The sequence below is a fragment of the Aplidium turbinatum genome, chromosome 16 (assembly GCF_918807975.1).
Source record: "Aplidium turbinatum chromosome 16, kaAplTurb1.1, whole genome shotgun sequence".
Classification (NCBI taxonomy): Eukaryota; Metazoa; Chordata; class Ascidiacea; order Aplousobranchia; family Polyclinidae; genus Aplidium; species Aplidium turbinatum.
Window position 1 is genome coordinate 7,906,939 of NC_137487.1, and position 72,089 is coordinate 7,979,027.

At 37.3% G+C, this 72,089-nt stretch overlaps 1 protein-coding gene across 1 annotated transcript; it reads right to left on the reverse strand.

Moving 5' to 3' along the window:
* Positions 1–19,817: 19,817 nt before the first annotated feature.
* Positions 19,818–24,365, reverse strand: LOC145785159 (lactadherin-like). The gene is made up of 4 exons (XM_082596857.1): positions 24,056–24,365; positions 23,698–23,847; positions 20,597–20,769; positions 19,818–19,986 (listed from the first exon to the last, which is right to left on the reverse strand). The coding sequence occupies exons 1-4, from the start codon at positions 24,363–24,365 to the stop codon at positions 19,849–19,851; spliced, it is 771 nt and encodes a 256-aa protein (XP_082452983.1). The 3' UTR covers positions 19,818–19,848.
* Between the last annotated feature and the right edge of the window lie 47,724 nt (positions 24,366–72,089).

Consider the following 72,089-nt stretch of genomic DNA (forward strand, 5'->3'; position numbering starts at 1 on the left):
CACAGCTTTCTGGTCCACTTAAGCTACTCTGGTCAATCGCCTTACGTTGCAAATAACTTATCGGCATTACTGGGTAGGCTCACACTGAAGTTGTTTTTTTTGTAAAGTCTTGCTTGTGAAAAAGTCGAAATAAAAACACAAAAATCAAGTAAGTTATATTTTTAAAGTATTATATTCCCAAATGAACAATAGTTTTTTTTTTTTTTTTAATAGTTTGAACAGGCTTCATCTGATAGAAACTATATTGATATCATCGCGAAGGATCAAATAGCTGTGAAAATCACTTCGAGCAATTCTTTGTTATGATTTTCATTTTTCATTATGCAAATCAAGGTGAACCTCAATATACATATTTTTATGCCAAACGATAAAAAGCGTTTTTCCTTTTTTTTTAATTAGTTTTATGAAACAAGGAAAACGATCCGTATCAAGAATAATTCAATTCAACATATTTCCCTTACTTTGCCAGATAGCCTATGTAGACTACTGTACTTTGTACAACAATGCTTTAGAAAAATTCCTGAGTATAGTATAACGTTTGAGATGCAGTTAGAGAATGCAACTTTATGGTTGATGGCGTTATTACAAAAGCCAATCTTTTGTCACGGAAATGCATTCAAAAACAAAAAGGCACATAAACGGCTGATTGATAGATTACGTTACAATACGTTACAAAAACTAGGCATTTATTTCAGATTTTTTCAACCCAACAAACAACTTTGCTCCAAATGACATTCATAAACGTCCAAATTTATTGAGAAAAAGATATAGGGCTACACCGTTTTGAGTTAAGCTTTTGTGAAAATAAGCTTTTGAAGACCAACGTTTGAATAAAAAGTTTGAATTTATTGAATTGGTCCTAACAGTATTTCTGCTGAGATATATCAAAACTTTTGCATCCTCCTAGAAAAAAATAATTTTGTAATCCCTCAAACAACTGCAAAATTACCATTTAAGTAAAGATTCAGTACTGATACAATATGTGCAATGTTTGTCAAAGCACAATAATTTACAGTAACTGCGCATGTTTTTCCACAAAAGCAGAGCATTTTAGATAGCCGATTTCAAGTTCTTTTCAGTATCCTTTAATCTTTCGTTTGTATAAAACATTTTAACAACATCCATAAAAACTTATGTGAATATAAGTGTACAGGTACATGCAAAAGTTTATTGGCGGGTCAAGAACTCACTTCTTGTTGCTTTTCAACAAGAAATCAACAAGAAACTTACCACATCAGTCTGTTTGTTTTATGAAATAAACTGTGTTTTTGTCAAGAATTTTCCTACTGCTTCTTGTTATAAGTTAGAAACAAAACGTATTGGCAATAGAAACCAATGTAAAATGACATCTTTTTCAACATGGCTTATCGTATGCTCTCTGATAATTTCAAAGAAACTCAGATATAATTAGAAGATTAATCAAACCAACTCAAAACTCTAGTTTGCAAACAGAAGGCGGAATCATTACGCTTGAATTCTTTACAGCAAAGCCAACTCATGAGATATCAGCGTCGCAGTTTCACTCACGGCAGCGGTCAGTAATCCTATTAATTCTTATAATTTGAAAACAAAAGAACTAGCTAGTGGCAAGCTAAAATATCAGAGTATGTTATGAAAATCATGTCATATCTGTAAAACTATAGAATTAGCAACGTCATTTAAAGCAGAATAAATACTTGAATAACTCTCCTCGTTGGTGCGAAAACTGGCCGGGTTTTTTTCAAAACAGTTCACTACACGATTACGATTTTCTACCTTTACTTTTTATAACTCAGTCCTACAATCAGGGTTGCCATCGACATGGACCCAAAAATAAAGACAACCGAAAAATTAGATTAGCATTTAAAAAACGTTTTTGGACATACTTTGTATTTATACGAGTCGTGTCATATCACATTCTATTATTATTATTATTTATTTGCATCAAGCACTAAAGAGACAGGCCCATATTCATAAACACAACACAAGTCACAAAATACACAAGGTTACATATATAAGCAAAACTTATACGTACATAGTCACGTTATAGTGAGACGCATAGTCAGAAGAAGCATAACACTCTGAGGTAAAAACTGCAACTAACCACTTGTTAGATGAGACCCATTGTAAGACAATTTCATGATGGAATGATGGCCTACGTTGCTGATGACAATAAATTCTCTGAAGCCTTCCCAGTTACAAACGGCGTTAAACATGGCTGTGTCCTGGCACCTACCTTATTTAGCATGATGTTTTCAGCAATGCTAACAGATGCTTTCAGAGATAAAGACTGCAATGGTATTCCAATTCGCTATCGTTGTGACGGAAAACTTTTTAACCTGAGACGCTTCAAAGCACTCACCAAAGTTACCGAAACTGTCATCAAAGAACTTCTGTACGCGGATGACTGTGCCCTGAACGCCTGCTCCAAAAGCGAAATCCAACAACAAATGAATAAGTTCTCCTCTGCTTGCGATAATTTTGGACTAACAATCAGCACTAAGAAAACAGAGGCAATGTATCAACCAGCCCCTGGAAAATCCTATAGCAAACCACTCATCACTGTAAACGACCAGATAATACATGCATGTCAAAGTTTCAAGTATCTCGGTAGTACTCTTTCTAACACAGCCACCATTGACCTGGAAATCAACAACAGAATCGCCAAAGCATCTATCGCCTTCGGTAGATTGAGGTCTAACGTATGGGAGAGGCGGGGAATCAAGCTGCCCACAAAGCTAAAAGTTTACAAAGCAGTTATTCTGACGACCCCTCTGTATGCATGTGAGGCCTCAACTCTTTATAGGAGACACGAAAGGCAGGTGAACCACTTCCACCTCTCCTGCCTCCGAAAGCTCCTCAAGGTTCGATGGCAGGACAAAGTCCCAGACACCGAAGTTCTCAGTAAAGCAAACATGCCCAGCACTCTTACCCTCGTAAAAAAGGCACAAATAAGATGGGCTGGCCATGTCCACCGGATGCCGAACCACCGCATTCCTAAACAACTGCTCTACGGAGAACTGACTAACGGCAAACGTCATGTAGGTGGTCAAAGAAAACGCTTTAAGGACACTTTAAAAGCTTCCATGAAAGAATTCGCCATCGACGTAGATTCGTGGGAAGACTTAGCCGCAGAACGACCAACATGGCGCAGTCTTATTTATAAAGGCGCAGAATCAGCTGAGAAACACCGTACGCTATCTGCTGTCAGAAAACGAGAACATCGCAAGGCCCGAGCCTCAAACAACCCTGGCCCTAGCCAACCATCCTTCCAATGTCCATCCTGCAGCAGAAGTTTCACCGCACAGATAGGCCTCATCAGCCATCTCCGCACTCATGTAGCCTACACTGACCAAAGTCAACACTAAAAAAAGAAAAAAGAAACTTGATCTCAGTCTCATTGGCCATCTTCGGAAACGAAGGGCGAACATCATCATCATCAGATGAGACCTGACAGCGGTTGACAAAATTAAATATAGGTCTACAATTTCGGAATAGGGCATGAAACGTAGGAATATGATGGTACGTCTGAATACTACTAATGCTAACACGCCTCGGTAATTCTATATTTTTTGCCAGAAACAATCTACTCCAGCAACTCCTTACTATTAGAAATTGCTTCATGGATCTCACGGCAGCTCAGGTATAGGTTTATCTTTACTTGTAGCTGGGATCTGACTGCCATTTCACTTTCCAGTCTGTTCCTCTCCTTGGTCCACTGCGCCGAAACAAGAGAGAACACTCTTTCCACAAACGCATTGCTGACCGGAAAGGAGAAAATGATGCTAACCAGCATGTAAAGCAGCGGAAAAGAGTTGTTTCTGGTAAAAATCTTCATCCACTTGACCTCAGATCCATCCTTGCTGAACACATCATCTAGAATCTTCTTGAGCAGAGCGTTAACAGCCGAGACCTCATCGAACAGCTTATCTTTCATTGCCATTAGTGGATCAACTTGCTTCGCCAACCTCTTGACTCCCTCGTACTCGATTGCTTGATCTTTTAACAGGGTCCAGTTGATGTGCGTTGGATGCTTCTCAAATTGATACCACTTGTTAATATATTCCAAAGTAATGGTGTAGAACTCCTGGAAGCTCGCTTTGAGAACCTTAGCATGCTCTTCGTCGACTGTTCTTAGTAGTTCGTCTGTTGTTGCTCCGAAAAACCGTTGTTGCTCCGAATCTTGAAAAATTCAATTATCTCTGACAGTTCTGGAAAATAATGCAGTTGACTTTTGTAAGTGTAACAGTGGTTTATTGAAGAGCAATAAAGGGCTATTAAAGAAATCCTCCAATATTTTTGGTGGATGTTTCAGCGAAAGAAAATGCGCTGTAAATGGTTTCCAGAGATCGATCGTTCGCTCGAGTACATCATCAAGTGTGGTCTATCGAGTCGGCGTGTGTGTTGGTAGAGTCGAGTAGTTGCTATTAAGCTCCTCACAAAAATGCTTGAGCCTTATCGTTCTACCAGTTTGGCTTTTGAAGTGGCTACCAATCTTCAGCAAAATTGTTTCTATGTCAAGTGTGAGACGCTATGATCCCTTCTCTGCTGCATTTTGAAAAATATGAGCAGGGCAGTCGACTGGGATCAGATGCAACGTTTTTTCTTTGAGACGAGAGAAGACGTTGTTTTTCCCACTATGCTGTGATCTTCCAAAATTCACTACTGCATTAATTATCGGCACAAAAGGATGACAGCTATTTCATGTCTAGGCCATTCTCTTGAATAGAAGAGAGGATAAAATTTGTGATCTGTGCCGAGGTCACGCCTGGCATCGATCGCAGGTCAAGAAGACGCACTCACACATTGGCGTTGAAGAATCTGATGACAAGAGGAAACTAATTAGACTAATTTTAGAATATTATGCAACACCAGATACCAGAGGAAAACGATCGAAGTTCTGCAATTGTTGAAAATAAGACAAAATAAAGACGCAAGTCGAAAATAAGGACATTTCTTAGAAATAAGGACATTTAAGTTTCTACTGTAAGACCTGGCCTTCAAAATAAGGACAAATTTTAGAAATAAAGACGGTATGGCAACCCTTCCTACAATACTTGTCACTCATCATCATTTCTTCAACTAAACCTCAAGTGTGCTTTCGCCATTGTTTTTTCAACAAGTTGAATAAACAGGATTCTGAGAATGGGTTTGCCGAATTTTAAAAAGTATTTCTTTTTCTCGAAAATAAAACCCAATTTTAGTGCAGACTTTATCGTTCATCACAATTGTCATTAGCCTATAAAGCTTTGGTAGAGAGTTTGCTTTGTTGAACTATAGAGAAATAAAACAGAGTAACCTTAGCAGGTTTAACATACTTTTTACACACAAAAAAATATAACATAATTAATATAAACTCAAACGTTTTCGACACGTACGTGTGTCCTCATCAGGAATTAAATCTGCAATATACATAAAATGAAAAATCGTAAGATAAATTTGACTTTGCACTACAACTGTAACGACACTCTGGACTGAAAAGCACAAACTGAACAGATGATACAGGAATGATTACGAGCATAGCCGTAGGAGAATAAAACATTTTAGAGGAACAAACAAAATTTGCCCAAATTTTGTCTTTGCAAATATATTGTCAAAAACGCAATATTACTCACAATCTCTGACATAACGTAGTCTAAAAACTCCACAGTCATCAACTTGGCAGTGTACAAAAACACAGGCAGCAAAACAAGGCTGAATTAACTTTAAACTAAATAGACCATCAAATTGAAATAATTTTCCTGTGGCACAAAATATTGTAGGCTATATATATTAGGCCTAATTGGATTCAACAACTATTTAAACTGAGAATTCAACAATAACTGGACAGCAGTGGCTAAATATCTATGTCGTTAGATCATTTCAAAATCTCTAGCTCAATTGCAATAAAAAGCCAGACCAAAAGTAGCTGAATCCTATGCTTCTAGACATGACATTATTTTCAACTGTAACAAAACTGTTGGATTGGTCCATCAATGTCGCAAATTTAAAGTTTTGACTTCTCCATGCATGCGGCTGTACAATACACAAATTAAATTTGTTGGACAAGTGAAATATTTAGGTATACTGATTGATGATACCATCAGTGATGACGCAGATATTAAAAGGCAAGTGCGATCTCTTTATGTCGCTGCCAATCAGCTTAGGTCCAAGTTTGGAAATTGCTCTACCGAAGTTAAAAATGTAATGTACCAATCATATTGTATGCCAATGTATGGTTCGCAACTATGGTGTAACTATAAAACTTCTACTTTAAATCGCATACGAGTTGCTTACAACGACTCGTACAGAATTATCCACAATTTGTCGAGATGCGACAGTGCTAGAGTGTATCAGGTACAGAATGAGGTGTTAACATTTGATGCTCTATTAAGAAAAAATTGCTATGCATTTGTAGAACGTTTCAAAAGATCAATTAATCCACTTTTGCGCAATGTTATGTCTTCTGATTACTACTTTAATTCTACATTTTATATTCACTACAACAGTATTTTGTAAGGTGTTTGATGTAGCCTGCTTGATGTTGTGTTAGTCTGATATTTTGTGTGATCACTGCTAAAAATTTGAATTCTATGGACTTTGAGTCTGATTGCCAATAAATAATAATAATAATTATAAAGATAGTCCAAAGACTCAAGAGTCGATCAAAATTTGTAAACTTGCATTGAAAAAATCTAAAATGACATCCTATTTACTTATCAAACTAATAACATTACTTACTCTATGCTACTTAAAACCTTACAACCTGAAAAGAATTCGACAGTTACTATGTGCATCAAATTTGCATCTTTGAACAAAATTAAGTTGCTATTAGTATGAATATTGAATTATTGATCTCATATTACAGTGAAGTTATAGCCAATGTTTTTTCATTAACATCATTACCAAGATATTCTAAGTTCATGATGAAGCAACTACTAAAATCGCAGGCACTGAACTAAAATAACTCATATAAGTAATAACTTCAAACTCAATCCTTGCCAGAAAATACAGACAGCATTATCAATATTTTCTACATTGCCTGATATATTAACTGTATGAATTGGATGCCAAAACAACATAACACTTGGGTGTATATTTGATGATTGATTGCTATAATATATCCTATGTCATAGGCCTATATGGTAAATAGCTAAGCATATCAACCCTAGGACCAGTGAAGACAAATAGCAGTACAAAAATTTATTTTTATAGAAAACAGTTCAACTGTAGCCCACAGAAACATGAAATCAAACACTGAAAAATTCACAGATACTAAAACGAAGCTTACCATTCTCCACAAATTGCAGCATCTACCAAATACAATATTTTCCAAAATTTAAAATGGCACAGCTTACATTCATGCAAAATTTTTAATGTATTTTATACAAATAAATGTATTAAATGTATTTTATACACTATAACAATATACAAGGTTTTTAAACTGGTAAGATGTTGATAACTCATGGTAAGATTGATTTTCTCAATTTTCTCACTTAACTTTGCTTGCAAATTATGTTCTTTTACACTTTACTTTTTGCAGGTGGTGCTGAATCGAAACTTATCATTGTGCCCAAATTGCAATACCACATGCAACAATTTTCAAAATCGCTAAAAATGCATTTTACATTGATTGGAAAATATAAATGTACATACATGTTTAAATAAGTTTCTATATTCTCCAATGCATACATCTGAATTATATTTGCATTCTAGGCAGAGGGTACTCTTCATTTCACTTCCTTGTCTTTTCCATGACCAGATCAAACCCGATATGCCAAAGACATGGTTGTCTTGCGCAATCTTAATTTCCCAAACCGCAAAACTTACTATCTCCATCTAGTGGTTGCTTTTTTGAACTTTTATTTGTCACATGGCGCTAGAGTATTACTTCCCGATTCCATTGATGTTTCACTGGTCATTCTAGGCTCACCAGAAGAGAATTTACAGCAAAGTTAGTGCAGACGGTCAGAAAGTTTTCAATTTGATTTGGGAAAGGTTTTTGGGCCTAGGTCAAACATTTGCGGATTGTTGACATCTGAAAAGCGTTTCGGTTTAATTTTTAGTGCAGAAATAGTGATAGAAATCTTCTTACCTGTGCTATTTCAGTTTTTGAGGTTAAACAAACATTAGCTTGTTTATTTTGAAATTCGTGTTTCGGGTTATTTCACTAAATATTCGTGGTTAGGAAAATCACTATATCTCATAAATTATAACAATTACATAAAGTTTCTAAACTGATAAAATGTCGAAACATCACGATAAAATTGATTTGCCCAAATAAGTGCAGATTTTTGCCCAAATTCGTGGCGTTTTTTTTAGCGGGGAAGCGACCGCCCCCCCCCCCTCCCTTGCCCCCCATCTCCTACGACTATGATAACGAGTAAATTATGCGGTGGGAAACAGATCACATGAGGTGTAAACTACAGGCATTTGACAAAAAATTAGAACACACACAAAAGGAACGATGAGCCACAGGCGAATAACTGCCGGTTGAGAGATGGATTGTTAGGTTTGATTCTTAAGGCTTGCATGATCTTAGTCTGAAAATCAGATCTGCCCCGAGAGATGATTTTAAATTGGTCGATCGAGACATTTTCAGTGCACGTTTCACAAGAGGCGATGTGCTCTTTAGTTGCACTTTTAATTGTTAGGTTTGGGCTTGAGTGTCCATAGTGTCATATGTCATATAGTGTATAATAGCCATAGTGTCCCCGGCCCTTGTCAACAAATGTCTGGTTGACATACCAATGTATGTCTGGTTTGCTTCACGCAAATAACTAGATTTATACACAACATTTGAAGAAAGAGCAAAGGGGGTAGGCGACTTCAGTTGAAAATATTGGTGCAGTTTAAATGTTTCATACACAGGATAAATGTCACATGAAAATTTCTTTTTTATAAGTTTAGCTCCTGGGCAAAATTGACTTCTAGAAAAGCTAAAGACACAATCTTAGAATCCATATTAGGGTTTTTGAGAATGGCGAGTTTAATGGTGTTACTATCAACATCATTTGAGGTCATTTTCAAGGTCAAAATATTATATTTTAAGGTCAAATTACAAAATTTGGTTCATTTTTCCCCGTTTTTGCGTCTAACTCGTAAAGCAAAACTGTTTGAAAGATGTCTGTGACAAAACATACTATTGTGCACCTATTGCATCTATAATTTTGTAAGATATTTACTCTACACTAAGTTCTTTGAAGTTCATGTGTTTGCGAATGGTAATATATAGATAAATGCCCTTTTTGGCGGCATAGCAGCTTTTTCCTGACGATTCATTAACTGCAACTGAGTAACTGGAAAGTTTCTTGGTTTGAAGCAATATAGAAAAAACACTTTGTCTTGGAAAATATTTTGGCAATTTCATACGCCCTTGCAAAACATGGCGGTTTCAAGCTTTTGTGACGTAAAAATTTACTGAAGTCACAGCCCCTAGGCCAGTGGTCAGCAACCTTTTTTAACAAAAGAGCAATTCTGTTACATATTTTGGCAGAAATGACCAGCTGAGAGCCACAAAACGTAATATGTGTTTCAAGTAGAACAGACCTCAGTTTCTTTGCTACCGAAAAATTCTTTTTTATGCCGTCATCTCTATCTGTGTACGGCTTTCCTCGCTTAACAATCTATTGAGCTGCCACAAAACTAGCAGCATTGGTGTGGGGCATGGGTCTGGGGCTGTTATCCATTTATTGAAAGCTTCCTTACTCTGCTCCGATCTTTGCATAAGCTCCAATACTGTCTACTTTAACTAATCTCCAAAATGGGATAATGTGCAGCAAAATTAATCCTCTATGGCTGTTCTGGCAGTGCTTTTTGAAGTCATTTATATTGGGATTTTTTCCCACATAGGCTATTAAGCATGCAGATATGCCAACATCATTTGCATTGAATGCAAAGTTCATGTTTATGTCCAATTGTCTATGCTGAGTAACATCTCTGTTTTCGCCTAAAACTTTTCTCTTTTTTATTTGTGCATGGCTACTGATAAAAAAGGGTAGCCTATGCTGTTCAGTGTTCACGCCAAAAGCTGTAAACTGACCTGATTAAGTCAAAACTTGAATAACAAACTTGTAAAAAAAATCTATTATTTTCTGATAGAGTAGGCTATCATTCGATCAGAGTTGGCTCATTGCTGCATCATCTTGCACAACTAGTAAACAACGTTTTGATGACGTTTTTTCTTTCTCATTATCACAGTCGAACGCATAGGCTATACCAAATCATGTCAAGTCTGGAGGGAGCCGCTTCAGAGGAGCTCAAGAGCCGCATGCGACTCCGGAGCCGCAGGTTGCCGACCACTGCCCTAGGCCTAGGGATTTAGTTTATTGCGTACTGAAACAACATTCCATGATTTCATCGAAAATATTGTTTTCGATTTGTTGCTTTTTTATTGCAACTTGGGAATTTTAAACAAGTAAAAAATTATCTGAAATAAGCGTGCTTGTGCCTGAAACATTATCAGACAGTTTGTAGCCAAATGTGGGGCAAGAGTTCTGTTCATTTGTAAACTTGGTTTGTGACAGCGTTTTGTCAGCCAGTTCGGACTTATTTACATATTTAGTAAGTCGAGATTTGTAGAATTCGGATAAGCAGCTTGAAAGAGATTGCTTCATGTGAGTACAAATTGGTTACTAATTTGTAAATTTAGCTTTGCTTTGTGTTAAACGTCTGACATGTAGGCATATATCAGCTTTGTACGCGTTGGGTCCACTTGGAAAAAGGCTTACTTAATGACAAAATTTAATTGCGCATGATCCACGTATTTTTGCGTATTGTTCCTCAAAACACTCAGGAACAGTTGATTCAACGTATGCAGACGTTAAATTAATCTAAAAATGACGGATTTTGCTGTCTGGGTTGGGATCTGATGATGCCTTTAAGCATAAAGTCGTTTATTTGGTCGAAAACCTTGTTTATAAATATGGCAATTGCCAGGGTTGCCATACCGTTCTTATTTCTAAGATTTGTCCTTATTTGAAAGGCAATATCTTAGAAAAATTAATTGTCCTTATTTCTAAGAAATGTTCTTGTTTTTGACTTGAGTCCTTATTTTTTCTTATTTTTAACAATTGCATATCTTCTGTCTTTTTTTGGGAATATATCAATGAGTGGTATCGATTTGATAAGCATCCAACATTCCACCCAACATCAACTGGACCCTACTAAGAGATCAAATAATTGAGTATGAGAAAGTTAAGGGGTTAGCGAAACAAATTGATCTGCCAATGGCAATGAACAGTGCCGGTCTTTGGGGTGTGCGAACCGTGCTATCGCACAGGGCCCGCAAATTAGGGGGCCCGCAATTTACTCAGAAAATGCAGTAATTTTTGTCATTTCCAATGAAAAAATTCAACGAAGGAATTAGCAAACAAGAAAACATAGAAAAACAACCTATTTCGTAAACTGAAAATTTCGTACCCTGAAAAGATCGAAAAAAAAAACAACTTTTAGCCGAAGTTGCTGATCGGAGTTGCCGCAAACATTTCAAAATTTCTCTCGATCTTTTCAGGGGACGAAATAGGTCGAAATTCAATTTTGTTGACAGCGGACAAACGTGTCCAGTCTGAGCAGCTATCTCGGCGGACAAATTAAGTCTCACGGCGGACACAGGGCCGGATTTAGCTGATGGGGGGCCCGGGGCACTTTTAGATCGGGGGGCCCCCTGCACAAATTTTTTTCGCGCCTGAGGCGTGAAAAACCACCTCTGCGTCCATAGTAGCATCAATCCAGCGCTGCACAGCATTTTGCAGAAACTTCAAAGGCTGAAAGGAAGAAAAAATAACACAAAATCACATTTTTTCCACGTAGAGGGCCCTTCAAAAGTCGGGGGCCCGGGGCACCTGCCCCCTCTGCTCCCCCCCTAAATCCGGGCCTGCGGACATACGAGATTTAACTTTGATCGTCATGCTTAATCACTTTATGTTGATAATTCTTCACTCTGAAAGGTCTTCATCAGACCAGACCATTGAAGCCCAATGCACAAGATAAAGATAACTGATTAACTTACACCGAACCAGGTCATGTGGCTTCTTGCGTCACAATGCTCTGGGCAGGAGTCGGAAAACTTCTGCACTAACATTATATACTGTTTTCTGCTGTGCAAAGTTTCACTATAGGCTTTTATCCTTAGATTTATTTTTGCGTGTCATGTGAGCGAAAGTGATGGAGAGCAAGTAGGCTACTGTAGGTTCATCGTATTTATTCTCACTTATACACATTTTCCTGGGCCTTTTCTTTCTTACTGTGATACCAAAACTTAGCCTACTCATATGATTTAATTTTGTAACCAACCTTGCCTTATCAATATTACTCGGAGATCAAAGCCAGACATTGTGATGTAACACTTGAACTAAATTGCGCTGATTAGTGTAGAAGTAGGTAGCCTACTCCCAACCATTCTTAGCGAAGAATTCACCGTTATTATGCTGATTCAATGTCATCAAACGTTGAAGCAACCTAAAAATCCAAAGCTATTCTGCTTAAATTGAAGCTAAGGGATACAATATTAATATTTTCTAGATGCGCCCTAGAATGTGCTGGAAATTATATTCTCTCAACAATTGTTCGTGCTATGCAATCACGTCAGGGTTAGAAATGTTTAAGGACTCAACCTATTTCGTACCAGCTAAAACCTCAATTGCTAAGGTAACAGGGATCAGTTGTCAGTAGATGTTACAGAAAATATATTTCGCACTTATTCAGTGCATCGTCAGTTCTGATATGACGATCAGACGATCTGACGATCAGAACTGACGATGCACTGAATAAGTGCGAAATATATTTTCTGTAACATCTACTGACAACTGATCCCTGTTACCTTAGCAATTGAGGTTTTAGCTTTCTAGATATGGAACAGGGATCGTTTCAGAATAAGACTAGGTCAGAAAGCGAGGCAGACTCCGACGCAGCTCAGCATCAGCCAAGAGCAGTTAGCTATTTCGTACCAGGGTTAGGGGACGAAATAGGTTGCATCCAGACACAACATAGCTTTATTTCCGAATAATGCCAAAAAAAAACTTGATCTAATCCTTTTGCTATGCCACCGGACAGCACCATTTAACAATAATTTCATACCCAAATTTTTGTTAAACATGCTCTCAGAATGCCCCAAATTCAAAGTAATTTTTCAAAATTTTCTGGGGGAGGCCCCCCAGACCCTCCGCCGCTACGTGTCGCCTTCGGAAAACACACCGCCAGGCTTCGCCCACCGACCGTCAAACCACCGTCCTTTCTCCTTTCTAAATACCTAGCTATGCTACTGAATTGGATCATTGTCATTGGGGCCCGCAAAGCATTTTCTGCACAGGGCCCGAAATATCCTAAGACCGGCACTGCAATGAAGCATGAGTTCTTCTTTGAGGTCTCTCCTGTCATTGCTCTGCTCAAGAAGATTCCAGATGTTTTGTTCCGCAATGATGAACCTGAGGACAAGTGGATAAAGATCTTTACTCGAGACAAATATTTTATGATGCTCTACAAGCTGGTTAACGTCATAGTCTCTCTTTCGGTCAGTAATGCATTTGTAGAGCAGGTGTTCTCTCTTGTTTCGGCTCAGTGAACCAAGAAAAGAAACAGATTTAGTGAAATGACAGTTAAATCTCCGCTACATGTAAAGGTAAGCGTAGACTTGAGCTGTCATGAGATGCAAAAAGTATGTTCTACGAACAAGTAGTTGCTGGAACAGATCGTTTCTGGCAAAAACTATCGCCGTTGATATCATAGCTCGTATAAGTGTAAAGATTTGTTCAAAAACGTTTTTTCGTTTCGTATGAGAATTTAATTTTAGGTTGTCCTTATTTTGGGGTCTAGGTCGATGGCAACCCTGGAAATAGTACTACTATGGAAATCTATGATGATGAAGATGGTAATGAAGTGTCATCAGAGTTCCTACATAATTTAAATAAAGGTGGACTAAGTATGAAGATTATGTCAACTGTGTTTTTTGTACATAATGCCTGTAAATTGCATGACAAAACTGAAATGCGTTGCCGGTTTCATTTTGCTGAGCTGTTATTTTTTGTAGATGCACTTTTAGCTAGTAATGATGCTGCTTGTAGGCTACTACTTTAGCTAACATTTTATTGAAATCTTATGTCCTCAATGTAAGGGATAAGAAAAATCTTTGAGATGCCTCAGGAGGCAAGAAAAGCTTTCCAACTAGTGATAGACATTGTCTATTATGGTGTCATGTTGTTATGTGTTGTCATTTTGTGTATTATATTGTAATCATAAACTCCTTTAGATAATAGCCATAGTGTTGCGAAGTGGCTACATATGATGTTTATGTAATGACATGTTTCGTCACGACGTCTTTAAAAATGTTTTGTTTTACGAGTTAGACGCAAAAATGCGCAAAAATGACCATACTTCAATTATTTTACCTTAAAATATAATAATTTGACCTTGAAAATGACCTCTGATGGTGTTGGAAGTAACACCATTGCACTCGCCATCTTCAAAAACCCTAATATGGATTCCAAGATTGTGTCTCTAGCTTTTCTAGAAGTCATTTAAGCCCAGTACTCAAGTTAATCCTTCAGACTCAAGTTCCAAACTCCCAGATCGTAACATTCCAGACCTTATCTAAAGGAGTCTATGCTTGCAACTGATCTGGTGAGCTTCCATAATGACATATTGTAACTTATTGAGTAATTCACTGATTTTTGATCGTTGTTTGGTAGTCTTCCTTTGGTCACAATACCAACAACTTATACTTGCTTCTGTAGATCCACTTGAACCACTGGCCAAGTTTGCAAAAGCATAGCATATTTCAACCAATGTGAGAGAACTGAAGCCAGCAAACGAAATGAACAATTTATTCTGCCTCATCATACAAAATGTTGAAAGCTCGTATTGCAAAAATAGAAATCAAAGAAGAAGCCAGATGAAAGGAAATTGATTAAAAAAATGTCACAATTTATGGCCTGAATTGCAAACGCAAAGTAAATTTTGCAGACAAAAGTTAAAAACTTTCAATCACACAATCTCGGTAACCGAGCCTGCGTCAGTGGTTCAAAGCCTCTACAAGTAGTCGAAACTGTTAGGAATAACTTTCAAAGGTTTTGTCAGTCCAAGGATAAAGACTCAAAACCAAATCGAAGGTCAATTTGATGTTTTGAAAAGTAATTTTTGAGATGATGAGAGATTTTGGGTGAAAATTTCAATTCACTGCAGCGTAAACAAGCTAGCTTAACACAACATGTTTGTATTTAAGTTACTTTTGCATGCATAGGCGTGCTTACAAATCGTAACGACAACTTTAATGTAATTTACTGTAAATTATAGTCCAAAAAGCTGTCTGTTGCTGTCTTAAAAGGCGACGGGGGGTTTAAAGTAAAGGAACAAATATTATTTGACCTTTAAACTGCCAAGCAAATGACGTGAACACAATATGAGAAATCTTTTCCGGAGCCGTAAATATAGCTTTTCCCGAAAATTAACTTTAATAGTAGGTGAGTTTTTGGATTGAAATTTTAAAAAAATTACCAGAGGTTTTCAATTTCCTATTGTATAAAAATAAAGACTAAAGTTGAATTTGAAAACTTTTCACTTAGTGTAAGCTCCTTCCCCACTATACTATAGCTCGATGTAGAAACACAGTTATAGCTCTCTGTTTAATTCCTATAGCAATTACATTGACGAAAAGTTTGTTAGTCAAGTTATCGGTAATGATAATAATTAGCCTACTCAGATTTGTCAAAATTCTTGTGTTGCTTACTATAGCCTACAGTAGATTCAGTTAAACTTTTAATGTGGAAATGACCAATAAACTGCTCTGCAAGAACTGATAATAACATTTTTGCAAAACATTTTTATTACGCTGATGGTAGCATTCGCTTTTATCTATCTCTGCTTTTTAACTGATGCATTTGCATGGAAGTATTGTTTTAAAATGTATCATTACGTTTTACACAGACGACGTAGTTAGCTTACTGAACCCAATGAGCCACGCATGTCCTAAATATTGTTTAATCAATATCTTAGCTTCAATTGATAAAAACACGAGTGGGAATATCCACTACATTGCAAATTACCAGCCAATAGCTTTTGGAACCGTAATTTTTAAATTATTTGAACGCATCATATTTAAGTCACATTTCCTTGTAGATGTGAATATGTTGTACGTCTAAATGTATGTCTTCAAAACCTCTTAGACTTAAATGTATGTGATGTTTATGCGTCTGAACATGATATTCGTATTCTCTAGCAATAAATCCCATGGTTTATTGCATTCTCTCATAACATTTAGTCAAACTTAGTCAAAGCTCCGCGATACACTTAGAAAATGAACAAACTGCTTTCGTTAAAAATGTGAAATGTTTTGGAGTGTTTTTAAACTGTTTATTAGCTGGCAACGAAGAAGTTTTTCGACAGGTTTTCAATATTGCAATGCAAAGAGGCTTAAATGTCGGTTTCGCAGACGCTCTCCTGCTGCAGTTAAAAAAAATTATATAAATTTTACTGTACACCGTTTTATTCTTACTACTGTAGTTGTGGAATAATTACCGCAGTTCTTCTATTGAAAAGGTTGCTATTTGAATACAATGATTTATACAGGTTTCTGCCTTACTTACCTCTTTATGTCAATGCACGTGAATACCGGCAGGCGCGGATCTAGGAGCTTTTTTTGGGGGGGGCCAGAAAATTTGAAAATGAATTAAAAAGTAATAAAGATAAAACAGATATGAACAATCAGTGGCGTAGCCAGGTATTTGGGGGTTTTTGACGGCCGGCGGGCAAAGCCCGACGGCGTGTTCGGCAAAGGCGACACCCAGCGGCGGGGGGTCTGGGGGCCTCCCTCAGAAAATTTTGAAAAATTACTTTGAATTTGGTGCATTCTGAGAGCATTTTCAACAAAAATATGGGTATAAATATTCCTGTAAAATGGTGCTGTCCGGTGGCATAGCAAAAGGATAAGATCATGTTTTCTTCGGCATTTTTTCGGTAATAAAGCTAAGTCTCTATGTTTTCTTGTTGCTAATTCCTGGCTGAGATGTTTGGTATTGGCAAAACTTGCTCTTTCAATGCAGTTTCGCTTAAAATTAGGCAAACTTTGTTTTAGAGACATAGAGACTGAAAGCATCATTCTCAATATCGTGACGTCACACGCGTGCCAAAGGGGGGGTTGTAAGTCCGCTGTGGGACTAATATCAGCTGTTTAGAAGCATATCAAACCATTCAACAATTTCTCACAAAATTTCGGGGGGGGGCCCGGGCCCCTTGCCCCCCCCCCCCCACAAATCCGCGCCTAAATACCGGGTATGTGCAGTAAACAATCTGTTGATGCCTTGTGGTTAATACTGTTCATTTGTAGTATTTTTACGGTAATTATAAATACTACAGTATTACAAATATTACAACACCTTACAGAGGAAAGATTTTTTGCAGTTGTGTCTCAATGCTTTCGATGAGAGAATAGTTTTACCCAACCTCTGATGTCATCTGACTTACTTTATTGATCTGACGGCTACCTATAGACTGTTGTTATTCTTTTTACAAGCAAGTGTATTAGTTTTAAAATTAGCGTTGTGTTTTGATTTTTGTTTGTTCCCTGTTGCTACAGTATATGAACTATGATAGTTTGAAATAAACCAGACAACAATATATCAATGTTTGAGATATTGATCAATATCATGCGGAGGACTATAAATACTTGCTGCTTGCGAAAATGATATCTTCAGTTCTGCGTCTTATTGTGACCGGCTATCTTTTTGTCGTTTTTAAAGCGATGTTTGTCTTTTTTGCAATGCTTTGTATTATTATCAAATAAGTTTAATATTCTTCCAAAGTACATTTATGACGTCATTTGTTGCTGTTTCGGTGAAAAATGGGGTCACATTTTATGTCGAGTTTGGTCACTTTGCATTGTTTTCATAGTCTCTGGACACTGAACTATATTCATGCTTACTACGCTGAAGTGTAATCTTAAAGCAGGGGCGTATCCTCAATGGAAGCAATTAAGGAAAGCATAGCTTCGCCTGTCAAATTTGAAAAAAGAGATAATATGTTTCAGTAAAACGATTTCGTAATTTCTTTACCTGAATACGAATTAGAACAGTTTCTAATTCATGTCCCCGTATGATTTCAGCTAGGTTTTAATTTTAAATAAGTTGGAAGCTTACGGAAGCAGAGATTCCGTACCGCATCCATTGTTCTCGTTTTTGCTATGCGAAGAAACAAGTGAGAAAAAAAGGAAAAAAAACAGCGCAAAGTTTACGCTATTTACGTTTCTTTTAACTAATCTGTGGAACCAATTTCAGAATTGCTTACTGTTGGGTATTGCACCGGTGCGCAATGAGAAGATCTAATCTAGCGCTTTAGGGTTATATCTGCTTCGTAGGGAAAAGTTTGAGCCTAATATTAGATTTACACTGTTATCCTGGCTACTACAGCAGTAGGTAGCTGCAATTGAGCAGTTAAGCTGAATTTTTGGTGTTCTCTAATTTGAGCCGCATTTTTCCCCGTCCGTGTAAGAGCTACCTTTAATAAGTTAATAGCTTCTTATCTGCTAATAAATTTGGTACAAACATTACCCTAAAAGTGTTTCCAGAAAGCACTATAATCCATTGTTTGAGTGTAATTTTGCAAAAAATTTCCGGGGGGCATGTCGGCGAACCCCCTTAGAATACGCGTGCCTTCGGCACGCTCTTAACCCCACGAGTTTTATTGTTCTCTTGCTCAACCCACCATGATAAGCCAGTATCTTAAAGTTACTAGAATACAGCTAGCCTACTATTATAACTTGCAACAAATTGTTGTAATTGAAGAGTAGATTTTATTAGTAATGAATAACAGCAGGTATGTAGATTGGGTTGATTTTAAAACGATGAACTTTAAAACACATTTTCACCATAAAATTCAACAAACATCCAAAACTGTTTAAAGATAACTTACTTGCTAAAGATGAGACAACAGCCAAGAATATAATTTCTTTAATTTTGATTATGACAGTTCAGACTTTCAACGTTCTGTTGTTACCATTCTTATTGAACCAACTGCTGTTGTTGATACTATTTATCTACATTATTTGCCTGGAGAAATAAACATCATATTGACATGACTATTCAGAAAAGCATAAAACAAGTGATTCAACAAAGCAAGGTAACAAAAAATAATCATTTTAAAATCATTGCAATTGAACACCTGATCCAATAGAAAAAGATGCACGTTTGTGAGTTGGTAAATATGGATTTAATATAAGGTTATATACTGATATATTGGGTCATCAGACTACTCAGCATGCGACAACTCAGCAAGTGTTTCCACTCAGCAATTACATTTCAGCTACTGCCAAGTCAGCAAATGAGATTTACGTGCTCACGTCGGACTTGCTTGGTTATCGCTTGCCAAACCAAATTCGCTGACTTGTGACATGCCAAGTTATAGCTTGCTCACTTGTTATGCTTACTCAATTTTATCATTTAACAACTTCAGCAACTTGCTGAAATGTTGCTCAAATATTACTTGCTCAGTTGTCGCTTGCCAATTTCACAACTGCTGACTTGTAGGAGACTCGATATTTTACAATCATGTTTTTGTGATTTAGAAGGAATAGTCCACGATCAAACCATTTTATGACCACGTTATTACTCTCACAAGTTCAAAACGTAGCCTATAAGGATTATTTTTTCAACATATGAGATATTCCATTCGAAGTACAGCTACAGAGTGAACGTCGACAACAGTCAGGCCAAACTATACACAAATCACAAACTATAATGACTGTGATATCAAAAACCATAACATTTCATCAGTGTTCTTAACTGTAGGCTACATCTTATTCTTCAAATGTTGTTTCTTCAACCATCATTTGTGGCCACCATTTGTCAACTTTAAAGTTTGTGGTCTACAGAAAATCCACACATTGAAGATGGAGAATAATCATTTTTAACAGATGAGATATTCCATTCGAAGAACAGCATAGAAACGAACTTCGACAACAGTCAGTCGAAAATACCGAGCTGTGATTGGTTGAGGAAACATGTTGATGGCGTACGAGTGCCTATCAGTGTTTCCTTGAAAAATCTGAAAAGAGTGAATCACTAATAAAAGAAATGCAAAGGATGCGTTGTTATATATTGTTCCAAACGTTCACATAAAAGTACAATAATTATGAAAAAAGCAGAAAAGTGCTTCATTGTGATGCAAGTGATGACAACTAGGATACTTTAAGTGAACAAGTGGGCATTTTCTGTTCAATCATATTATTTCAATCATTTTTTTAATCATAAAGGGGATGCAGCCGAGTGACAGCAATTAAAATTAAACAAAATGAGACCGTTGATTTTGTATTTAACATGAACTGCTCATAACATGCTCATAACATGAGCTGCTCTTAACTCTACAAATCGTCTGGTCAGCGGAAAGGTTTTTATGTTATCTATCAATATTCTATGATTTTACTGGTCGCTGTGGTTTTTATATAAAATTTACAGATTCTGCTGTGACTTCCCAAATGATCAAGATCAGACTCGAATTCCTGATACGACGCTCGAAAGGTCGTCGGATTCACATCGATCAAAAACTTGCTGCTGTGTCTTTGGCAAGTCATCCGAAAAACATCTTGCTTTGCATTTGCATACGGTAGCCTACAAGTGTGAAAACTGGTAAAAGCAGGCTACACTAAATTGCTCACCTTGTCTTCTCCTGATTCATTTGTGATCATTTGCAACTGATCTGGTGAGTTTCCATATGAAATTTTATATTGAGTGATCCATTGACCCTGATTTGGTCTTCCCTGGGTCACAATACCAACAACTTGTACTTGCTTCTGCAGATCCACTTGAACCCACTGACCAGGGTTAGATTCTGCAACATATCACCTTAGTCAGCTGCAATTATGGCAACATGACAATATCCTTTCATTCTATAGCCTACCATGCTTGAACTGCCAAGCCACATATATTCATATATTTATACAATTTTGTCAATTAAATTTGGAAAATATACTTTCATGGATTGAATGTAGCCTATTCTTGATTGTTCAAAGAAAAAACGTTTTTCAATTTTGCGACAACTTATATTGTAACAGGTGTAAAGCATAAGATTTATTGCTAGGGAAGTAGACCTAAAACCAGACTTAAATTGAAGTTATTTTACTATAGCATGATGCACCATCATCATCAACAGTTCATGGCACTGCTGGCAAATGGCTGCCACATATGCTTCTACGCGGTTCCATCTTTAGCTGTGCTTATTCAGGTAACACAAGTATTTTTTAAGGTCATCACGCCATCTTGTTTTCAGTTTCCATCCGGTTCTTTTAGCACCTTTCGGTGTCCACTAGGGTTATAAAATTTTTGCAACCTTACATTCCTGTATATTAATTCGAAGAACTTTTGTCTCAAAACAAAGAAAATAACTCTTATTTTGACCTAGTTTTAAAAACATCACCCGAATTCGAATATTTACTTTTCCTAATTTTGCTGTACGTATGTTGTGTTTAGCATACATGCACAGTGGTGAGTAGACACACGCTCGAGGACATGTACAAATGTAAAAATGCAAAAATGTATACTACTAACTAAAGCAAGGCCACACGGCCACACTTAGGATCAGGTCAGTGTGAGCATCATCTTGCCTCCCTCCAAAGCTCCCTAGTGAGCCTCTATGTTTAGTGATGGCTCTCAATTAGTAATTATTGGACAATGCAAAACGTAATGCCAAAAAAAGCAAAGTTGGACAAAGGGTGTAGCTCCTAAAAATTTTGACTAATACGATCTTGGTTTGGTCACTTTCAAGCAACTTTGGGCGCAATAACGTTTTTTTTTTATCAAAATGCATAGGCCTACTCTGTATGTGACCATAGATCGCTATGTGTGTACATAAATTCATTAAATTAATATCGGACTTGGGTAGAAGGTTTGGTTTGAAATTTAAGTTAGCTTTTCATTTCAGGAAAACTTCATTTACGTTCATGGAAGGATTTCAATAATAATTAATTTCTTGAAAATTTCTATAGCCTAATAGACTATGGTGTAGCCTTTCAGCAAGCTAGAACTTCGAAAATCTATCAGAGGTGTCCTCACCTTCGCTTCAACTTAGTATTTTTACGTCAGATTTCACTGTATAATCTATTTCCATTAACGCTGAAATATATTAGTTTAATTGTTAATTAACTGGGCCATTTGTGCAAGCAGTGTTTACTTCGGAGTATTCCATTATTATATTAGTTTTTTGTGAGACACAAAAACGCTTTACTCTCTTAATTCACTTTCCGAAAGTGTGCATGCCCAAGGTCGCTGGTTAGGTGAAAAATCTGGTTGAGCGAGCAAAGCAAGCGAGAAATTTTTGAAAAAATGGACAAAAAATTACGTATTAAATATTATATGTAAAATTAAAAGCCGAAAAACGCTACACCAACTAAATATGCGTGGGCCACCAGGCCCCAGCCGGAGGTTTGGGAAGCAGTAAGTACGGCTCTGCATGATTTAAGCTATTGGTTATTATCACGGATCTGCAGCAGCTTTTTTTCGTTTATAGTAAAAAACCCATTAAACATACTAAAATGACTGTGCCCCTGAACAGCCGTGGGCCTTTCCGGCCGGGGGGCACTGAGGGCGGTTAACACGGCCTTGCTTAAGATAAAATGGTTTCCATGCAAGTGATGTCGAAGAAAATCGTTACTAAATTTCCCACAATTACATGACAATTCATTGTTTGCTGCTCAGAATAAACCTAAGCTGCAATTGGTTTTTGCTTCGGCAGGCAGCATACATTACAACTGCTGCATCACTGTTATCGCATGTTTTGCACATTGATTGCTTTTTGAGATCTCCAGAGCAGATGACTTCTGCTTGCACTTATATTCGATTTCCTATTGACTTTGAAGATTTCTGTTAAGTTTCAATATTTCAGTCAAATTCTTAGTTATCTTCATGGTAGGGTACATCTGATCAGCCAACCCATAATCTGCGCAATGATAGCCTACGAAACAAATTTACAGTTTTTTTCCAAGGTCTTCCTTCAATGAGTGAGATTAAATAAAAGCAAGGCAAGAATGGCTCTTGAATTCCACCTCGTATTATTTATGTCGGTAATTTTCTGGTATTATTTCTCATTTTTAGTGTGTCTGCTTGAACTTTACTCAGTTATTAGTCCTAATATCCTTGTTTTGCCTACATTCATTATCACTACTTTCATTTTACTACGCTGAAGAGATCGGAAGATCGAAACACTGGCCACTGTCCGTAGTTGCTTTAAACAATGCCTCTTTAGACATTATTTTTAAACAAGTAAAAACAGAAAAAAGTCATGCAAAGTTCACTTTGTGCGGAGGTACATGTACTTGAGAGGTTAATGTTATTTTTTCTTGCTAAAATATCTACGTTGAAATCTAGCTTACATTATGAAGTAAGCAAGGATCGTGCTGCTAAAAGCGTAACTCAATATATTGCTTGCTGAAATATTTTGACACTGAGATGATATGGAATGGAAAGTTTATACTGTATGTGTATAGTGTATATGCTTCTGGACCTTGCCAGGTTATTTTCAAAGGTTTAATTTCGACCATGTTACAAAATGTCTATCTTCCATAATACTTTTTTTAACCAGCAAAATATGCTGAAATACATAATTGGCTGTATCTTTACAACTTCTAGTCCATTGCATAAAATTTGTAAACATCAGCAGACATATTGCTTATTTGACGCAAATGGCAAAATATGGGAAGTATTGTCTAAGCGTGTGCAAGACCTCGTACTGTTTCAGATTTGTTTGACAAAATACTTCACTTACGTCTTTGTCCAACATGCCAAAATCCACCAGGTTGACCTGTGTTGTCCAATCTTGCATAATGCGGAGCATACCCATCATTATACATCGATGAAGCCGAAAATGCGCTGTCAGGTATGCGGCCATCTCTAATGCCAACTCCACATGCCTGAACTAGGTTGAAAAGCAGGTTTTGAAAAACAAAGCATTGTGAAAAAAGTATATTTATTAAAAACATTTTAAAATCAAAGTAATATTTTTTTTTATTGTAAATCATTAACATACACAATCATTTATCACACTATTTAGATCCCCATCATGTCAAATTTCTAATTTTTGCAAAATGATGTTTGTATTATAAAAGCACTAAGTAGCCTAAAACCTCTTGCTGGTGATGGAATGAAATGTTTTAAAAAAATCTTCATCGGTTCCAATTCCTCTCCGAGTTGTTCAACTTCATTAGGATCGCATTCACAACGACCAGGTGATCCTTTGTCTCCTTTTGATCCAGGAGGTCCTGCTACTCCTGCTGGTCCAATCTTTCCAGGACGTCCTTGTTGATTGACAGGAGCAGGATGACCAGGATCGTTGCCTAGGACACCACGACGTAATGGAAGACAAAGGTCATCACCTTGCCCGAGAACAACAACCAGACAATAAGAAAAGACTGAACTTACAAAAAGTACATTCATTCTGTAGCTGAAAACAAAGTCGAGGTAGTTACTTTTCTAGTATTTAGTAAATCTAGTATTTAGTCTATACTTGGTATTATATCTAATAAACATTCTTCTTTTTATTTCATCATGTACAGTATTGGCTATGTAGGCTATAATAGTTTGTTTGCAGTTATGTTTAAAGGAAAACGGCTACTGACACAGAAACCTCTCCTGCACAATCTACAGACGGTTTCAGATTAGTAATGCCGGATACTGTTGATGCGAGTTTTTGCACAGCAGAACAAATATGTAAAACTACTGTAATGTAGAAAGCGGCAGCGAAAATCATTAAAAAGAAAGTAACACGCGATTACTCAACAACAAGGTATATATTCTAACGCTGACTCTTAGCAAACGCGGATGTGTGTGGTTTGGTTTAAGAAAGTAGTCAGTGCTATTTTGAAACAATGAGTATGGTGGTTTGTTGATTTGCACCAGGAGTGTCCAAACTTTTTCCCAGGTGGGCCAGATTTGACAATGCTGAAGTGTCCAAAGACCAATCTGATAGTCCTGTTGATGCATAAAGAAAGATGCATATATTGTGTTATTTAAATGTTGATTTCACACAACAAAGCAATATGCAGGTTTCACTATTTTGTTATAATCTTGTCACGCTACATGATAAATTAGGCTACGCCTATATGAGTTATCTGGTTTTATATCAGAAATCAAAACATCCAAAAACATTGTAAAACACAGCTCTGAGTGAAGAATGAAATTGACGTCTTGATCTAAATGCCCAGATCAGGTCTGGTTTGATTTGGTGGTAAACAAGTGTAAAAATATAACGTAGGTGGGAGCAGTAGCGTAGACAGGGAGGTCCAGGAGGTACTTTTAGATCCGGGCCCGAGATGATTTTAGGGTCCTGTAACTTATCTAGGAAGCCCGAGATCTTGAAGAAACCACAGCATATTGTTTGGTTATTTTGTTTCTAGAAATGTATTGGTTTGGGGCCTGAGGACCACGTTAGCACCGGGCTCAAATTATCCACTTAACGGCCCTGGGCAGGGGCACCGGAAGCGGGGGGGCAAGGGGGGCGAATGCCCCCCCTGCCCTCAATTTTTCTGCAGATGGAGGGGCAGGGGGGGCAATGGTGCCCTTTTAAAGTCATGTAAGGTACTGCACATTTTGCAATAGGCTATAACAATTTCTGCTATTCGCTTTTAGCCTAATTATAATCTTTCATTTTTGCCTCAAAATAATATTTACGGCACAACATTTTGCAACACAGTAGCCTACAGGCCTTAAAACTCGTTTTTTTTTCGGCAGCCATTGTGGCCTACCGGAACTCCTTCTCGGCGGCCAAATCTGCGTGCTTGGAGGCCAAAATACAAAATAACGATAGCACAAGTAAATAGAATTAAACTTACAACAATGCTAAAATAATCACTTAGCGTTGTTGAAGTCTGAGCCTGGGCGACGTCCTACAATAAAATCGTTGCACCACGCAATAACTGCTTTATCGGGATTGTAATCCAGTACTGCGGGACCATCTAGCGACACTCGCACGAGTGTCTCCGATGTGGCTGATTTTAAAGAAGTTTGCCACTCCCCTAGATTTCTTTTTAGCAACGAAAAAGAACATTCGACATGTGTTGACGATTACGGCAAGGTAATAAAATAAGTATTTCAATGATGCGAAGGACATTACTATAAGCACAATTTTTGCAAAATAGTTTTCTCCTCGGATGTCAACTAACCTACTTTTCTTTTTTAACAACGATTCAATGTCCGACAACATCGAATCGACATAAAAACGACAATATTGCAACGATGTAAATTAGCACTTCGGATTAAGACTTTGTTAAAATAAACGTCGGAAAATACAAACAAGACTTTACAGCGCTGGTGATCGCAGATGGATATATTCCATCAATAACAAATATTTCCGCACAATGCAACAGTGGCGATTATGACGCGCTGACCTAATTTTGCGTCACTCTTTGATACTGCATATTTTCAACAGTTAATCCACGACCATTCTATTGCGAAATTAAATAATTGACTAGAAGAGACCGGCGGCTAAACTTGGCCGATTGAGGAGGTAGCACCGGAGGTCATTCAAGCACTACTTAGCGGCCATGGCCGCAGGCTGCTTTAAGGCTTAACAGTAGGTTACATCATTATAACATAGCATGATGCCCTTCTTTGTATACCGGACACTTGTAGGTTATCATTACATAGTGAGCTGATAGATTAGCATTATCGCTATATCTTATTTTAAAACTTGAAAAAAAATTGGCCTTTTAGTAAACAAAAATGCCCTTGTTTCGTAATCTTGCCCCCCCCAGTCAAAAATCGTTCCGGCGCCCCTGGCCCTGGGTGAAAGTCGCTCAGTTTTGATCTCAAGTGATTCTTATTTAAATTCATAACCGAAAATGTATGCTGACACAAATATGTGGAGCCGAACAAACTCAATATTTTCTTTGCAAACGTTTGCATTTCTGAAAATTTGTTTTTATCTAGATCAGTGGTTATTAACCTATGGGTAATTACCCACATGTGGGCAATTTGAAGATAGCAGGTGGGTAATCAGCTGAACCAGAATATATAGAAATGTAGATGTAACAAACAATGTCACATCTGTAAGTGGTAAAGTTGCTTTATTACTTACACTTTTTTTGATGTTTTGAGTCCCTTCAAAACAACCAAACAAGCACAGTGATATTTTATCATTTTTAAAATTGTTTCGTCATAGTAATTTATTTTCTCATCATTTTTGTCGCCAGTTTTATGTATTTTATTTTTGTGGCATATAAGATTTTTCTTGTATAATCAGTTCAGTTACAGTTGTTTTATGAGCAAGCTTGATGGCTGCGTTGCTGTTTGAAGTAGTATAGCTAAGTGTACATTTAGAGTTAGTGTTTCTTTTGAATATGAAAGCTTGGGAAAATTCTAGGGAAAGCATATCCAAAAGTTGCGCAAAAATCACTAACATTGTTGACTATGTAGCCTATATATATTCTACATATCTCTGTGAATCAGCAATTTCAAGTGTTGTTGCTTTGAAATCAAAATCCCGAAACAAGCTGTTAGATCTGGAGTCAGATTTGAGTTGTGCAGTATCCAAAATCGCACCCAATATTGCATCGATTGTACACAAAAAACAAGAACAAATGTCTCACTGACACTATTGATGTTGTTCTTTGCATTAAATGTTATTTTTGTTGAATAACGCCGTTCTATATTTTTAATATGGCGAAATAGATAAAATTAGATTTTGGGTAATTGGGACTTTGATCTGGACAGAAATGGGTAATAAGGGAAAAAAGGTTAAGAACCCCTGATCTAGATGCTGGAAAAAGACAAAACGGAAAGATGTTGTTGTCGGCATCACAGTGAAGCTCAATTAGCTGCAGGTGAGCCGGAGCTTCATCAGAATTTACGCAAAAGCAATAAACAGCAGTAAGTCATTTTAAATTGCGGCGAAATCTTGAAAGCGGTCGTTGAACTCTTTGGCAAGAAAAAGAAGAATCCTCGGCTGTATCACGGAATCACATCTTTCTACTGTAGGCTATATAATATACTAATAATAATACTTTTCTGGACAATAATGGTTGATTTTGCAATTATGACGCAATAACGATTCTAACTTTTATCGCTCGGCTTTGTTCTTGTCGGTGAGAAAATGCTGTCTTCATAAGTTAAAAAATACAAGTTGAATTGGTATGATTTCTGTGCGTCTGTGTTTTCTCCCAAAATAACACATTGTTCAAGAACAGGCGCGGGCCGTATAAAAACGTATCGCGGACCGGACTTTAGACACCCCGACTTTACGCTGTTTTTTGTGCACGTCGGGCATATGAATACTAACATAATGATATGGACAGTTTTAAACCACTACTCTATTTACAGGTAAACTGCACGTTAACATTACCACGTTCAACATTTTATTTAAACACATACAAACAAAATACATTACCAGTATTTTGCTTCATAAGTATTTGACACGATCATTATTAGAAATAACATGTAAATAAGAACTTGTGCACTGAGAATTGATAATCTTGGTTGGTTTTGAATTTTTATCCTCGGTAGTTTCGCATACTTGTAGACAGTGACGGATTTAGGGCAAAATTTTAGGGGGCGCCAAAGAAGTATGGAACAACCTCGCCGCGAATGGCTTGGGACAATTTTTTTTGCGTTTTTATCAATTGCGTATCTACAGTAAGTCAGGTAGGCTACCAGTCATTCCCACATCACAAATCAACACCACAAGTGACAGTCAGTGGTAAAGTTGAGGCAATGCCATAATGCCGCTCGTGGCAATTAAAAGCAATAACGAACGTGAAATGATAATTTAGGTATTTTCCACTAAAACTTTAGGCTATACAACAGTGATTGCTCCAAGTGAATAAAAAGGGGTAACTATGAAAATCCATTTCAATAAATCACCAACTGAGAGTGCCTGAAGCTCACTGGTGCATAGCCCAAAAAAATGCATTATAAAAAAACATTCAAACGGTGAGGCCTAGGTGTAGTTAATAGCTTACAAGTGAGTGGTAGGCTACTCAGTTAAGATATTGCGAATAAAAAAATAACTCAAATATGAACAAAGCGCTTGCAGCAATAAGAGTCTACTATTTCTATTTTGTAGAATAAGCGAAATCGGGCCTATACCCTATCAGCAAAACAAAATATTGTGAACTGACAATGATGCAATTGAGCAAAAAAACGATACGATTAAACTACTCATGCTGATAATGTGGCAAAAACGTCTCAATACGTAATTGTAATTTGTAACAACGTACAAAAATGACATTAGATTTCCTCAAACAAGTAATTCGATCACAAACATGTTTTGAATAAAATACGTAATAAATTTAGCAGAGATGTGTTCAAGACCAGATCCAGCTTTACTGTCTAAAAGGTTGATGAATGGCATTCCATCCTATCTCTCTGCCTAAGCTGCCATAAAATCTGAATTGCTACCATGCATTATATTATTTAAACTTGAGTTAAAAAAGTTTCTTTTTATGTATAGCCTACACAAGTTTCGCGAAAACAAAATGGGATTAGCCGATCTATCAATGTTAAATAATAAAACATAGTTTTGTTCATAACAACAGTTTTCTGTCACCTTTTGCGAACTCGTCTAAGATGTCGTCCACGTAACGGATACATCTTTGTTGCAGTATGTGATCAATAAAAATTGGCGGTTAGTAGGTCTACTTGCCGAGACTAAACATCACGCATTGTTTTGCGTTAGTAAAATGGAAATTTACAAGTTAAAGTATAGCATAAAAAGGATATTTGCATGCAGACATAAAAAAATAAATTGGAATTTTAGGAGGCGCCACGGCGCCCCGGCGCCATAGGTAAATCCGCCCCTGCTTGTAGAGGCTCTTGACGTAGTGCCGGTTACCGATATTGGCAGAGTGAAGTTTTCCGATTGCTGAAACGTTGTTGCGGGGGAATTATTTCATTCACTAGATGCAAGCAGTCCTGAAAGGCTTTGCTCAAACGCACACCCCGAGAGTCGGACCATCGCCGCGTGATCTTGAGCCGGGCGCGTAACCTCTGAGCTAACGGGGCTAATCTATAATTTTTCATGCATAAAAGTTGTTTTGTCTTTATCTTTTCCTTCTTTCATTTTAATTCTGTATCACAAGAACATATTTTCTTTACCCAATTAAGATTTCTCCAAAGCAAATGTGATATTCAAGCAAAATCAACAAAAAGATATGACGCTTGCCTGTAATTAATCTAACTCAGGTAAAGGTGGTCCCACACTCAGTTACTGAGCTTTGGGAATGAGAAGATAAGGTTCTCATCACACTTGGCCTTTGTCACTAACGAGAGTGAAGTGGTCAGTTCAATTCTCTCGGCCGCCTTTCCTTCAGTAATTAGGCCCAACCAATTTATTACAGCCTGGGTAGACGTGAGCGTTGTTTATTAACAACCAGCAAAAAAAAAACAGCTTACGCCGAGTGTTGAACCAGGTTTGCACTATTGGAAAGCCAATAAACTGGGACGCAAAAGATGATAATGAGTTCTACCATGGCCACCTAAAGATATGGCCTGATTTGTCACATTTGGCAGAAATTTCCAGGTTTTTCTAACTTTGGGCGAACGTTTAAATAAATTTTTCTAAAAATTAGATTTTTACGCTTTCTTTATTCTTTTCCCCAGATGACACAATAGGTTTTAACATTCTCACATGTTGAAAAACAAAGAAAATTTCATTTCGAAGATTTTAGTCAGACTGTTAATTTTCAATAACAGTCTGATTTTGCATTTTTCAACTTACTTTTTCTCATTTGCTACTGCTTCCCCAAGCCGACAAAAAAGTTTTATGTCATTAGGAAACCGCAAAAAGTAAAAACATCTCAAAAAATGCCAGTCAACCAGTAGCAGTAGCTGTAATCAAAATCTGCAAAATGTGACAAATCAGGCCGCATTTCCAGGTGGCCATGGTTCTACGTATTGCTCAAGCAAAAACCGCTTTTCAACAAATGAAATCAATATTATGCAACAAGTACATGTCTTTCTCAACTAGATACAGAATATTAAAGTGTCACATTTATCTAATTTTTAAATATAATTCAAACATTTGGACAATCAACAAAGGAATGACTAAAAGAACAAACGGATTTGCAATGTGGGCATTTCGAAAAATGCAGAGGATTTCCTGGACTGCCAGAAAAACCAACCAAAGTGTTTTAAATCAAGCTAAGCAAACAAAGAAGCTACTGAAAAATATCAAAGAAAAACAACTTCAATTTCTAAGATACGTGATGAGAAAAGAAAAAAATAGAACATCTCTCTCTCTCACAGGCAAAATTGAAGGGAAACGTGTCAAAGGCAGACTAAGATTAACAAACCGACAAAACCAACACCAACACATACCTAATACACAAAGCAAAAAAACGACAATCTTGGAAACTTTTTATACAAAATACAGTCAATGCTTGGAATAAAGTACGGCAATAAAAGAAGAAGTATGTTTTAATAAATGATAGCTCTGTCTTGTTCGACAGCTCGGTGGATACACATGCGATTCTGAGAGAGTCGAAACTGCAAAACGAAATATTGACAAATAAATTCTCGCTAAACGCTGTTGAGCGACGCACTTTACCCTATTTCCTGTGGGGGGGGGTCGGTGGGGACTTGCTCCTTTTCAAAGCAATATCATTAAAGAACTACGCGATCCACAGCTTTAAAATTTCTTGACTTTTCCTAAAAATTATTCAAGTATTTATTTCGCTTTAAATGACGTTGCTATTGTCTATAGTTTTAGAGATATGGCATGATTTTCATAACATACTCTGATAAAATTTCCTAATGACATAAAACTTTTTAACAGGATTACTGAGCGCCGCCGTGCGTGGAACTGCGACGCAGATATCTCATGAGTTGGCTTTGTTGTAAAGCATTCAACCGTAATGAGTCCGCCTTTTGTTTGCAAACTCGAGTTTTGAGTTGCTTTGATTAATCTTTTAATTACATCTGAGTTGCTTTGAAATTATCAGAGAGCATCCGATAAGCTATACTGAAAAAATGTAATTTTACGTTGTTTTCTATGGCAAATACATTTTGTTTCTAACTTATAACAAGAAGCAGTCGGAAAATTCTTGCCAAAACTCTGTTTATCTCATAAAACAAACAGACTGATGTGGTAAGTTTCTTGATTTCTTGTCGGAAAGCAAGGAGTGCGTTCTTGCCCCGCCAATAAACTTTTCCATGTACCTGAACACTTATATTCACATGAATGTTGTGAAAATGTTTTATGATAACGAGAGATTGATGGGTATTGAAAAGAACTTGACACAGACTATCTAAACTGCTTGGCTTTTGTGGAAAAACACGCGCAGCTAAATTATTGTGCTTTGACAAGCATTGTGCATATTGTATCATCACTGAATCTTTACCTAAATGGTAATTTTGCAGTTGCTTGAGAGATTACAAAATTATTTTTTTATACGAGGATTGAAAATTTTTGATATATCTCAGCAGAAACACTATTAGGACCAACTCAATAATTTCAAACTTTTCATTCAAATGTTGGTCTTCAATAGCTTATTTTCACAAAACGGTGTAGGCCTACATCTTTTTCTCCATAAATTTAGACGTTTGTGTCATTTGGAGCAAAGTTGTTTGTTGGGTTGAAAGAATCTGAAATCAATGCCTCGTTTGTGTAACGTATCGTAACGTAATCTATCAGTCAGCGCTTTTGCGCCTTTTTGTTTTCGAATACATTTCCGTGACAAAAGATTGGCTTTTGTAATAACGCCATCAACCATAGAGTTGTATTCTCTGACTGCATCTCAAACGCTATGCCATACTCAGCAATTTTTCTAAAGCATTGTTACACAAAATGCATATCTGACAAAAGAAGGGAAATATGTTGAATTGATTTATATTTTACACGGATCGTTTTCCTTGTCCTTGAAAAAAAGAAAGAACGATTTTTATCGTTTGGCATAAAAATATGTATATTGAGGTTCACCTTGGTTTGCATAATGAAAATCACCCCAAAGAGTTGCTTGAAGTGATTTTTGCAGCTATTTGATCCTTCGCGATGATATCAATTATAGTTTCTATCAGATGAAACCTGTTCAAACTATTTTTTTAAAACTATGGTTCATTCAAGAATATAATACTTTGTAAATATAGCTTACTTCATTTTTGCGTTTTTACTTCGATTTTTTCACAAGCAAGACTTTACACAAAATAAGTTATTTGCAACGTGAGTTGATTGACCATAGTAGCCTAAATGGACCAAAATGCTGTGGCCAAAACTTGATTACTTTTTATCAAAATGTTTGCACATTGGAAACAGCAATCACTTTGTTTCAAATCAGCAAATCACTTTTTGTCATTGGTTCAACGTCTGCAGACGTCTAATCTAATATACGACAAAATTGGTTTTCTGGGTCTTCGGTTCGGAAAAACATCATTATGATGTATTGTGACGTGGTCTATCAGCCAGCAGTAGTTTATGCGTCTTTTGTTTTTGGAGGTGTGTCAATTACAAAAGATGGTTTTTGCAGTAACGCCATCAACCGCAAACTGCATCTAAAATGCTATTTCAAAATTTGAACAGAAAGAAATCTTCTAATGCGTAATAAATAACTTGACACAAAATGCATGTCCAACAAATCAGAAAAAAAATGTAGAAAACGTTATTTTGCAAATCTAATTAACAACATGAAAAAAAACACTTCAATCATATTGACACAAACGTGCATTTTTAAAATATCAATAACCTTCAATTTTGCCCAAGGAAAAAGTCAACACTTTAGTGATTTTTTGTTTTTTTACGACAATAGCACTCGGCCTGAAAAATACTTTTTTTCTATTTTTCGTATCGTTATACCACGACTTTAAGTTTGTCACGCAGAACGGGAGTTCCATTTGGCAAACGACCTGTTCTATAGCCTACCAACACGATTTGACTAAACGATTATTATCACTACATTTTGTCACAACTGTTTGCAAAATTGTTTCATTCAAAGTGATCATTGTTGGTAAGTATTGAAACATATCACTTTGGAATGCACCGTGACATAGTTTATCAGTCAGGAGTTTTAGACGCTCTTTGTTTTTGGAGTGCATGATGGCCTAAAATGGAACAAGCTCCTATCGAAGCAAGTCACTACCTTTGGATAGGTTGTTGTTCAAATACCACGTGACACCACAGGCTACCTTACTTTTCTGTATTCAACCGCTACCCAGACAGCAAATCAGACACTTTTTACATCGATTCAACGTTTTTAGACGTTGAAATAATGTTAAAAACGAATAAATAGCTTCCTGAGATGTGCTGTGAAATACAAAGTGTTTCTTGATCATGCATAACCAAATTCGACAGTGTGAATGTGAAAAAAAATTTGCTTGATTTAGTTCCAATATCAAGTAATGACAGTACGTTTGAAAAAGTGTAGACTATAAACATGTGACTCAAAAAGAACTTGAAATAGTTTTTTTGTGGTGATTTTGTCTCATTCTCTGTAAATGTTGAAACAAAGCAAATTTTTTTTACAATGCCTCCGGCAAAACAACAAGCAAACGCGAGTTGGACGCCAATTACGATTTCATTGAAGCGTGGACGACGTCTCCGCGTAAGAGATTAAAATCTACACAATGGAATTAATCCGTCACACTCAATTATAAGTTAATTACGAAGCAATTTCTCAAGTCAAATAAAAAAATATGACCAACCATCAAATTATTTGATTTTTCAAGTTGCGCTGTTGAACAAATTGCAAAAGAGTTTCGATGTTATGTTGTCAGATAAATTATCTACACCATGTGAAAATTTGATTGATCTATCTTGCGTAGTTTTTGAGTTACACGAGCTCAAAGTGATAGTGTCGAACCGACCCCCCCGTCCGCAAGTCAACTGGCCAAAATACGTCACAGGATAAAGGGTTTAGTGACAGTTTCTCCACAATGGCACACAGAATAGAATATGCATCGAAGAGAACAATACTTCAGTAACAAACATAAATTTTAATTTGGTAATATTGTTGACCTGGCCGGTGTAAGTACTTCAAGATTTCTGCAAACATAAGAAACTGGCAGGATTATGCTTTCAAATTTCTTTTCCTGATCCGACGATGATTTTTTCCAAAACACCATTGCTTGAACAACAGGAGGTATGATAACACTGGTCTACAAAAAAATAATTTTTTTTTGCTGTTTGGACTTTGAAAACTGATTTAATGTAATTTTGGGGTGCTGAATCCGAATCTGAACTCAGATTCTTACCATCACATCAGATTTTTGAGATATGATAACAAAAGTACTTTATTTTTGCCAAAAGTGGAAGCTTCGACGTTGCATTTACCCCCAACATATGCAGTGCCATAACGAAAGGTTAGTGTTAGACAGGCCAAAATAGCTTCAATAAAGTTACTGGACAAGTATTGTCAAAGGACTGCTTAAATCTTTGTGTTTTTATGCAAAAAATGGACAGAATGGGGGTCAATTATATTTTTAGCTTCACTTTTAGCTTGATATTACTGCTTTGTTAATAATGTTGCTTTCCAAACAAATTAGTATCAAAATTGTAGTTTGTGGGTATATTTCAGCTATTTATGCACCCCATGGCCTGGATTTCTGGCTGTAGCACAATGTGTATGTGTAATAAACGTAACGTCAAATCTTCCACTTTTGGCAAAAGTAACAATTTGCTGTTATTATATCTCACAAACCTGACGTGATAAGATAAATCTGAGGTCAGATTCGGATTCAGCACCCCAAAATTACTCTAAATCAGTTTTCAAAGTTCATAAAGCAAAAATCGTGTAGACCAGTGAACAGTTTGTATAAAATTAGCTCATCGCCAATTTATTATATTAATTTTTAGTGAAACTTATGAAGTAAAATGGAAATGCGCTTCCCGAGAATTGACAGAATTAATTGAAAAGTTTGGAATTAATTTTGAAAGTATTTAAATTGTTCATTTTATCTTTTTGTAAATAATACACATTTAACTGAAAGAATTTGTTGCTCGAAGTATCTGGACTCGCTGTTTTTACACTACCCTTAACAAGTCATCACATAGAATTCCAAAAATACTGCGGTTGAAAAGGTAAATTAGAGATTTTAAATGAAAAACAGAAGCTGTAATTGGATGTTTGTTTTTGGGGTTACAAAGAAAATATCGCACTTTGGTTTGTATGTTGAGGCTATAACGAAGTATTGAAAAGGATATTTCTGTTTTTTAATCGCATATTTCAAATACATTACACAGATGCTTCAAACAAGTTTTTTGTTGCATCTCAGGTTGTTTTTTCTGGTAAGAGATTCAGGTGATCAGCAAAAGCATGAAATCGATTTTCTCGTTCAACTTCAAACATGTCATTAAGTAGCTTAGCAAAGCACAGCGACGTTTTCTTGACAGACATCGAAGTATGTTGCTCAATATTCTCATTTTTTAGCCGGTTTTCCTCGTTGGTGCGAAAGCTGGCCAGGTTCTTTTCAAAACAGTTCACTCCACGATTACGATTCTCTACCTTTACCTTTTATAACTCATTAGGCTACTGCAATACTTCTCACTCATCATCATTTCTTCAGCTAAACCTCCAGTGTGCTTACTGCTTACGCCATTGTTTTTTCGACAAGTTGAATACTGATAAAAATAAAATCATTAATGTTTATCCTCCAACTTTGTTTTTATATGACACTTATTCACAGTCATTCCGTGATCAAACAGGCTTCTGAGAATGGGTTCGACGGATGTTTGAATATTTTTTTTTCTCGAAAATAAAACCCATTTTTATTGCAGATTTAATCGTTCATCACAATCGTCATTATAGATTCTAGAAGATTATAGATTAAATGTCAATGCTTGAAGATGGACACAAAGTTTACATTTCTAGCATCTAAATCTTCTGGAGCAAAGTTAAATACAAAATAAAAATCCTATCAGCTGTGTACACGAAAGGTTTCAAGTCGTTTAGCACATTTTGCCTCAACAAGTATGATTTTTTTATTTAATCACCGAATTTCGGTAACATATTGTTCTGTATTGATCTATAGCGTTAAAGCCCAACTTGCTTGCCGAATCACATTGGTTGTTTTGTATATTCTGTCTTCTCACATTTGGTCAACTAAAGGAAGATAAAATATAACCGAACTCGAATATTGTTTAAGATTATGTTTAACATTTTTTGATTATTTCATTTCAGTTATGCAAAAGCGTTCGGCGGTGGGATGGCGCAGCGGATAAGGCGTTGGCATTCCAGTAATGCAAACCTGGTTCAACTCCCAGCGAAGCTTGTCGTTGAAAACCCCGCTCATCTCTACCTAGGGTGTAATAAGATAGGTGGGCATACTTGGTGTAGAAAAGGCAGCCGAGTGAAAGGAACTGGCCACCCTACTCTCCTTAGTGCCGATCGCTTAGTACAATGAGACCCTTATCTTCTCATTCCCGACACTTGAATCAAGTATGGGACCACCTTAGCGATCGACATAAATGGTTTAACAGTGCAGGGATATGCAAAAGCATTTGCGACTTACAAGCAAGCAACATTACATTATTACATTGCACTAATTTGTCTGAACTTTTGCTAAATCAATGTAAGCGCATTGCGTATACGTTGAACTACCTTAACCAACAACAAGAACAATCGTCATGTGCTTGAATACAAACTCAAGAAAATACATATTTGATTGTTGAGTTGTCAGTCGAAGGCTGTTATTTAACATAGTAAGTTATTTTTTACATCTAGTCTTGCATTGGGCTGTGAAGACTTTAAGAATTTAATTGCAGGAACAGGAAACGCCTAACAGGAACATGTAAAGGAAAACGCCTACTTAAAAAGCTCTTTCCGGTAGATTTTTCTGGCTGCTTGCATTTGCAATATCGAATGTTATGTGTGAGCTTTTGGCACAATAAATATAACGCTAAATCAATGCAAAAAGTGACAAACGATTACTAAAGAATTACTGATACTCGATTACTTAATAAGAAAGTTTACATTATAATGATGACTCTGACAAATGCGGATGTATGGGGTATGGTTTGAAGCAAGCGTCTCAAACACACGGCCCACGAGGACTTTTAGTGCGGCCCGTGATGTATTTTTAAACTTTGAAATGATTAACAATATTACAGCACAGCAGGGGCGCATCTACCGGGTGAGCCTGATTGGTACAGGCCCACCCAAAATCAGATTAATTTGTATGAATAGATATGTTGTTAAATAAATATTTTCATTTTGTGTTTTTAAACTTAGTTCAGGCATGTGGCGTTGGTATCAGAGATGGTCGCATACCTGACAGCTCATTTTCGGCTTCATCTATATATAGCGATGACCATAGCCGTACGAGACCAAACCATTTTGGGGGGGCAGAACGTAAATTTGCCCAAATGTGCACGCTTTTATAGAAATTGCCCAAATATAATGTATGCGGTGTATAATAACAGTGAAAAACTAGCATAATAAGACCACCAGCAGTGGCGTAGCCAGGAATTTTGAAAGGGGGTTGACGGCGTGTTTTGCTTATGGCGACACCCAGCAGTGGGGGGTGTGGGGGGCCTCCCCCTGAAAATTTTGAAAAATTACTTTGAATTTGGTGCATTCTGAGAGTATTTTTAACAAAAATGTGGGTATGAATATTCCTGTAAAATGGTGCTGTCCGGTGGCATAGCAAAAGGATAAGATCATGTTTTCTTCGGCATTTTTCGGTAATAAAGCCATGTTTCTATGTTTTCTTGTTGCTAATTCCCAGCTGAGATATTTGAATGATTGGTAATGGCAAAACTCGCTCTTTGCATGTTTCATTTAAAATAAGGCAAATTTTGTATTTTGTTTTAGAAGCATAGACTGAAAGCATCATTCTCAATATCGTGACGTCACACGCTTGCCAAAGGGGGGGGGGTGCAACCCCAACCCACCCCCCTTGGCTACGCCACTGATCACCAGCTAGCTAGAATTTCTTACCAAAAGAATCAAGATAGAACAACTGAATTCATCTTTGAAGATACCTTGCTTGTGCATTGCTCGATGCTTCTGCACTTTGGCATGGTAGGTAGGAGTAATAAATATTGTTTTACACACAACAAATATAAAACAACCCCACTTAAATATTCAGTTGAGATGTCATAAAAGACTCAGAAAAATAAACATTGTAGAAAACCGGCTCAGGGTGACCATGCGGATTCAGAAAAAAGTACATAACAATAGATAAATTATAATTAAATGCAATAAAACACAAACATACTACTTCAAATAAAGTTTGTTCAATTAATTAAAGTAGTTTTGATGATACGAATTTTAGCACAAAAAATAAAAAGGTCTGGCAGCACTACTTCTAAAAATATAGTTAGGCTAGGCTAGGTAATTTGATGACAAAAATAACTAATATATTCTAAGGTTGCATACAGACAGTGACGTAGGATTTAAAGAACCCAATTAGTCTAACGGTTCATATTGACATTGATTCAACGTCTAAATATTGAATAATATTCAATCGTCGGATTTGCAGAAGGTGTCGTTGGATTTTCAAAAAATCGCCGAATAGGGAACTCGCCGAAAAAGGCTATTGCCGAATAGGGAACTCGCCGAATAGCAGCAGACCCTTTCATAAAAGTAACCAAACAAAGCTAAGCAACACCTTAACATTACTTTTAACAGGTATAACATTTTTTTGTTAAATGTTGTGGTGTTGCTTAGCTATGTCCGTTTATGGTTGAAAAAGTACTGTAACCTCTCCACCCGAATTGTTTTATAAAAGTATTCACCAGATTTATATAAATACATATATTTTCTGTAGTTGCCGAGAATCAAGATGATGCATTTATAGATATTATGAAAAAATTAAAGACTTTGTAAATTTTGATGCGAGGCAACTGCATCATGCCAATTTGGGCAGTTTTATAAATAGACTATGATCAGATAATTTCATATTTTTTGTTGCCCAAATCTAAATGATACAGTTATGTAAATGGGAAAAATTAATGAATTTGTTCATTTTGGGGAAACTGCCTCACGGTAATTTGGGCAGAACTTTGCATAAATAGACTAATCAGTTTCATCAAATAATTTCATGTTTTCAGCTGCCCAAATCAACACGATGCATTTGTGAAAATTAATAAAATTAGCTATATAGCAAATTTTGCGTTTTGATTTGGGCAGTTTCACAAAAGTATTAGAGACATACTTTGGTGGCTGCCCAAATTGGCATGATGCAGTTGGTTAAATGCATTTCGTACTACAGGTTGATCACCATGCAATACAATACATCAATACGGGTGTGCCAAATGAAAATTTTGCGGCACATTTCTTGTGCAAATAAGAGGCTGTACTTAGTTTGATAGGTAAAAGATATTAATTTATAGTTTTTCTTAATTCATGCAATTTTGTAGCTTTTTATATAGCAATTTTTGCCCGAATAATTGCAAAATTTTGCCCAAATTCGCGACGTTTTGAAACAACAGGGGGGGCGGCTGCCCCCCAGGGGCGCCGGAACGATTTTTGACTGGGGGGGCAAGATTACGAAAAAAGGGCACTTTTTGTTTACTAAAAGGCCAATTTTTTTTTCAAGTTTTAAGATAAAATATAGCGATAATGATAATCCGGTATACAAAGAAGGGCACCATACTATGTTATATTGTTATAATGATGTAACCTCCTGTCAAGCCTTAAAGCAGCCTGCGGCCATGGCCGCTAAGTAGTGCTTGAATGAACCGCCGGTGCTACCTCCTCAATCGGCCAAGTATGGCCGCCGGTCTCTTCTAGCCAATTATTTAATTTCGCAATAGAATGATCGTGGATAAACTGTCGAAAATATGTAGTATCAAAGAGTGACACAAAATTAGGTCAGCGCGTCATAATCGCCACTGTTGCATTGTGCGGGAATATTTGTTATTGATGGAATATATCCATCTGCGATCGCCAGCGCTGTAAGTCTTGTTTGTAATTCCAGACGTTTATTTTAACAAAGTCTTAATCCGAAGTGCTAATTTACATCGGCTGGCAATATTGTCGTTTTTATGTGGATTCGATGTTGTCGGACATTGAACCGTTGTTAAAAAGGAGAACTAAGTTAGTTGACATCAATGGGGAAAACATTTTTTGATCATATTTTGCCAAAATTATTCTTCTTTTAGTAATGTACATCATTGAAATAGCTAAAACCTCAATTGCTAAGGCAACAGGGATCAGATGTCAGTAGATGTAACAGAAAAAATATTTCGCACTTGCTAGTGCATCGTCAGTTCTGATAAAGGGCAGTTAAAGCCTACAAGTAATGTTTTAATCATTGAAATACTTATTTTATTACCTTGCCGTCATCGTCAACACAGTCATGTCGAACGTTGTTTTTCGTTGCTAAAAAGAATTCTAGGGGAGTGGCGAACTTCTATAAAATCAGCCACATTGGAGACACTTGTGCGAGTGTCGTTAGATGGTCTCGCAGTACTGGATTACAATCCCGATAAAGCAGTTACTGCGTGGTGCAACGATTCTATTGTAAGACGTCGCCCAAGCCCAGACTTCAACAACGCTAAGTGATTATTTTAGCATTGTTGCAAGTTTAATTCTATTTACTTGTGCTATCGTTATTTTGTATTTTGGCCTCCAAGCACGCAGATTTGGCCGCCGAGAAGCAGCTCCCGGTAGGCCACAATGGCTGCAGAAAAACAACGAGTTTTAAGGTCTGTACTGTGTTGCAAAATTTTGTGCCGTAAATATTATTTTGAGAAAAAAATGAAAGATTATAATTAGGCTAAAAGCGAATAGCAGAAATTGTTATATTGCAAAATGTGCAGTAGCTTACATGACTTTAAAAGGGCACCATTGCCCCCCCTGCCCCTCCATCTGCAGAAAATTTGAGGGCAGAGGGTGCATTCGCCCCCCCTGCCCCCCGCTTCCGGCGCCCCTGTGCCCCCCCCTGCCCCCCTGGCTCGTACGGCTATGGCGATGACTATGCCCCGCGTTATGCAAGATTGGATAACACAGGAGATCCACGTGCATTTTTGGCATATTGGAAAAGAACGTAAGTAAAGCGCTAACAGACAATGCTGAAACGATACAAGATAATACAGGTGTTTTCAACAAAAATTTTATCTGCAATTGCTGTTTGGGATAAAATAAAAAGTGGGCCGTCTTAAACTTTTCGCAATCTTTTTTATGCCATCTCAAAATGAAATAGAACAAACTATCGCTTTATGAAACGCTATTGGAAATACAACACAACAAAACCCTTCACAAAAAAATTAAAACCGTGTAGAGTTATGAAAAGTAATAAAACTTTCAAGTATTTTTACTTTGGATACCGCACATGAAATATTTGTAATTCTTTCCAGAGCATGGCTCAAAGCCACTTATTTTCAATAAATATGTAACATGTACCATGTTTTTAACTAACAAATTTATATTTTAACATTTGATCGAAATTTATCATTATTGCAAAATGCATTTCAATGCTGCAAATTCAAAACCTAACGTTCTCACAGAACATAAGTCAAGCTTCCTGTAACAAACGCCACTCACACAGAATCTAGCTCAACACATCTGTATTTCTAAAGCGACATAACTATGAAACCGGTATAGCTTTTCCCTTGATTCTTACGATAGCTGTTATTGATGAAAAGGCTCTACCGGTATATTATGAAGTAAGCGGGGAATTGAAAAGGACAGGAATTCGAAATTTGACTAGCAAAGGAACGGACTGAACTTTAGAACAAGAAGGTTAAATTCACGACTGGGGAATGTCGCTCTTCTGACACCGGTCGCACTAAATTATATTGATTAGAGATATTTTTCAATTCCCGAATAGCAAATTTGAAACTTTGATTTAATAAAAAATGATTCATTCTATTTAATTCGTTTGCTTTTTTGTAGGAAGTCATACCCCTAGACTAGACAGCCAGAAGCCTAAATTATCCTTTTTATTATCTTTTTTAATTAGAGACTTAGAGTCTCTCAATATCCTTTTAATATATTCTTTTTTTAAATTTTAATTTTATAAACAAAAAAATATAACAATTAGAACAATAAAAACCCTACACTGAAGGCTGATGGGACGTGTGTCGGTGCCAGGGATGAACGAACGGAGTCTGGAAGTACTTGACTTCTAATTTTGGTCAGCCTAATTGTCCGCAGAGATGTCTTAATCAGCTTCGTTGATCAGAAGTTGAGCGGCTGGCATGGCTAATTTTTAATGAGTAGTTTAACTAATGTTTGCATTTCCCTGATCTGTGTGTTGTGCTTCTTTATAACTGTTGTGGATAAAACCTTTTCTGTTACTGGACGTTTCGACTTAAGAACAATCTCATGCTGACCAAAAGAAATGTGTTTTTGCGCTGAATGTGACCTAGAGACCATATTTTTCCCACATTGGTTGTATGGGGTAGTTATTGTGCTTTTATGCTAATCACTAAACTACCATTTGTAACTCGATTCCAATTTTTGCAATTTTTTCTATGTCTCGTACTTGTGCACTGGAACATGTGATACTTCCAAAGCATAAAACTTATGCTGAGATATTAACAGTGCAAGAATGAAGCAAAATTGTATCAATTGGAAGTTTGAGTTATGTATTAGAGCGGATATGTTGCTCATATGCGGAAGACCTGGCAATTTTCCACTCCACAAAGTTGTGGGAAAACCTAGAAGACACCTTGAGACAAAAAATAAAAACTCTTACGCTTGTAGGTACTGCAGAATAGCTACAGAAACCCACAAACGTAAAGGAATTGAAAAGAGACCAACTCGAGTAGAGCTTTGTGTACAAGTGACAAATCATTGCGTGTTCACCAAGTCCTGCTGCAATAATTACGAACTACTCACAGCCACCAGGAAGCACGGCGTAACCAAGCGCAGGTGACTCGATGTAATGTATTAACACTAAGGCAATAATCACAACGCAAAACCAACGTTACTGAACTGTATCAGAAACCCTCTCAGCTTATCTTCAGAAATGGCGACTGAAACTCAGCAAAACCAAAACTGTGCCAGCAGCTTTCCATCTACACAATCGGAAAGCTGACCGTGAGCTAAATATCTACAATAACGGAAAATCTGTCCTTCTGCCCAGAACCAAAATGCCTTGGGATGACATCAGACTGATCGCTCCCATACCGCCATCATTTGGTGTCACTGCGCAAGAAACTAACATTGCGCGCTGCACTATACTCATTACTCAAGCGCCTGGCAGGCTCCAGCTGGGGAGCGAATGCTGACACTTTGCGTATAGCAGCTTTAGCCCTTGCCTACTCTTCAACAGAGTACTGTTCACCTGTTTGGTGTCGCAGTGCTCACTGCCATAAACAGCGCCTTGCGCATATTAACCGGATGCCTGCGTCCACACTATTGGATAATCTTTCTATTCCTGCTGGCATTCAACCTGCTGAGCTTCGTCGTGAAGAAGCAACTCAGTCTCTTGGTCGATGGACATGAAAACCCAACAATCTTTTTCACTCAAGGTCTTTGCTCCTACAAACGAGCATCCCCGTCGAATGAAATCAAGACACCCATTCGTGCAAGCCGCTCAACTTTTGATCAACAAAGCTGATAAACAAGACATCTCTGCGAAAAATTGGGCGAACCATAGATGGGATTCTGAGTGGAAGTCAAGTACCACCAGACTCTATTCGTTCATCCATCGACACACGCTCCACACACACGCCGACACACAGCCTACACACGACACGCACCACCAGTCTGACACTGTAAGTACAGGCGTTGGTACCCCTCAACCGTCTTCGTATGGGTGTTGGACTTATGATGAAACTAAAGATTGGCTGCTCCCTGTTAGCCTTCCAGTGTAGTCAAGAGCATGGCGAATCTTGGCTGGTGAAAGATAAGACCCTCGGTCGCAGAAGCTCACACGACCACAAGTTCTGTACATCTCGATATTTGTGGATTCTTTGGCTCGTATTTCGGTACACTAGGTGTCTTGTTCGAATCATTCCCAGCGTAGAAGGAAACAGTGGAGAAGTTGACCGTTGATGTAGGAGTATCTCTCCTCTCCTGATCTTCCAAAGATGTGGGGTGAGGTTTTAGTTGATCCATATGGCTCCTCAATGGCTCCTCCAAGTTGGATGGTGTCCGACGTTTTTTTCGTAAACAGTTTTTCGTAAAACAATTGTTCGTAAGCAATTGTTCGTAAAATCAATTCTTCGTAAAGCAATTCTTCGGGCATGCAATTGACCGTAATACTAATTGTTCGTAAACAAATGTTCATAAAAGTTAGGCTACAGCTTTTTAAAAAAAAAACAGTTACAATTGTTTACGAACAATCAATTAGGGTAGCCTATATGCTAGAGATGTGCTAATTGTGCTTAAAGACGTGCTGTACCTGTAGAGTGTAGACGAGCAGACAGAGTGTAGAGTCCCTGATTCAGAATGGCATTACAGTTTGTGAGCAGCGATAAAGGAAAGCCAAAACTTTTGTATAGTGGCCAGCTTTATTACAAATATTATAGTGCACTTAACGCACAAGGGCAAGAAACTACTTATTGGAAATGTGAGCATTTTAATAAGAAATGTCCTGCACGAGTAACAGCTGCTATGGCAGCCATTGTACAATCCAGAGGTGAGCACAATCATGCTGGAGATTCTGGTCATGTCGAAGCAGCAAAGGTTATGGAAAATATTCGTTGTGCAGCTAAAGATAGTCGTGATGCCCCAAGTTACCTCGTCTCAGCAAAAACTATTGGACTCAGTCAAGCCACGGCAGCAAAACTGCCAAGTGTACAGAGCATGAAAAGGGCAGTCACCCGAGTGCGATTGAAGGAAAATGCAGGCCTGGCAATCCCACATTCTCTCCGTGACATTGTGCTTCCAGTAGAGTACAAGCAAACGTTTGCTGGTGTAACATTCTTGGCCTATGATTCTGGCCCTGGACATAACCGTATGGTCCTCTTTGCCACTGAAAGAAATCTGCAGCTCCTTGCCCGTTCAAAGCACTGGTATGCTGACGGGACCTTCAAGACAGTGCCTTCACTGTTTGAACAGCTTTACACAATATACGGACTGAAGAAAAACACTTCAGTGCCTCTGGTGTATGCCCTGCTGGGGGACAAAAGGAGAGGGACATATACATTCATCTGCTGCAAAAGAACAAGGAGTTGTTACCTGCTGTTGCTGTTTCAGAGACAATCATGACTGACTTTGAGATGGCCATGTTTAATGCAGTATGCAGAGAGTACCCACTTTCAACTCACCGTGGCTGTTTCTTCCACTTGTGCCAGTGCATTTGGAGAAAGACGCAATCAAGTGGCCTGAAGGAGCAGTAGCCTACGAGACAAGTGCAGAGTTTGCTCTGAGGCTGCGCATGTTGTCGTCTCTGGCCTTTGTGCCTATTGATGAAGTCAGCCGGGCCTTTGACATTCTCATTGATGGGAATGTATTACCAGATGTTGCTCAGCCAGTAATTGACTACTTTGAAGACACTTGGGTTGGGCGCCCAGATCGTCGTCAAGGGCGCCGTCCTCCAATGTTTGCAATTCAAATGTGGAACTGCTATGATGGCGTCCTCAGTGGCCTTCCCAAAACTAATAATAGCATTGAAGGATGGCATAGAGGGTTCATGTTCCAGGTATCTGCAAATTATCCAGATATTTGGAAGTTCATATCTGCAATCAAGCGAGAGCAAAACCTAAATGAGGTTCGCATTGAACAGTATGTCAGAGGCCAGGCAGGACCCCCTCCAAAGAAAAAGTACAAGGACAGTGCAGAAAGTTTGTTTGTTTTATTATCTTTATCCTGCATTGCGGGAAAGCGGACTTGAGCGCTATGCATCGGTGTATACGCCTTCCAACGTACACCTGACCCACGCTGCAGCCGACGGCAATGTCTGTTTCCGGTTGTCTACTCTACTTATGACTGAAATTTGGTACTACCCATTACTCGAAATCGATCACTGAGTAGAGGCAATCATCGTAAAGTTTCTTGCCCAGAGAAACAACAGCAAGTGTGGGTGGCTGGAGTCGAACATGCAGGCTCTCGACTGCGAGCCCAACGCGCTAACCACTCGGCCACTGCTGCCGACTGCTGCTCGAAAGACTAACTAGAGTCGTCCGAACTTGGCGTCAAGACTTTCAAGATGATGAAATTTGTGATTACTTGCGTGGAATTGCACACAATACTTCATACTAAACTTGGCTCGTGGACAATTTGTACGAAGTTACTCAAAGTAGTATTGGTACAGTAAGCAAAGAATTGCTAAACGCAGACAATTGTTGTTTGTTTGTTTGTTTATCTTTATCCTGCATTGCGGGAAAGCGGACTTGAGCGCTATGCATCGGTGTACGCCTTCCGACATACACCTGACCCACGCTGCAGCAGACAGCAATGTCTGTTTCTGGTTGTCTACTTAACTTATGACTTAAATTTGGTACTACCCATTACTCGAAATCGATCACTAGGTAGAGGCAATTATCGTAAAGTTTCTTGCCCAGAGAAACAACAGCAAGTGCGGGTGGCTGGAGTCGAACATGCAGGCTCTCGACTGCGAGCCCAACGCGCTAACCACTCGGCCACGGCTGCCGACATCCATCCTGTTGTATTCCAATAAATAAAAAAAATGCGCTTTTTCATTGTGCTTATTTCTTTGTGTCGTCGTAACTTGGTTATTCAGGAAAATTTGCATTACGCACCTTCATCGGAAATTGCAAGACAAACCTTGCTGTTGCGAAAAATTGTTCACGAACAACTCACCTATCACCTGTTTACGGACAATTCACTATACGAAGAATTGATGTATACGAAGAATTGCTTTACGAAGAATTGCTTTACGAAGAATTGATTTTACGAACAATTGCTTTACGAACAACTGTTTACGAACAATTCACCTATAACCCGCAAACATACAGATCACAATAACATTTAATGACCTTCAAAAAAAGCTGTGTGCTCTTGAAAAGTGTCAAACTATTTCACCACCCTCTACGCAGCTGACAATTCGGTTTTGATCTTGTTCATGTACAATGTAACAGCAGAAGCTGTCAGTAAAAGTATAGAACATCGACAAACAGCCTAAAATAAAATAGTCTATGCCGATCACAAAAATTGTGGTATGGTGATCTAGCTGCTCATTTGAAATATACAGAAATTGCGCAGAAAATACCCAATTGTCAATTTCAGTATTCTAGTTTTTCAAAAGCTGAAAAGCCTTTCTGTTTTTTAAGTACGTTTCATTTTTATGTAAATGCGTTGAACCATCTATTACAACTTATTCTTTACATTTATTTGATTAGTAGCTTAATATTCTATCCAGATTTTTCAAGGAAACAATGATAGGAATTCTTACGTCATCAACATGTTTCCTCAACCAATCACAGCTCGATATTTTCGACTGACTGTTGTCGAAGTTCACACTGTAGCTGTACTTCGAATGGAGTATCTCGTCTGCTAAACATATGGTCATTTTACACCTCCAACTTGTGAATGTCAACTTGGTCAAACAATGATTTTCTTCTAGATTATTGCTCCTAAATTACAAAAACGTGATTGCAAATTATTATCGTTTAACTTTGTATATGATCAACCTATATTAACCAGCTCATAGACGAGCATTTTATTCGATGAAGTATGAAGTGTTAAGTTGGAATAGTTATAAAAGTGTTGCTTTTTTCTGTGTTCTCTTATCGTATGGAATTACTTGTTTATCCACTTATCTAAATTGTGGCAATATAACAGCCTTTTTTCTACCACTCAAACAATGAAACTAAAAATATCAACAAAACCAACATAACTGCTATTAGTTATTACTCATATAATCTTCTCTGTAATTACGCTTTAACAATGAGTGGAAAGGTAAAGATATCACAGTAGGCTTGTTGTACACTTCTGCTTATGAGATGACACTGCTGTGTAGTATGCATAAATGTATTTGAGCGTACAGATAGGCTACGCTCAAACATGGCTAGCGTCTCCGATGAGCCATTGCCGAAACTACTGTAATATTGAATGCAAAGATAAAACTTAAAGCCAATCTTGAATCGAACATGGTGTGCCAAGCATCTGACATAGATGGGCCAAGTACCAAAGTTGAATGGCCAGGCCCCCCTGCCTCCAACACTACCACGATCGCCCACTTAACTACAAGCGTAAACCTTTAGCTGGAACGTCTGTGCTTATAGAGCTGTGTAGTCAGTCTTGATAGATCAGTTGGTTAAGCGCCTAAGTTTCTTCACGAGGAAACCTCAAAATCAAGCGGCGATGGTTCGGTTCTCAGTGAGCTTGAGCAACTCGTTTCAAAGACTGTTTTGCATTCACCGGAACCTATAGTAGATGAAGTAATTCACATACACCAACACTTTGTCAATCTTGACTCTGCCAATCTTCATAACCGGACGTGCGTCAGTGATTTAAAGCTTCTACGAATACGAGTATGCGAAACTGCCAGGAAAACTTTTCAGAGGCTTTCCCAGCCCGAAGATAAGATTCAAACTAAGCAACTTACCAATCAGTCCAGAATATTATTATCTGAAACGTCATGCTCGCAACAGCAAATACGACCTCGTAGTGGAAGAGGTTGCGTTGGTGCACAACAAGCCAAACTATGCAGTGTTTGTTAGCTAAATAGACGTGAAACGGCTGTTTCCTTGCGTGATATGAGATCGTAGAAGGATGTGGTTGCCCAATGTTAAAACTTCAGATCTACATTGAGATGATTTTACAAATGGTTTTCTTGTTTATCACCTCCAAGCGGATTGTTGTTCTGTTTGAATGCACGAGCAATGGTGCTGTAGAAGCGCTCAGTATTGTCGAATTGCGTATTCCTCTGGGGAACATTACAACTTTGTGAATGTGAAAACAAAAATGCAATAATTACAGTTAAGTGTACAGTAAAAGTTGTACATTACGACGTGCTACATTCTACATCACATGTACAGTTGGTTACAAATTAAACAAGCTATGAATTAAAAACAAACCGTATAATTTGTTCATAACCATTTTTTCCGGATGCATTTACATTATATCATTACATTACATCATCATTACATTATATCACGACTAAATAGAAAGGAGCCAGAAAAAAACTAATATAACCTTTGTTGAATTGCGATCAAGAATTCTTATTCAACAAAAATACAATATATCGAAATGTAAGCAATTCTATTTTTTAATACATGAAATTGCGCAAAGAAATGTTCGCGCATTGGCTAATAAAAATGCTGATTCGGTATATATTTGCCATGTTGTGCTATTCAAAACCGTGATAAAAAAAAAAGGACTATATAGTGCGATGTCAAAATTAAAATTTTGTATAAAGAAGATGTCCTTGTCGTCGATGCAACGTCTTTTATGAAGCCACAATTTTTGGAGGAACTGATACAAAAAAGTGCATTTATACTTCAATAAACTCCAATTAATATTGATTCAACATCAAACTGCGTTAATGACAATGCAAAAATCTGTTCAAACGAACCTGCTAAGCAACCTTTTAATATTCCTCAACCCGAATGAGAGATTGCATCAAGAACCACATCGACCTGTTCTATATCTTCAATCTTTTTTTGCTAATGACTGCTTTGTTCAATTAAACTGCTATCACAGCGCTTTGAGGCCTCTAGAAACAAACAAAATTTGCCGATCTATCGCTTATTTTGCCAAATTAGGAAGAATGAAAAAATATAAATAACTTAAAACCTTGGCGTGATTGAGCAAAACCGAGCCTGGATTGAACAAAAGCGCTCTAAATTGTATCAGGAGTGTCCGACATGCTATATTTTTGTGATGCAGTGTTATCAATAGTTATTTGCATATGGTAAATCATGTATTGTTGCACGTTGTATCGCTTCTTTTGGTACAATTTGCACACCATCATGCGCACTATCAACGTTTTTGCACAGAGCTTTTGAAGAAAACAAGCAAGATGAGCAATTGGCAATGTTTTACTTGCGAGGTTATGCTTCACTTCATACTTGGCAAAACATAAATTTTAAATTCCAGCATTTAATTATAACATCAGTCGTGGAGGAAGGAAAGAAATTGAACTTTAATGATCGGTTGATAATCAAACTTACTCCCACACAAATAAACGTGAAATCTTCCGCATGTCCATACAATAATTAAAGCTTCTTTTTAATTAAATCATATTTGCATTTAATTTTGATTAAAGTATGGCTAGACTGACTAATGGCATAATTTTTTTTCTATGTTAGCTTTGCACCAGGACTTCAGCTAAGCTATAAGAACTATCATGAGCAATTACTTGAGTTTTAGCTTTAGTCATAAAAACCCAAAGCAACACAATTGCACAGCAAAGATTTTAACTTTTCGAAAAGTTGCTGTTGGATATTACCCCAACGAAAATCAATGTTTTTACGAGTTAGCAATTAGCATACGAAAGCGAACGCATGCGCAATAGGCTGTGCCAAAAATGGGGTAAAAATTTAATTTTTGAGATAGGATGTTTTAACTTTCCTAAAAGTTGTAGTAGACAATAAAAAATATAAACGTGAAAAAAATAATGACGTCACACGGTAGCGGTGGGCTTTTCTGTGGTAACCTATAGGCATTTGTACTAAACTTGCTATATTTTGATAAGCGCTTGAGATAGAAAATTGAAACATACATCAAAATCTGCAGAATCATCATGTTTATATATGCTCTAAAACACGGGGCCATATTAACCGTTCCTTTCAACTCTAGCTGGAGAGGTCACCGCTGTCTAGAGCAGGCTTTCTCAAAATTTTTTGATTACGCCAAACCAAAATATTTCGAAATTTTACAGAGCCGCTGCACATCAACTTAATTTACTACGTCCAACGTGTTTGTTTGAAATATCGCTTGAAGTTGTTACGTTAAACAAACTATTCATGATAAAAGTTACCGATATTTAATACTTAGTTTTATTTTAATCAAATACAGTATACCAGCAAAATCATTTAGTTTTACTGAAGTCTGGAAGATGTAATGGTTTTGTGCACAAATAGTCAAAATTCGGAGTTTGACCACTGACCAGGGTTAATGCAGAAAATGCCGATTCGCACAAGTAAGCTGTGGTAAATAATAATAATACAAATGGCTTGTTGAGCAATATCTGGATATTTTTTGAAGCATGGTCATTCAAGAACTACCCACATCTATCGGTGCATTTAGTCTCGGTTGTAAGAAGCTATAGGAATTAGTAGTAGTGGCGTACGCAGGGAAGGACATCGGGCCATGCCCCTCCCCTCTTTCAAAAAACGTTGATTTTGAAAAAAGGCTGTTTGAGCAAGACCGGATTGGTGGCTTAGTGGTTTGAGCAAAGATTTCAACTTGTAGTTCGCTAACCCACAAGGGAAATTACAAAAATATTTCTACGGATAAGATAGGTACTTGATGTGGAGCATGACTTTTGCGTGACCCTGCCTATTACGCAATTACCACTTCTTTGTGGAGAAACTTGTTGGCAACAAGCAGGCACAGCCTTCGAGATATTTGTATTAACTTGCGATTAGGGGAAGACGGGGCAAAGCGGGACATCGCGATTTCTCACGTTTTGTATTCTTTGGCTCCCTCTAACCCGAAGCACTAGTTAGGCAACTAAAAACTGTATTTGCTGTGAAAAAATGGCGACTGGCAGAACACAACGCGTGTCGTGATGAAGTAAAATATGTTTTGGCATAGTTTGTTATAAGAAAGAGATGGAAAAGTAGCTACCACATTCGTTAGCATAAGCGAATTTGTTGGTAGCTTTGTTTTTATCTTAGACATTGAGACAGTATTTGTTGGTAATAAAAGCAACTTTTACCTAAAACTTTACAGGTTTCAGCAGAGTTGTTATTTTCTAAAGGCTATACTTTGGGGCAAAGTGGGACAGCTGTATTAGGGCAAAGTGGGACAGTGCATTAGGGCAACATGAGACTCTAGTCTAGATTGTATCTGTGGTTCTTCTGTTGATTGAATTTTTGTTTACGACTCTTTTAGCCTTCAAGATTGTAAAATATTTATCAGCATTCACTTATATTGTACCGGTAGGCCAATTCTGACAATGGTTCGTCGTTATAAGAGAAAAACTGAAATAGGTAAATGGACGGATAGGCTATCAACATTGAGAATGCAATAGAAGATGTGAAAAGCAAGAAGTTGTCTTTGAGAAAAGCGGCTAAACAGTGCTAAATCATGCAAAAATGAAGTGTCCCGCTTTGCCCCACCGCTGGGGTTAAGCGGGACATTTAAAAAAAAATCTGTTTTGATTTGTACTATAACAGTAGAAACATTCCGCTTGATCTTCGAACCAAATATGCTGACTAACTAAGGCTTTCAATTAAAAAATAAATTAACTAAATCCAACCATCACTGTTGCTGAAATTACGTTTTTACGAAAAGTGTCCCGCTTTGCCCCATCTTCCCCTACAGAGAGTGCAAACTCAAAAAGGCATCTGCTTCTTCGTGGCTTCTTCGTTGTTTTCAAGATTAATTCCAACCTTTTAATTAATTCTGTCGATTCTTGGAAAGTGTATTTCAATTTTACTTCAGAAATTTCGAAAAAAAAAATTCATAAATTAGCGATACTTAGCAAATTTTATACAAACGTATACCTCTTGTTTTACAAACACTGGTGTTTTGGAAAAAAACATCATCGGATTGGGAAAAGAAATTTGAAAGCATAATCCTGCCAGTTTCTTATGTTTGCAGAGATCTTGAAGTACTTACGCTGACCAAGTCAACAATATTAACAAAGTAAAGTTTCTGTTTGTTACTGAAGCGTTGTTCTCTTCGATGCATATTCTACTCTGTGTGTCATTGTGGGGAAGCTGCCACTAAAGTGTGTCGCTCAACAGCATTCAGGGAGAATTTATTTGCCAATATGTCGTTTCGCGGTTTCATCTCTCTCAGAACCGAATGTGTATCCACCCAGCTGTCGAACAAGACAGAGCTATCATTTATTCAAACATGCTTCTTCTTTTATTGCCGTACTTAATTCCAAGCATTGACTGCCAAGTGCCACTTGTACAAAAAAGTTTCCAAGATTGTCGGTCTTTTGCTATGCGTATTAGGTGAATGTTGGTGTTGGTTTTTTCGGATTTGTTGGTTTACGTAGGTTAATATTTGTCTACCTTTGGCACGTTTCCCTTCAATTTTGCCTGAGAGAGAGACGTTTTAATTTTCCTTTTCACAGCATATGTCCTAGAAATTGAAGTTGTTTTTCTTTGATATTTTTCAGTAGATTCTTTGTTTGCTTAGCTTGATTTAAAACACTTTGGTTGGTTTTTCTGGCAGTCCAGGAAATCCTCTACATTTTTCGGAATGCTTACATTGCAAATCCGTTTGTTTTTTTAGTCATCTTTTGTTGATTGTCCAGGTTCTGAATCATATTTAAAAATTGGATAAATGTAACACTTTAACACTTCGCATCTAGTTGAGAAAGATATGTACGTGTTGCATAATATTGATTTCATTTGCTGAAAAGTGCTTTTGCTTGAGCAATACATAGATTAATTATTTTTTCATCTTTTGCGTCCCAGTTTGTTGTTGTCCCAAGATATCTGTCCCGATAGCTCAGTTGGTTAACGCGTGACTTCGCGAGCGAAAAAGCTCCAAGATTAAGCGGCGCTGGTTCGACTGCCGGGGTATGCTCTTGAGCAACGCATTCTAAGGACTACTCTCCATTCAGCGGCACTTAATGGAAGTAATACCACTTCGGCAATAATCGCAAATTTCAACCTGTCAATTTCGGTGACCGGCCATGCGTCAAAAGTCTCCACAAGTATGCCAAACTACCAAGGCTTTGTCAGTCTGAGCATAAAGATTCAAAACAAAATATTGAAAACTTTTTACTTGTTTTATAGTTATTCCATTCATTTTAATTTTACAAATTGGAATTTCGCTTTCTTTTCTCTTCTTGATTATCATTGTTTCTGTTTTCTTTTCATTCATTTTTATTCTAAATTCTTTACTTCTCTCATTTATTTTATTTACCAAATTTTGCACTTTGGCTTCAATATCAGCTATTAAGACAGTGTTGTAACAAACATATTGTAAGTTAGATTAACAATGGAATGGCGCAGCGTAAAAGGCGTTGGCTTTCCAATAGTGCAAACCTGGTTTGGCACCCTGCTTGAGCTGGTTGTTGATAAACACCGCTCACTTCTACCCAGGCTGTAATAAATTGGTTGGATGTCATTACTGAAAGAAAGGCGCCCGAAAGAATAGAACTGACCACTCTACTCGCGTTTGTGACGCACAGTTTGTGACCTTATCTCACAGACAAGAACAAAGCCAAGCAAAAAAAGTCAGAGTCGTTATTGTGTCATAGCTGCAAAATCAACCATTATTGTCCTGAAGAGTGTGCACTTGCAGTAGTAATGTGTGATACCTTGGTATAGTCAAGGGTTCATTCATTCCCTTGCTAGGGAATTCAACGACTGCTTTTGAGGTTTCGCCGTAATTTAGGATGACTGTTTGCTGTTCATTACCTTCTGCTTAAACCTTGATGAGGCTTGTCATGAACTAATACATACTTTATTACGCAAACTTATATTAGCTTTAACAAACTAAATGGAACATCTAAATAAATATAAACAAATGAATTAAGCTTAGTACTTCAGACAATAAGATTATCAACCTGAACCGCACCTCAACATAACAAGCAAGTAAACTAGTGTAGTCATATTAGGGTTTGACCCGGAAAAAATTCGTAACTTAACAAATTTGGTATCAAAAGAAGCAAAATTTTATGTAGATCATCATATCCAAAATTCTCTTCAATCGGCTTTGAGCAAATGGAATGGGGAGCATTTGAAATTTGCGTCTAGCGCCCCCTAACGGAAATGAACTATAATCATCTTTTCTAATACTTCCATACTGATTTCTGATTAGTTTTTTTCAAATATCGCAATCTGTAGCTTTGTGAGAACAGTTTGGTAAAAAATTCTGGATGTGACGTCATGATGACGTCACAAGAATAATTGGAATATCGTAATTACTCTTCAATACTAGGGGATGAATGGAATGCAAGAATACTCCCAGTAAAGCCACTTTTTCTTTTCGTTTTTTACTTTGTTGAATACAATAAGTTTAATGGGGAGTGATGGGCTACTTAAAACACATGTTGCGCCATCTAGTGCAGAAAATGTAAATGTTGACAATCGAGAATTTCCAGTGAATGCAATCGTTGGTTTGTGCATATTGTTTTGTGTTCACTTACTTGAGTAAACCTTTCGTAGCATTTAGAAAATCAATGAAAAATTTTAATACTTGCAGTAGCAATGGCGTCATAATGCACTGGTTAAAAGGAATGTTTTATGGACGATCACGAATATCACTGTTATAAGGTAAACAGTAAAATTCAATATCAATCTTTGCAAATAATTATGAACAATAATCTACATGTCAAACCAAACATATCATATCAGTAGAAGGCGTTTGAAATTAATTAAAATTGTTTCAAAAGTTTTGTTTTCATGATTTTTTTTCCTGACTTGTAAATCGCTTTTTTTTTTGCAACCAACACTTCAAAAAAGCTAGATTTTGAATAATTTTGAACAAATTTGAATCTGATATTTATTTTTCAACATCAAATATGTTTCTATCCGCTTCCTCGTCACTTCCAACGCTGTCTTCGTCTGATGAAACTTCGTCTTTGTCATAATTTTCACAATCCACTCCATTGCAATTACCACACGCAGAAACATATGGTAGCCCGTGCCGTCTGCAGCTGCAAACGTTGGTACTGCAAGGACTTTTCTTAGTGATGTTACAGTTACATCGTACAAAGCGAAGAATGTTATCAGGAGCCGCACTCAAATCTGTCAGAATAGGATCGTAACTCCCATTGGATAATTTCCAGCCCCGATCGAGCGGATTTAGTTCAACGCTCATCAGTGTTTTCCATTCAATCACCTGCAGATGGATTCGAAGAAAATGATACTTTGCAGCATTTTTGGTTGGAGCGAAAGACTGACTGTAACTTGATTGTCGTTTTAGATGTTGCTGCTGCCTTCATAAACTGATGGTAGCGCAAATCTTCCATCGCCCAGTTTTCGTTCCAACCATAGCTAAAAGGATAAAAATTGTATATTAAAACTGAACACACTTCGTAAACTTTTATTGATGATTTGGTGGTAGGAACTTGACATTATCATTATAATACTAATGTAACTTTTTAAGTTACCTGAACATTAACAATTTAAGTTCTTTTTGTACTACTTCCTCTGCAGTGGCTGTTTTGTCTTCGAATACTTTAGCAGCTTCTTGGAACACCTCCCTTGTCACAAACTTCTTCAGGGTACTAGTTTTTCCTGACTTGAAAGATTATAGATATAAGTAGCCTGTGCATAGCTTAACCGAAAAATTAGTAAAGAACGAAGGCAATTCCGAATATGTTCATCGTGTACAATTATATTAAAAAGAATACGATAAGGCTTATCTAAATACAATATTTCGTAAAGTAACATTTACATCATTCAAGCAAGTAAAACCAAGTTTATCATGAAAGTGCCTAGTTGCCAAAAACAAATTGAAGGTTACCTTGTCCAAACAATGCACACGTAGTATCGCAACCCGACCAAGCATGGATGAACAAAATATGACTTGTAATGACATCTCCAGTTGATTTGACCAAATCTTCAATTTTCTAGATTTCTTTGTCACCTTTGTTGCTAGCATCAGAAAGGATGTAGAGATGCATACCATTTTTCCAGTGAAACATCAACAACACTAGAATATCAGTGTCAGCCGCTACTACAACCACATCTTTGTTGTTATCTTCTGTTCCCTCCAATGCTGCTGAAACGATTTGAGTGTCCGCATCTCCCAAACTGTTTCGAATTTCATGACCTTCTCTTTCCCAGCTCGTCTGATAGGAAAGATATGAACTGTGATTTATTCTGCTCGTTCTTCAAAAATACTTCTTGGTTGAATGTTGGGATCATTTCTAAGTTATCCAAACTTACAAAGGCACTCATTTTCCCTGTTCTTCGTTTGTGTTCATGATCTTTTACGTAGGGACCATGGAAAAAACTATTAAAAACAGGAAAAACTAGTACCCTGAAGAAGTTTGGGGCAAGGGAGGTGTTCCAAGAAACTGCTAAAGTATTCGAAGATGAAACAGCCACTGCAGAGGAAGTAGAACAAAAAGGACTTAAATTGTTAATGTTTAGGTAACTTAAAAAGTTACATTAGTATTATAATGATAATGTCAAGTTCCTACCACCAAATCATCAATAAAAGTTTACGAAGTGTGTTCAGTTTTAATATACAATTTTTATCTTTTTAGCTATGGTTGGAACGAAAACTGGGCGATGGAAGATTTGCGCTACCATCAGTTTATGAAGGCAGCAGCAACATCTAAAACGACAATCAAGCCACAGTCAGTCTCTCGCTCCAACCAAAAATGCTGCAAAGTATCATTTTCTTCGAATCCATCTGCAGGTGATTGAATGGAAAACACTGATGAGCGTTGAACTAAATCCGCTCGATTGGGGCTGGAAATTATCCAATGGGAGTTATGATCCTATTCTGACAGATTTGAGTGCGGCTCCTGATAACATTCTTCGCTTTGTACGATGTAACTGTAACATCACTACGAAAAGTCCTTGCAGTACCAACGTTTATGTGTGACTTAATATTATGTGACTTAATATTATGTGACTTAATATTAATATTAAGCAAACGTTGTCGGTTATGAACTTAAACAAGAACCACTTGTGATCAAAACTGAGCAACTCCCACCCAAGGGCCGTTGAGAGGATAATTTGGGCCCGATTCTAATGAGATCCTCAGCCCCTAAATCAAAACACAAAACAAAACAAAAGTCAAGAAATTTCCAAGCTGTGGATCGCGCAGTTCTTTAATGATATTGCTTTGAAAAGTACCAAGTCCCCACCGACCCCCCCCCCTCCCACAGGAAGTAGGGTTAAACATAACTGCAAACAGACCATTATAGCCTACATAGCCAATACTGTACAAGATGAAATAAAAAGGATAATTTTTATTCGATAAAATATCAATCATAGACTAAATACTTGATTTCGTAAAGAAAAGTAACTACTCTCGACTTTGTATTCAGTTACAGAATGAATTTTATTTTCATAAGTTTCGTCTTTTCTTGTTGTCTGGTTGTTGTTTACGGTCAAGGTGATGACCTTTGTCTCCCATTGCGTCGTGGTGTCCTAGGCAACAATCCTGGTCATCCCGCTCCTGTCAATCAACAAGGACGTCCTGGAAAAATTGGACCAGCAGGAGTAGCAGGACCTCCTGGATCAAAAGGAGACAAAGGATCGCCTGGTCGGTGTGAATGCGATCCAAATGAAATTGAACAACTCCGAGAAGAAATGCGACCGTTGAAGATTTTTCTGAAACGGTTTACATCACCAGCAAGAGGTTTTACTTAGTTTTTTTTTTTTATAATACAAACATCACTTTGCAACAAATAGAAACTTGACATGATGGGGATGTAAATAGAGTGAGAAATGATTGTGTATTTTAATGATTAATCACAATAAAAAAACATGCTTTGATGAAGTTATTTAAATGTGTTTTTGGACTTGTTTTAAACAACGCTTTATTTTTCAAAATCAAAATCTGCTTTTCAATCTAGTTCAGGCATGTGGGGTTGGCATTAAAGATGGTAGTATACCTGACAGCGCATTTTCGGCTTCATCTATGCATGAGGGTGGGTATGATCCGCATTATGCAAGATTGGATAACACAAGAGATCCACGTGGATTTTGGCATCGTGGACCAGGCCGTAAGTAAAGTATTTTGTCAAACAAATGTGAAACAGTACGAGGTCATGCACACGCTTAGACAATACTTTCCATGTCTTGCCATTTCCGTCAAATAAGCAATATGTCTGCTGATTTTTAAAAATTGTATGCAATGGACTAGAACTTGTAAAGATACAGTCAATTATGTATTTTTGCATATTTTGCTGGTTAAAAAAAAGTATTATGGCAAGTAACCTGGCAAGATCCAGAAGCATGAACAATTGTACAGTATAAACTTTCCATTCCATATCATCTCAGTGTCAAAATATTTCAGCAAGCACTATTAAGTTTCGCTTTTAGCAGCACGATCCTTACTTACTTCACAATGTAAGCTACATTTCAACGTAGATATTTCAGCAAGGTTACTGTTCGAAAAGTGAATAAAAAACTAACATTAACCTCTCAAGTACATGTAGCCTACCTCTGCACAAAGTGAACTTTGCATGACTTTTCCCTTTTTTTACTTGTTTAAAAATAATATCTAAAGAGGCATTGTTTAAAGCAACTACGAACAGTGGCCAGTGTTTCGATCTTCCGATCTCTTCAGCGTAGTAAAATGAAAGTAGTGATAATGAATGTAGGAAAAACAAGGATATTTGGACTAATAACTGAGTAAGTTCCAGAAGACACACTAAAAATGAGAAGCAATTTCAGAAAAACACCAACATAAATAATACGCAGTGGAATTCAAAAGCCATTCTTGTTTGGTTTTATTTAATCTCACTCATTGAAGGAAGATCTTGGGAAAAAACTCTAAATTTATTTCGTAGGCTATCATTGCGCAGATTATGGGTTGGCTGATCAGATGTACCCTACCATGAAGATAGCAAAGAATATGGCTGAAATATTGAAAACTTGACAGAAATCTTCAAAGTCATTGGGAAATCGAATAATTACAAGCAGAATTCATCTGCTCTGGAGATCTCAAAAAGCAATCAATGCGCAAAACGTGCGATAACAGTGATGCAGCAGTGGCATTGCAAGCTGCCTGCCGAAGCAAAAACCACTTGCAGCTTAGGTTTATTCTGAGCAACAAACAATGAATTGTTATGTTAAAATAGTAGGAAATTTGGTGACGCTTTTCTTCGACATCACTTGCATCGAAACTATTTTATCCTAAGCAAAGCCCTCTGTTAACCGCTCCCAGCGCCCCCCGGCCGGAAGGGCCCACGGCTGTTTTGACACCCACTCATTTTAGTTTGTTTAATGGGTTTTTTTACTGTAAACGAAAAAAAGCTGCTACAGATCTGTGATAATAATCAATAGCTTAACATGCAGAGCCGTACTTACTGCTTCCCAAACCTCCGGCTGGGGCCTGGGGGCCCACCTCCGTCTAGGGGCCCACGCATATTTAGTTGGTGTAGCGTTTTTCGGCTTGTAACTTTACATAAATATTTAATACGTAATTTTTTTTCCCCTTTTTGCAAAATTTTCTCCTTTGCTTTGCTCGCTCAACCACATTTTTCACCTAACCAGCGACCTTGGGCATGCGTAGTTTCGGAAAGTGGATTAAAAGAGTAAAACGCTTTTGTGTCTCACAAAAAACTAATATAATAATGTAACATTACGAAGTAAACACTGTTTACACAAATGGCCCAGTTAATTAACAATTAAACTAATATATTTCAGCGTTATTGGAGATAGATTATAAAGTGAAATGTGACGTAATAATACTGTAGTTGAAGCGAAGGTGAAGACACCTCAGATAGATTTTCGAAGTTCTAGCTTCCTGAAAGGGCTACACTATAACCTACTAGGCTATACAAATTTTCAAGAAATTAATTATTATTGAAATCCTTCCATGAACGTAAATGAAGTTTTCATGAAATAAAAGCTAACTTAAATTTCAAACCAAACCTTCTACCCAAGTCCGATATTAATATAATGAAATTAATTTAATGAAAATGAAAACAAGATGGCGGATAACGTTAAAAAAGACTTGTGCCACCTGAATGAGCACAGCTAAAGATGGAACCGCGCAGAAGCATATGTGACAGCCATTTGCCAGCAGTGCCATGAACTGTTGATGATAATGGTGCATCATGCAATAGTAATATAACTTCAGTTTAAATCTGGTTTTAGGTCTACTTCCCTAGCAATAAATCTTATGCTTTACACCTGTTAGAATATAAGTTGTCGCAAAATTGAAAAACGTTTTTTCTTTGAACAATCAAGAATAGGCTTCATTCAATGCATGAAAGTATATTTTCCAAAATTAATTGACAAAATTGTATAAATATATCAAAATATGTGGCTTGGCAGTTAAAACATAGTAGGCTAAGTTATAGAATGAAAGGATATTTTTATTTTGCCATAACATCAGCTGACTAGCGTTTCGTGTTGCAGAATCTAACCCTGGTCAGTGGGTTCAAGTGGATCTGCAGAAGCAAGTACAAGTTGTTGGTATTGTGACCCAGGGAAGACCAAATAACGATCATTTGAATCAATGGATCACTCAATATAAAATTTCATACGGAAACTCACCAGATCAGTTGCAAATGATCGCAAATGAGTCAGGAGAAGACAAGGTGAGCAATTTAGTGTAGCCTGCTTTTACCAGTTTTCGCACTTGTAGGCTACCGTATATGCAAATGCAAATCAGGATGTTTTTGGGATGACTTGCCGAAGACACAGCAGCAGGTTTTTGATCGATGTTAATCTGACGTCCTTTCGAGCGTCGTATCAGGAATTCCAGTCTGATCTTGATCATTTGGGAAGTAACAGCAGAATCTGTAAATTTTATATAAAAACCACAGCGACCAGTAAAATTATAGAATATCGATAGAGAACATAGAAACCATACCACTGACCAGACAATTTGTAGAGTTAAGAACAGATGCTCATGTAATAAGCATGGAGCAGCTGCTCATGATACAAAATCAACGTCTAATTTTGTGAAATTTTAATTGCTGTCACTCGGCTGCATCCCTTTTATGATTTATAAATGTTTTTATTGATATATGATCGAGCAGATAATGCCCACTTAATCCACTTAAAGTATCGTATAGTTTTCATCACTTGCATCACAGTGAAGCGCTTTTCTGTGTTTTGCACAATTATAGTTCGTTTATGCAAATGTTTGAAACAATGTATCACAACGCATCCTTTGCATTTCTTTTACTATTAGTGATTCACTCTTTTCAGATTTTTCACGGAAACAATGATAGGAATTCTTACGCCATCAACATTTTTCCTCAATCAATCACAGCTCGGTATTTTCGCTTGACTGTTGTCGAAGTTCACTCTGTAGCTGTACTTCGAATGGAGTATCTCATATGCTGAAAAAATAATCCTTATACATCTTGAACTTGTGAGAACGTGGTTATAAAAAGATTTCATCCTGGACCATTCCTTTTAAATCACAAAAACGTGATTGTAAAATATCGAGTCTCCTACAAGTCAGCAGTTGTGAACTTAGCAAGTGACAACTGAGCAAGTAATAACTGAGCAACATTTTAGCAAGTAGCTAAAGTTGTTAAACGATGAAACTGAGTAAGTGTAACAAGTGAGCAAGCCATAACTTGGCATGTCACAAGTCAGCAAATTCAGTTTGGCAAGCGATGACTAAGCAAGTCCGACGTGAGCACGTAAATCTCATTTGCTGACTTGGCAGTAGCTGAAATGTAATTGCTGAGTTTTCGCATGCTGAGTGGTCTGACGACCCAATATATCAGTATATAACCTTATATTAAACCCATATTTACCAACTCATACACGTGCATCTTTTTCTATGAGATCAGGTGTTGAATTGCAATGATTTTGAAATGATTATTTTTTCTTTTCTTTACCTTGCTCTGTGAAATCACTTGTTTTTATACTTTTTTGAATAGTCATGTCAATACGATGCTTATTCCTCTAGTCAAATAATCTAGATAAATAACATCAACAACAGCAGTTGGTTCAATAAGAATCGTAACAACAGAACGTTGAAAGTCTGAACTGTCATAATCGAAAAAATTTCGAAATTATATTCTTGGCTGTAGTCCCATCTTTAGCAAGTTTTCTTTAAACAGTTTTGAATAATTGTTGAATTTTATGATGAAATTGCATTTTAAAGTTCATCAGTTTAACATCACCCCAATATCCATATTTAATATACAAAGCTGCTTTTATTCATTACTAATAACATCTGCTCTTCAATTACAACAATTTGTTGCAAGTTATAATAGCAGGCTAACTGTACTCTAGTAACTATAATATTACACTTCAGCGTAGTAAGCATGAACATAGTTGAGTGTCCACAGACGCTGAAAACAATGCAAAGTGACCAAACTCGACGTAAAATGTGATTCATTTGTCACCGAAACAACAACACATGATATCATGAATGTAGTTTTGAAAAGTATTAAACTTACTTGATAATAATACAATACATTGGCAAAAGACAAACATCGCTTTAAAAATGACAAAAAGATAGCCGGTCACAATAAGACGCAGAACTGAAGATATCGTTTTCGTAAGCAGCAAGTATTTATAGTCCACCGCATGGTGTTGATCAATATCTCAAACATTAATATATTGCTTCTGGTTTATTTCAAACAATGATAGTTCATATAGCACTAGCGAACAAACAAAAATCAAAACACAATGTTACTATTAAAACTGATACACTAGCTTGTAAAAAGAATAACAACAGTCTATAGGTAGTATTCAGAGCAATAAAATGAGTCAGATGACATCAGAGGTTGGGTAAAACTATTCTCTCATCGAAAGCATTGATACACAACTGAATAAATATATTTTCTCTAAAAGGTGTTGTAGTATTTAAAATACTGTGCTGTTGGTAAATACCGTACAAATACTACAAACAAACAGTACTAAACACAAGGCATCAAAAGATTGTTTACTACACGCACCCGGTATTCACGTGCATTGACATAACGAGGTAAGCAAGGCAGAAACCTGTATAAATCATTGTATTCAATAGCAACCTTTTTAATAGAAAAACTGCGGTAATCATACAACAACTACTGCAGTTAAGAGATTTGAAGGTTATGCAAACTGGTAAAAAAAGCAACAAATGTCATCCGCAAACACCACTTGATCTAAACAGTGATTACCAACATAACAACCAACACGGATACAATTTAGCCTTTGAGACAACTCACGAAGAAAAGCAGAAAGATGGAGATTAAGAACAACACCTTGTCAAAGCCCATCAGCAACTTCAAACAACTGGAATATCCGCATTTTCCTTCAAGTGGCTGCTGACTATACCAGTACCAAAGGCGCAAAAAGTAACTTTACAAATAAGGTTTGGTAATTCACTTTATCAAATACTTTTTGGAGACATCAAAGAAAACAAAATACAAAAGAATTTATTGTAGTGTATACAAAGATAAGGCTTGTTTGAGAAGGAAAACAGATATATCGGTTCTGCTCTTTTAAAAGTAAACTGATTATATCGTAAGTATAGACAACATATCAATAGTGAAATGTGACTTAAATATGATGTGTTTAAATAATTTAAAAATTACAGTTCCAACAGCCATTGGCTGGTAGTTTGCAATGTAGTGGATATTCCTATTCGTGTTTTTATCAATTGAAGGTAAAGTAATGATTAAACAAGATTCAGGAATACTTCCATGCAAATGCATCAGTTAAAAAGTAGAGATAGGCCTGGATAAAAACGAATGCCACCATCAGCGTAATAAAAATGTTTTGCAAAAATGTTGTTATCAGTTCTTGCAGAGCAGTTTATTGGTAATTTCTATATTAAAGGTTCAATTAATCTACTGTTCAATTCAATTTATTTTTCTTTGTCAGAATGCAAAAGAAATGATATTGTGAAAAAGAAATACAGTAACAAAACTAACAAAAGGAAAAGATGGCAAAACCTTAATGGTTTAAGACGTGCATGAAAGGATCTAATATTGTGGTATATGCATCAATAAATATAGTTAAGCACCGCCACCAAACCTGATACTTTAAAATAAGTTGATGAATTAGTTAAGAATCAGTCGCCTCCTCGTTCCTGGAACAACTGGAGCACCAATTCTTAAAGCAATGAGAACACGACTGAACCCAACGTCACAAAAACAAACTAATATACACAGTTACACACACATAATGAATTTACGTAACGGACTATCAAAACAAGGACTATTTACAGATTTCATACAGAAAAAAAGTGTTGGCAGCAACGATATTAAGTAGCCTATATATTGCAGAACAAATACATAATATGGCAGCTCATTATCAAGATAAAATAGTTAAAAAAGCTTTGTTTTTTAAATTAATTTCCTGCGCATGTAAGAGCATAAGAAGCATGATGATATAGCAGCGTGTGTTTGGTATTTCTAATAAGAGTTGAATCATCTTTTATAGCGTCAATGAGGAATGGAGTGTTTTTGGTATCGCTAATGAGTGGTGGAGATTCTTTGGTAGTGCCGATGAAGGATGTTGTAGTGTTTGAGTTGTTTCAAGCATCTTTTCCAAACCAACCTAAATAATAATCTTACGAAATATCAAGCTATCCTCTGAACGAACATAATAGCTTATAATAATCAGGGAGTAGTTAGATGCCAGCTGGTAGTAACTTAGTGATATATTCTTATCTGGCAAGTATTAAATTATACGAAATGGTATAGTGGCTTATTCATGGAAGAGTAAAGATAGTAATCATCATCCTTATCCGGTCGGGTGTAATATATAAGATATACGTATAGTAAGATATGTTAATGTATAATATAGTAATATATGATATATAGGATAAACTTACAAAAGTGGCATTTGGAAAGGCATGCTATACCAGGATACGGTGCAACAATCAATAATACAGTCAGGTAATTAAAGAGTTACAGCATAGGTTGTTAGAGGTTAATTTTCAAAACGCAAGTGCTTTTTCAGATTACTGCAAAATATTGAAAAGGTTTCAATTTCAGTGATGGTTTTCGGGAGATGGTTCCACACTTTAACTCCACTAAACTGAATGGATTGTTGAGTCAAGCTTTTGGAGAAGTAGGGGAGGAAAAAGTGATTGTTGCTTCTGGTTGATATTGAGTACAAATTGTTATTAAGTAGAAATAGAGAATTAAAGCATTGGGGTAAGTGATTGTGTTTGAGTTTGGACATAAATTTTGCAGTTTCTATTGTGTATAGTTCGTCAATTGTGAAGAAATTATGGGATTCAGAGTGATTTGATTCATGTTTTGCAATCATTTTTATAAATTTGTTGCAAATCTTTTGAAGCTTTTTTAAAACAGTTACATGACCATGCTTCCATACCAGGGGCGTATCCTCAATGGAAGCAAGGGAAGCATTGCTTCCCTTGTCAAAATTGAAAAAAGAGAAGATGATATTTTTCAGTCAAACGATTTCGTAATTTCTTTACTTGAATACGAATTAAAACAGCTTCCAACTCATGTCGCCGTATGATTTCAGCTCGGTTTTAATTTAAAAAAAAAGTTGGAAGCTTGGGGAAGCGGAGATTCGTATCGCTTCCCTTGCTCTCGCTTTTGCTATAAGGAGAAACAAGTGAGAGAGAAAGGAAAAAAGCAGCGCAAAGTTTAAGCGATTTACGTTTCTTTTAACAAATCCGCGGATGCAATTTCTGAATCGCTTCCGTTGCTCTGTTGGGTATTGCGCAGGTACGGTATTTAATGAGAAAATCTAAGGCGCTTTCAGGGTTATCAGCCTCCTAAGGAAAAGTTTGAGCCTAATGTTAGCTTTGCACTGTTACCCTGGCAGGATAGACTTTGGCATAAGACAGGATATGTGAGGTATAGGCTGGACTTGATTGAAATGAATACTGACTTAAGCTATTGCAGCAGTAGGTAGCTGAACAGTTAATTTTATGTATAATTATAGGCTTTTGTGATTGCTGTAACTTAAAATGACAAATTACATTTCAGTCAGCTGAATAATCAATGAAAGTGGAAGTTAATCCTATTTTAAGGTCTGTGCGGTACAAATTTAGTTAGTTCAGTTTATTGTTTTGCTGGCAATAAACAAACAAAAAGTACATACAAATTGAGAGTCTATCAGCACAACAGGATGGCAAAGAAAGACCTGTAAGGTCATCTATGTCAGCTGCTACCCTAGCCTGTTGCAGGTAACACAGTAATAAAAAAGCACACAAACAAAAAAAGAATAATCACAACAACAAATGATCAGTTATGTTGCTTCTTGGTAGGCTAAGCCAGTACCGGTACTGGTACAGCACAAGTTAGACTTTTTTGTAACATTATTAGGACATTTGATTTTTCTGGTCTTCGATCTGAACTCACTGTGTTATATGCGCATGAACACTTCCGAAAGCAAAGTGTTGAGCAGATGCATAAGTTTCTAACTGAAAATCAATTATATCATGGATTTGAGGAAGTTCACAAATTGGTAGTGCTGATTCTAACTTTGCCATATTCTACTTCATCAGTCGAGAGATCGTTTTCAGCTCTCAAGAGGATCAACACATATGTATATTTGAGAAACAGTCAAGGACAAGAAAGGCTGTCTAACTTGTCATTGATGTCAATTGAAAAAGATCTTTTGAAAAAAATGATGTCAAGATCTGAAACTTTTTATAACAGTGTTACTGAGATTTTTTGCAGGATACGTCGTCGAGTTGCAGTATCAGTGAAGGAAAAGGTCATTGCTGAGGGGTGTGTTACCACTGTTGATGTTCTCTAGTTTTAGCCGTTTTTGCCCATTTGTGTGTAAGAGCTACCTTTAATGCCTAATCTGCCGAATTTGAAGAAGCTGTCTGCTAGTATTACAACTTTAAATAATTTAAAGAAACATATGCACTTGTGCAGTCTAGTCACCCACATGCCTGCAAAAGATTCCAGCTATGCATTGAAGACGAATTGAAGATCGGTATGTCATCATAAATATTTAAGTTATTTTGGCAGCCGATTGTAGCAACGAATAGACAGCGATAGACACGTGTTTCGCCCATGAGGCTGGGCTCATCAGTATCGCACCGTATTCTTGCCACTTGAGTAATCGACCGCCGCTTTACCAGTCAGTTTAACTCTTATCTTTGTGGAAAGAAAGAGCCAACAAAACCAGCAGGTGCCAGGGGTAGGTCAATGTGAAGAAAGGCGTTCTTCCCGGCTATCAGCACAAGGCTGATTACTCACTAGCACAGCGAGCTGCAGTGACGCTTCGCTAACCAGAACGGTGTAGCTTCCACGCCAGCCATTGAGACCTCCAATTAAACGTTTAAGTTATTTTGGCAGCCGATTGTAGCATCGAATAGACAGCGATAGACACGTGTTTCGCCCATGAGGCTGGGCTCATCAGTATCGCACCGTATTCTTGCCACTTGAGTAATCGACCGCCGCTTTACCAGTCAGTTTAACTCTTATCTTTGTGGAAAGAAAGAGCCAACAAAACCAGCAGGTGCCAGGGGTAGGTCAATGTGAAGAAAGGCGTTCTTCCCGGCTATCAGCACAAGGCTGATTACTCACTAGCACAGCGAGCTGCAGTGACGCTTCGCTAACCAGAACGGTGTAGCTTCCACGCCAGCCATTGAGACCTCCAATTAAACGTTTAAGTTATTTTGGCAGCCGATTGTAGCATCGAATAGACAGCGATAGACACGTGTTTCGCCCATGAGGCTGGGCTCATCAGTATCGCACCGTATTCTTGCCACTTGAGTAATCGACCGCCGCTTTACCAGTCAGTTTAACTCTTATCTTTGTGGAAAGAAAGAGCCAACAAAACCAGCAGGTGCCAGGGGTAGGTCAATGTGAAGAAAGGCGTTCTTCCCGGCTATCAGCACAAGGCTGATTACTCACTAGCACAGCGAGCTGCAGTGACGCTTCGCTAACCAGAACGGTGTAGCTTCCACGCCAGCCATTGAGACCTCCAATTAAACGTTTAAGTTATTTTGGCAGCCGATTGTAGCATCGAATAGACAGCGATAGACACGTGTTTCGCCCATGAGGCTGGGCTCATCAGTATCGCACCGTATTCTTGCCACTTGAGTAATCGACCGCCGCTTTACCAGTCAGTTTAACTCTTATCTTTGTGGAAAGAAAGAGCCAACAAAACCAGCAGGTGCCAGGGGTAGGTCAATGTGAAGAAAGGCGTTCTTCCCGGCTATCAGCACAAGGCTGATTACTCACTAGCACAGCGAGCTGCAGTGACGCTTCGCTAACCAGAACGGTGTAGCTTCCACGCCAGCCATTGAGACCTCCAATTAAACGTTTAAGTTATTTTGGCAGCCGATTGTAGCATCGAATAGACAGCGATAGACACGTGTTTCGCCCATGAGGCTGGGCTCATCAGTATCGCACCGTATTCTTGCCACTTGAGTAATCGACCGCCGCTTTACCAGTCAGTTTAACTCTTATCTTTGTGGAAAGAAAGAGCCAACAAAACCAGCAGGTGCCAGGGGTAGGTCAATGTGAAGAAAGGCGTTCTTCCCGGCTATCAGCACAAGGCTGATTACTCACTAGCACAGCGAGCTGCAGTGACGCTTCGCTAACCAGAACGGTGTAGCTTCCACGCCAGCCATTGAGACCTCCAATTAAACGTTTAAGTTATTTTGGCAGCCGATTGTAGCATCGAATAGACAGCGATAGACACGTGTTTCGCCCATGAGGCTGGGCTCATCAGTATCGCACCGTATTCTTGCCACGCTCATCATAAATATATTACCGTATAATATATACATATATATGTAATTGTTAGTGTGAATACCATTAAAAGACAACAAGTATGAGAAAATATTACTGGAAGTTGTTTCTTGCATTCTGTAAAACAGTTGTACTATGATTTATATACCATGAGAAGGCAATCCACAGGTCTGCAAGAAAAAACATTCACAAGTTAAGTTGGTGGCAACCACTGCAGATGTGTGGGCATGTATGGATAGGTGTTTTGTATTAAATTGTATGTATACATTCAATACTGCATTTCCATGTCCACTTTACGTGTGTTATCTGTAGGACTTGTTACGTCTAAGCCTTAATTAGCTTTCGCTAAATCGACTGGTGTTCCCATGTCCTGTATTGTCTGAAGCCTCTTATGCTGTAAAGACTCAGATATTCCACAAACACACACAAGGTGTATTTGAACTAGTCCAAATAGAAGAAAATCATTTACACATACTATTCTATTGATACTATCACTTGTTCTAAACCAAATATTTAGATCATGCGTGGGGGTATGACAGTACACTGGACTGATGAAGTGACTCTGCAGAGAACAAAGGGGTACCGGCCTGCAAGCGCTTAAAAGGATCACACACTTACAACATATTGGCCGGCTTGATGTCTGAAATTCACTGGAATTACCACATAGAAAACAAAGTTACAAAAACCAAAACGGATAATGGTTCCAACTTCGTAAAAGCATTCAAGTAAATATCATGCTTTTATCAATTTTTTTTTAAATAAGGAATATATATATATAAATATTGGTTACAACTTGCAATAAAAATTGAAGAAAGGCCAAAACTAGTTTTTAAAGCATTGCAATCTGCTACTAATACCATTGTACTTTATCGAATTATCGTATAATGTACAATTCTACACTATTTATCCTTGTGTGACAGTCAGGACTCTGGTGAAAAAGCATTGATATTTGATCTTTGTAGTGCATTCGGAGTGCTGGAAAGCAACAACGATGATGATGAAGTTGAAGTGTCAGATAAAGTTACTGAAGATCACGTTGTTGAAGAAATAACATCCACGTTGAAAAGTATGAACATTAATACTGTTGCAAATTTCAAGTAGGCCTATAGTATAGTTAACCACTTCAAGGTAGTGTACGGTACTGTATTATAGCTTCCTGTTTTACAGTGGGTCGTTGTGAGGATGTTGCAATTGCATTACCAAAACATAGGCGGTGTGCTGCTCACACACTGAAGCTTGTTGTGACAGTCGATGCTGATAAAGCTCTTGGAAAATGCTGCATATACAAAAAGCTATGTCGTACGTTGTGCTTTTGCTAAAGCCCAAAACTTGTGGAACAATCCAGGCAAGCCTTTACTTTTCTATAATTCTCGAACTTAAGTTGTAACATTCTTATGTGCTGTAAACATAGTTAGAAAAGCTGATGCACTCGTACAAACTGACCAAATGTTTCAATGTGCGTCCGTATGCTTACTGGAGAAATTCAATAAGAAATGATCCACTGTTACTGTAGGCCGACCTGTTTTGCAGGAGTAGCAAGGTAGCGATGAGATTCAGAGTGAAGTTGGGATATTGCTCAAAGTGCCTACAATCAATCGCTGGAACTCTGTATTTGATGCTTTAGCACATTTGCTCACAGTATTTCACAGCCGAGAAAAACATGATGGGCTTCAACGAACATGCAACAATCTTGGTTTAATAGCTTTTTCCAAAAGTGAGTGATGAATATTCGTTACTGATACATTGCTACTGTATTTGCAAAAAAAAATATCGCTATGTGCAATGTTAGTGGCATATCTCAGTAGCTTGGCTATAAGTGAAAATTTGTTTGGTCTACGGTTCACCTCCGAGCGAGCGTCATGTGTTTAGTGCCCTGGCCCCCGTGGAAAGGCATGTTGTGGTAGCTACCTCTGGTTGGCAACAGGAGTTTCAAATTTAGTTACGGCTATAACCATATATTAGTTAATAAACAAGTCAAGCAGACTGCAATTATCTTAATTTCTACGAAAG

What these genes read in the sequence shown, in the direction of transcription:
- LOC145785159 (XM_082596857.1), bottom strand. Translation starts at nt 24,365, where the DNA reads ATGAATGTACTTTTTGTAAGTTCAGTCTTTTCTTATTGTCTGGTTGTT. An exon ending in CATTCCATCACCAGCAAGAG is followed by an intron (nt 23,848 to 24,055) that starts GTTTTAGGCTAC and finishes TTTTCAACCTAG; the next exon opens with TTCAGGCATGTGGAGTTGGC. An exon ending in ATGAATCAGGAGAAGACAAG is followed by an intron (nt 19,987 to 20,596) that starts GTGAGCAATTTA and finishes CACTCTTTTCAG; the next exon opens with ATTTTTCAAGGAAACACTGA.